This window comes from Ahaetulla prasina, chromosome 3 (genome assembly GCF_028640845.1).
Source record: "Ahaetulla prasina isolate Xishuangbanna chromosome 3, ASM2864084v1, whole genome shotgun sequence".
Classification (NCBI taxonomy): domain Eukaryota; kingdom Metazoa; phylum Chordata; class Lepidosauria; order Squamata; family Colubridae; genus Ahaetulla; species Ahaetulla prasina.
This window is the reverse complement of record NC_080541.1, coordinates 69,022,132-69,094,220: the sequence shown is the minus strand read 5'-3', so window position 1 is coordinate 69,094,220 and position 72,089 is coordinate 69,022,132. Positions and strand designations below refer to the sequence as shown.

The following is a 72,089-nucleotide window of genomic DNA, read 5'->3' as shown; positions in this document are numbered from 1 at the left end:
GTTGTTCTCACTAGAAGATTTACCATAACTCCAAGCTACTTACTTGCCTGTTCAATTGTAATACACAACTATTAGTAAATATGCTTACCTCTTAATATGGGACTATTATGCATTTGCACTATGGACCTATACTTCAAGACAGAGGACAACTCAGCCAACCAGAGGAAGACATGTATGTAGATTCGCCAAATCCTTCCTTCTTTAAATTGTCAGTCAAGTTTGAAAAGGGGGAAGAAAGTAGCATTTTTCCCCTTGAACTTGTGGCCAGAAAAATAAAGTGAAACTTGCCAAAATCAATGCCTTGCATCCATAAGCCTTTGTTGTGGTCCGCCAGCAGCCCGCGGACCTGGCAATGGAGTCAGACAGTGAGGAGGCTGGGGGGAACAATGGGCCAGTCCTGGAATCAGGAGAAGGCCCGGACGAGGGCTCTGCATCAGAAGCAGAAATGGGGCCAGGGCCATCTGGGAGCGATGCACGGACTCCGGAGCCTCCAGAGGCAGACAGCAGAGAGGCAGAGGAACAGGAGGAGCCTGTTCCTAGTGCATGTATGCGAAGAGCTGCCAGAAGGCAAGAGCAGCTGAAGAAAAATGGACAACTCGGGGATAAGGCCAGAAGATGATTGGCCACTCCCATAAGGCTTAAAAAAGCAGCAATGAGTCGTTGGGTTCTTTGTAGAAAAACAATGTTGATTTCCATGCTTCTTATCAGCATCTCTTGAACTTTGTGAGGGTTTTGCCAAGAAAACCCTTTGGCAGGTTGTCAAAGACATCAAAGGTTGGTGATAAGGCCGAAGGACTAGTTATTAAGAATTTTGTTTTGGACTAAGCTGGGAATGAATTAATTCTCAGCTGTTTTAATAAAATAAGTTTGTTGAGGACTGAATTGTGTTTAGTAATCACTACTTGGGCCTTGGTCACAACAGCCTTGTCCTCTACAATCCCCATATAAAACCCCCAATTTTATCTAAAGTTTTATTTGCCTTTCTTAGACATACCTAACATTTAGTGCACAAATCATTCAAAGAAGTGTATGATTTAAAAAAATGACAGCATGGTCCTAGGGATGATCCGTAAGGTAAGATCACATGGGTAAACCATGTGAAGACACATCAAAGCCCTAGGCTGCAAAAAGCCAGATAATCAGTGCATTATTAGAGTTTTTGAAACACTTCGCTGCCATTCAGATTAGTAGCTCTAGCCAACACACAACAGTTTATTTAAAAAAAATCTGGTGTTGCCACTAAAAGCATCTCTGTTGGTGGCTTATCATAGAACAGGAATTCCACTGACAATCTCAACAAACAGAAAGAGTTATATGCAAAAACATCCCTGGAATTAAATTCTAGGCCAGTGATGACTTTATTTGTTCATTCATTCATTCATTCAATTTCTATATCTGCCCATCTCAATCCAATTGACTTTGGATAACAAATAATATTACAATGATTAAAACCATAAAAGCACTGACAAATTGTATATATACGCAAGCAAAAATTATAGTAATTCTCCAAGTAACAGGGCTCCTAACACTTTCAGGACTCCAGCCTCCTGCAAGCAGCCAGGTCTTTTAGAGCCTGACAAAAAGCTAACAGGCCTTCCTGACAGGCCCTTTACATGGGCAATATTTGAGGCATTTTTTAAAACTTGGTGCATTTTTAGGATTCCCCATGAATGACAAGGGGAAACTATATGTTGCAGGAACAGCAGGTACATAATTATCTTTTAAATCCTCCAAAAATGGGGAAACTGACCCAAATCCTTTAGTGGAGAGAGAGTTAAGGCTTGATATTCATTTTGGCCTTTAATCCTTTAACTGTCCTTACTACGGAACAAAAGCAGTTTTACCAACTCTTACCTTCCTCCATAAATGGAAGATTGGCTTCATCTATATCTTAGTCTTGCCTTTGAAAATAGCTGTGGACCAACCGACTTCAAAGGATTACTATTTTAAGGATAAAGTGAAAAGAGACTCCCATATAATCCACTTTGAACTCTTGGAGACAGTAAAGGAGGGCCAGGGCCATCTGGGAGCGATGCACGGACTCCGGAGCCTCCAGAGGCAGACAGCAGAGAGGCAGAAGAACAGGAGGAGCCTGTTCCTAGTGCATGTATGCGAAGAGCTGCCAGAAGGCAAGAGCAGCTGAAGAAAAATGGACAACTCGGGAGTAAGGCCAGAAGATGATTGGCCACTCCCATAACGCTTAAAAAAGCAGCAATGAGCCGTTGGGTTCTTTGTAGAAAAACAATGTTGATTTCCATGCTTCTTATCAGCATCTCTTGAACTTTGTGAGGGTTTTGCCAAGAAAACCCTTTGGCAGGTTGTCAAAGACATCAAAGGTTGGTGATAAGGCCGAAGGACTAGTTATTAAGAATTTTGTTTTGGACTAAGCTGGGAATGAATTAATTCTCAGCCGTTTTAATAAAATAAGTTTGTTGAGGACTGAATTGTGTTTAGTAATCACTACTTGGGCCTTGGTCACAACAGCCTTGTCCTCTACAATCCCCACATAAAACCCCCAATTTTATCTAAAGTTTTATTTGCCTTTCTTAGACATACCTAACATTTAGTGCACAAATCATTCAAAGAAGTGTATGATTTAAAAAAATGACAGCATGGTCCTAGGGATGATCCGTAAGGTAAGATCACATGGGTAAACCATGTGAAGACACATCAAAGCCCTAGGCTGCAAAAAGCCAGATAATCAGTGCATTATTAGAGTTTTTGAAACACTTCGCTGCCATTCAGATTAGTAGCTCTAGCCAACACACAACAGTTTATTTAAAAAAAATCTGGTGTTGCCACTAAAAGCATCTCTGTTGGTGGCTTATCATAGAACAGGAATTCCACTGACAATCTCAACAAACAGAAAGATTATATGCAAAAACATCCCTGGAATTAAATTCTAGGCCAGTGATGACTTTATTTGTTCATTCATTCATTCATTCATTCAATTTCTATATCTGCCCATCTCAATCCAATTGACTTTGGATAACAAATAATATTACAATGATTAAAACCATAAAAGCACTGACAAATTGTATATATACGCAAGCAAAAATTATAGTAATTCTCCAAGTAATAGGGCTCCTAACACTTTCAGGACTCCAGCCTCCTGCAAGCAGCCAGGTCTTTTAGAGCCTGACAAAAAGCTAACAGCCCTTCCTGACAGGCCCTTTACATGGGCAATATTTGAGGCATTTTTTAAAACTTGGTGCATTTTTAGGATTCCCCATGAATGACAAGGGGAAACCATATGTTGCAGGAACAGCAGGTACATAATTATCTTTTAAATCCTCCAAAAATGGGGAAACTGACCCAAATCCTTTAGTGGAGAGAGAGTTAAGGCTTGATATTCATTTTGGCCTTTAATCCTTTAACTGTCCTTACTACGGAACAAAAGCAGTTTTACCAACTCTTACCTTCCTCCATAAATGGAAGATTGGCTTCATCTATATCTTAGTCTTGCCTTTGAAAATAGCTGTGGACCAACCAACTTCAAAGGATTACTATTTTAAGGATAAAGTGAAAAGAGACTCCCATATAATCCACTTTGAACTCTTAGAGACAGTAAAGGAGGGCCAGGGCCAGGGATAGGGGTTGTTCCTCTGCCTTGGTCCTATTAGACCTCTCAGCGGCTTTTGATACCATCGACCATGGTATCCTGCTGCGCCGGTTGGAGGGATTGGGAGTGGGAGGCACCGTTTATCGGTAGTTCTCCTCCTATCTCTCCGATCGGCCGCAGACGGTGTTGACAGGGGGGCAGAGGTCGGCCCCGAGGCGCCTCACTTGTGGGGTGCCGCAGGGGTCGATTCTCTCGCCCCTTCTGTTCAACATCTATATGAAGCCGTTGGGTGAGATCATCAGTGGCTTTGGGGTGAGGTACCAGCTGTACGCTGATGACACCCAGCTGTACTTTCACACGGGCCACCCCAACGAAGCTATCAAGTGCTGTCCCGGTGTTTGGAAGCCGACGGGTCTGGATGGGGAGAAACAGGCTCAAGCTTAATCCCTCCAAGACAGAATGGCTGTGGATGCCGGCATCCCGGTACAGTCAGCTGAGTCCACGGCTGACTGTTGGGGGGGAGTCAATGGCCCCAATGGAGGGGGGGCGGAACTTGGGCGGCCTCCTGGATGAGCGGCTGTCTTTTGAAGATCATTTGACGGCCGCTCCAGGAGAGCTTTCTACCAGGTTCGCCTGGTGCGCCAGTTGCGCCCCTTTCTAGACCGGGATGCCTTATGCACAGTCACTCACGCCCTCGTGACGTCTCGTCTGGATTACTGCAATGCTCTCTACATGGGGCTCCCCTTGAGGGGCATCCGGAGGCTTCAGTTAGTTCAGAATGCGGCTGCGCGGGTGATAGAGGGAGCCCCTCGTGGCTCCTGTGTGATACCTATCCTGCGCAGACTGCACTGGCTACCTGTGGCCTTCCGGGTGCGCTTCAAGGTTTTGGTAACCATCTTTAAAGCGCTCCATGGCATAGGGCCGGGTTACTTACAGGACCGCCTACTGCTACCGAATACCTCTCACCGACCCGTGCGCTCTCACAGAGAGAGACTCCTCAGGGTGCCGTCGGCTAGGCAGTGCCGTCTGGCGACACCCAGGGGAAGGGCCTTCTCTGTGGGGGCTCCCACCCTCTGGAACAAACTCCTCCCAGGACTTCGTCAACTTCCGGACCTCCGAACCTTCCGTCGCGAGCTTAAAACACATTTATTCATCTGCGCAGGACTGGATTAGATTTTAAATTTATACTGGTTTTAAATGGGTTTTATTATTTATATTGCTTTTAATAATTCGGCCATGTAGAATAAGTTTTTTAACTGTTATTTTAGTCTGTATTTATATGTGCTTTTTACTTGCCTGTGAACCGCCCTGAGTCCCCTGGGAGATAGGGCGGTATATAAATGTGATAAAATAAATAAATAAATAAATAAATAAATAAATAAATAAATAAATAAATAAATAAATTATATGGATACAATTAAGATGACATAAGTTTAGGCTTTTATAATTGGATAACATTACCTTCATTGCAATTGTAAACATATTATGGTATAAGCTAATTTTATTCTTTTTCTGTAATTTTTAACTGTTCGTTTGTTTGTTAATTCTTTCTGTGGTTGGACCAGCTCTGGAAAAAAGCTGTTCAGGAAGAGACAGTTTGTAGCTACTCAGATCAGATACTATTTGGGTGCAGGACGTGAGGACAAAAAGGAGGAACACGTTCTCCTTTGGATGGATGTTTGGTAATATTTCCATGCAGAAAAATATGTTCTAAATTAAACAATTTCTGGACCATTTTTAACGAAATGCTTCTTTCCAAAACAAGGAACATCCACAGCAACTGCCCTACTTTAATGATAGACTAAATGCATCCTCCTGGTGCAGTCCAACTCTATATACAGTTTTATTCCTAATGAATTTGTAGCAGAAAACTGTATAGATTTTTTTAAACTCGGCGATAGAATAAGTTTTTTAATTGTTGTTTTTTAATTTGTATTTATATGTATTTTAACTGCCTGTGAACCGCCCTGAGTCCTTAGGGAGATAGGGCGGTATATAAATTTGAAAAATAAATAAATAAAATAAATAAAATAAAATAGATCACTCACCTAATTACTTCACAAGTATAAGAAAGAATACAAAGATGTAGCAACTAAATCTGTTCGCCCAATTTAAGCCTCAGTAAACTGAACGCTTAGATAGGATATCACAGGAAATGCAGGGTTATATTCTAGTTTGCAAAGTCAGTAAATAAAAAATTTCCAGAAGATGAAGGCAAACCACTTCTGTATTGTTGTCAACAGATCTACATGGACATATAATGTATACATACATGCCAGAGTTATTAAATACATTTCAAATTAATTAAAGCCATGCTGGCTGAGGAATTCTGGGTATTAAAATCCCAGCATTGAGTTATGCCCAGATTGGGAAACCTAATTTTTTCATAAAGTAGCCTAATAAACTTTCATTATGTTTATCCTTGTGCAATATGTATCATTAAGATTTAACCATGGATAAAATATACCCAAAGTTAAAGTACAAGACATTTGCAACTGGTTTAAAATAAGAAGAATGCCTCAATCCTGCGCTAAAAGCTCGATGTTGTTTGTTACCTGAACTATCTGGCTACTTGAAACCACAACCATTATTATTATTATATTTACAGAATGCCAAATTCCTAAGGATTTTAAACAGTTTATAGGCGAGATACATTAAAAATTATACAATAAAGTATACAAAGAAGAGATCTACAAAGTAATCAATACAGAGTAAACTAAACTTAACTAAACAAAACTATAAACAAACCAAGATGGAATCAAGGCCCAAATGCCCTCTCTGCATAGTTCTGTTTTAAGCTGCTGTCCAACTCTTTGAGGCAGGCCAAGTGAGGAAAGAGAAGAACAAGGATTTTGAGAATGTCACTTTACTGATGTGGGGTATAATACCAGACTCTCAAAAGCCTGCCAGAATATCCTTCTACCTCCTAGTATACTAAGCAGAATGTAAGCAGAGTTGAATTTCTCATACTTTCTCCTTTCCTAGGATAAGTTGCCATTTAGCAGTTAACAGTTCTTGCACTCCTTCACTAAGGTTATCTTTGTATAACTGTCATTCCAAATAATAGGCACGGCAACCTAAAAGCAGTGTTGTTTAGTCTCAGTCCCCCTCACCTCCATGAAGTTTGGCAGTGCTGGTAGTTTCTCCCAAACTGGCCAGGCCAATTCCAATGAGAGGATGACATCCTGTACATAACTAGGTGCCAAACCATGTAGCATTTTGGGGGTTAGTTCCAGCACTTTACACTTCACCAGGAAGCTTGCTGGCAACCAGTGCAAGGCCTGTAGTACTGGCGTAACGTGCTTCTATGAGTAAACCTCAGTCAGCAGAAGGGCCACTGCAAACTGTGCCAACTGCAGCTTCAAAGGCAGCCGCATATAGAGCACATTGCAGTAGTCTAAGCATGAGTCACTGCAGCAAGATCTTCCTGCCCCAGAAAATATAAATAATATAATGTTTTACACAGCTAGGGAACGTCACTAAATCACATACATTTAAAGCACAAGTACTAATATCTCTAAAGTAAAACACATTTTCACACAGACATCCAAGTAGATTCCCTCACTGGAGTGCATAACAAAACATGCAGCAAGTTGGATGCATCACGCCAATAAATAAAAGTATGTATGGCTATTTTTACAGAGTACAAATACAGAGATTGGGATTATGTAGTATTTTGGATTCAAAGACAAAAAGGTGCTTTGAAATATACACACAACACCTGTCAGCAAATTCTTACCCCCCAGAATAGTTTGTTGCAGCCATAGAATCTCAATCAGCTATAAGAAGTTTCTAGTAGGTATTATGTGAACATTCCTGTGTACTCCAAAGAATTAATTTTTCCAGAAAAATTGAGTACTGCACAAACCTTAAGGCAAATCTTTACCATTATACAAACAACATACATGAGGGAATTATACATTTTATAATAAATATTCTTCTGTGCAAAACTACATCCATTTTTATTTAGGATGTAAATCGACATCAAACTCTTAGCTCTTCCCAAGCACTTTTTTTTTAAAGTCCTGACTTATATTGGGAAGTCAAAATCAGGGTGGATGATATTTATTTATTTATTTATTTTATTAGATTTTTATACCGCCCTTCTCCCGAAGGACTCAGGGCGGTGTACAGCCAAATAAAACCCACAATATACACATTAAAACAAGATTAAAACCGAACATATTACAGAGACGGCCAGAATTTAAAACAATTTAAAACCCTAAAATATAAATAGCCCCAATTAAAAATTTAATAAAACTTTTAAGCCAGTCCCGCTTGAATAAATAGGTGCGTTTTCAGCTCACGGCGAAAAGTCCGAAGATCAGGCACTTGACGTAAACCAGGGGGAAGTTCGTTCCAAAGCATAGGAGCTCCAACAGAGAAGGCCCTACACCTGGAGGCCGCCAGCCGACATTGCTTGGCGGACGGCACCCTGAGAAGGCCCTCTCTGTGTGAGCGTACGGGTCGGTGGGAGGCATAAGGTAACAGCAGGCGGTCCCGTAAGTACCCGGGCCCTAAGCCATGGAGCGCTTTAAAGGTGGTAACCAAAATCTTAAAGCGCACCCGAAAGACCACAGGAAGCCAGTGCAGACTGCACAGGAGTGGTGTTACATGGGAGCAACGAGTTGCTCCCACTATTACCCGCGCAGCTGCATTCTGGACTAGCTGCAGCCTCCGGGTGCACTTCAAGGGCAGCCCCATGTAGAGAGCATTGCAATAATCCAAACGGGAAGTGACAAGAGCATGAGTGACCGTGCATAAGGCATCCCGGTCAAGGAAGGGGCGCAACTGGCGAACCAAGCGTACTTGGTGAAAGGCCCTCCTGGAGACGGCCGCCAAATGATCGTCGAACGACAGCCGCCCATCCAAGAGGACACCCAAGTTCCACACCCTTTGACGAAGCATTTATATTCTGTTTCCAAGAAAACCACATGGATATATTCAGTATTTTCATTAATAATACCCAGTCACTATTGGTGACATCTCATTATTTGGATGTTGAAAATTATTACTATCAATCTCATAGACCATCATCAATTACTACTGCTATCATAATAGGAGTTATGAAAAACTCATTGAAGAACATCTGCAGATTCTCCTGCTTCAGAAAGCTTTGGTAACATAAAAGAATCTGCTGAAACCAATCTGACCTTTTACTCCAGGTATGGAATTGCTCTGGTTGTTCTGCTTCAGACTACCCCAATCTGAAACCATTAAAATACAGTGCAATGATAACCAAACCGAAAGGTCTTCTGCAGGGGTGAAATTCAAAATTTTCCCCTACTGGTTCTGTGGGCGTGGCAGGGAAAAATATTGCAAAATCTCCATTCCCACCCCACTCTGGGGGCCAGCCAAAGGTGGTATTTGCTGGCTCTCCAAACTACTCAAAATTTCCACTACCGGTTCTCCAAAACCTGTTAGAACCTGCTGGATTTCACCCCTGGTCTTCTGGCAAAGGGATTACAAAAGTTGAAGCCCACTATATAGCATCCAAGTTGGAGGAAGTTGCTAAGAATACTCATTCCAGGGAATATAGAACATCTTGCTGCTTCAAAAGTCTGGGGATATTCTGTACCAGCAATGCTTTGGGCTGTTTTGAAGAGCACCATCTAGGAAGCAATGCCCTTAACACAAACACTAATATGTATGTATGTAGGACACCAATACTGTATCTTTCCTTGACCTTTAATTTATTAAGATTTTATAAGGTTTCACAGTGCCTGCATATCGTTTAGCATTATATTACTGCACCACAATCGGAAGCAATCCAAACGTCTGCAAGGCAAGCCCCAGAGCTCATTCAAATGTTGCCACCAATATTTAGGGTCAAAAGAGCATGTTTTTAAAATATTGAAAACGGGTCTTTATTACAAGCCAAATGTTCCATAACGCTGCACACTTTTCAATTCAGTTGAGAGGTACACCACATCCTTCATCTGGCTCCACTTCTCTTTTTTGGATCCACTCATAAAACAGACTTTGGCAGAAATTCTGACAGAATGACAGCCATCTAGCAGGTGTGTGTGTGTCATCATCTTCTAAGCCAGGGGTCTCCAACCATGGCAACTTTAAGACTTGTGGACTTCAACTCCCAGAATTCTGGGGAGTTGAAGTCCACAAGTCTTAAAGTTGCTAAGGTTGGAGACCCCTGTTCTAAGCCATGTTGGCAAGTTTCAGGTGTGTGGACTTCAACTCCCAAAATCTTAAAATTGCCAAGCTCTTAAAACATCTTAAAGTTGCCCAAATGGAGAAATACCTCTGTAAGCTCTTCATTTTTAACTATTCTCTAGATCGGAGTCTCTAAATTTGGTCACTTTTCAGACCTGGACATGACCACCGAAAAGCTGAGGCATGACAGGCAGCATGGCACAAATAATATGCTGAGAGAATATCTCGAGGCCTTAAGAAAGAGAGAGAGAAAAAGAAGCACATCTGTTCTGCATAATAGAAGCATGGAGCATTAAGCAGGTAAGGAGTAGCACAGGTTTTCAGGCAAGCTCTAAAATAGATTTCTGCCAGTCATCATGATAATCCCATTAGGCGGAGGGGACAATTCCTGTTCTTCTTGCTCTTATCCCTACACAGACCCAATGCATATATTAGGCAATTAGGAATAACATCAAGGATTAGTTGAATCTGATAACATTTAAAAAAAAAAAAAAGTTAGATGTTGCAATGTAGACACCCATTCTGGGTGATTATATTCAACAGTTTAGTTTTGAATATATTCACCCAGAGTGTTTGTGGTATTGTGTGGATTAAAGCTAATGAGGTGAAACTGACTGGAAAAGAAATTATTATGAAACCAATACTTGGTAAACATTTAAGCTATGATGTTGTGCGACCATGTCAGAAATAAAAGAGAAGACTAATGCTTCTAACTATCATTTGCCCTAGTATGGCTATTTGCTTTCATTTACCCTTGAAATGATTGTGTTGATAGATAATGATAGCATCTCCAGGGATACAAGAAAGTTAATCTTGAAAGGAACACCTATAACAAAACTCTTGTATGGTAGGAAGAACAATTCTGAATGTGTACCTAAGCAGAAAAATGCATGTTTAGGAAAATACGTTGTTATTTCTGCTTTCAATTTCAGTTTGTAAAAATGATTTTACAAACATTTTTAAATCACAGTAACAAGGATAGTTTTTCAATGAAATTATGGTTTAATGACACCCTGCAAATTAGAAAATCTTACATCAATATTAATGGGATATTGTACTATTTTATTAGACATAACTGCATTTTCAAAAATCTATACAAAAAGCACCTTTTATTTTTTGCCCCTATACAATGGCATGAGTCTTAGGTCTTTTATACATGGGGTCTCCAACCTTGGCAACTTTAAGCCTGGAGGACTTCAACTCCCAGAATACACCATGGATGGGTGAGAATTCTGGGAGTTGAAGTCCACAAGTCTTAAAGTTGCTAAGGTTGAGACCCTGTTCTAAGCCATGTTGGCAAGTTTCAGGTGTGTGGACTTCAACTCCCAGAATTCTGGGAGTTGAAGTCCAAATCTTAAAGCGCACCCGAAAGACCACAGGAAGCCAGTGCAGACTGCACAGGAGTGGTGTTACATGGGAGCAACGAGTTGCTCCCACTATTACCCGCGCAGCTGCATTCTGGATTAGCTGCAGCCTCCGGGTGCACTTCAAGGGCAGCCCCATGTAGAGAGCATTGCAATAATCCAAACGGGAAGTGACAAGAGCATGAGTGACCGTGCATAAGGCATCCCGGTCAAGGAAGGGGCGCAACTGGCGAACCAAGCGTACTTGGTGAAAGGCCCTCCTGGAGACGGCCGCCAAATGATCGTCGAACGACAGCCGCCCATCCAAGAGGACACCCAAGTTCCGCACCCTTTGACGAAGCATTTATATTCTGTTTCCAAGAAAACCACATGGATATATTCAGTATTTTCATTAATAATACCCAGTCACTATTGGTGACATCTCATTATTTGGATGTTGAAAATTATTACTATTAATCTCATAGACCATCATCAATTACTACTGCTATCATAATAGGAGTTATGAAAAACTCATTGAAGAACATCTGCAGATTCTCCTGCTTCAGAAAGCTTTGGTAACATAAAAGAATCTGCTGAAACCAATCTGACCTTTTACTCCAGGTATGGAATTGCTCTGGTTGTTCTGCTTCAGACTACCCCAATCTGAAACCATTAAAATACAGTGCAATGATAACCAAACCGAAAGGTCTTCTGCAGGGGTGAAATTCAAAATTTTTCCCTACTGGTTCTGTGGGCGTGGCAGGGAAAAATATTGCAAAATCTCCATTCCCACCCCACTCTGGGGGCCAGCCAGAGGTATTTGCTGGTGGTATTTGCTGGCTCTCCAAACTACTCAAAATTTCCACTACCGGTTCTCCAAAACCTGTTAGAACCTGCTGGATTTCACCCCTGGTCTTCTGGCAAAGGGATTACAAAAGTTGAAGCCCACTATATAGCATCCAAGTTGGAGGAAGTTGCTAAGAATACTCATTCCAGGGAATATAGAACATCTTGCTGCTTCAAAAGTCTGGGGATATTCTGTACCAGCAATGCTTTGGGCTGTTTTGAAGAGTACCATCTAGGAAGCAATGCCCTTAACACAAACACTAATATGTATGTATGTAGGACACCAATACTGTATCTTTCCTTGACCTTTAATTTATTAAGATTTTATAAGGTTTCACAGTGCCTGCATATCGTTTAGCATTATATTACTGCACCACAATCGGAAGCAATCCAAGCGTCTGCAAGGCAAGCCCCAGAGCTCATTCAAATGTTGCCACCAATATTTAGGGTCAAAAGAGCATGTTTTTAAAATATTGAAAACGGGTCTTTATTACAAGCCAAATGTTCCATAACGCTGCACACTTTTCAATTCAGTTGAGAGGTACACCACATCCTTCATCTGGCTCCACTTCTCTTTTGGATCCACTCATAAAACAGACTTTGGCAGAAATTCTGACAGAATGACAGCCATCTAGCAGGTGTGTGTGTCATCATCTTCTAAGCCAGGGGTCTCCAACCATGGCAACTTTAAGACTTGTGGACTTCAACTCCCAAAATCTTAAAATTGCCAAGCTCTTAAAACATCTTAAAGTTGCTAAGAATACTCATTCCAGGGAATATAGAACATCTTGCTGCTTCAAAAGTCTGGGGATATTCTGTACCAGCAATGCTTTGGGCTGTTTTGAAGAGTACCATCTAGGAAGCAATGCCCTTAACACAAACACTAATATGTATGTATGTAGGACACCAATACTGTATCTTTCCTTGACCTTTAATTTATTAAGATTTTATAAGGTTTCACAGTGCCTGCATATCGTTTAGCATTATATTACTGCACCACAATCGGAAGCAATCCAAACGTCTGCAAGGCAAGCCCCAGAGCTCATTCAAATGTTGCCACCAATATTTAGGGTCAAAAGAGCATGTTTTTAAAATATTGAAAACGGGTCTTTATTACAAGCCAAATGTTCCATAACGCTGCACACTTTTCAATTCAGTTGAGAGGTACACCACATCCTTCATCTGGCTCCACTTCTCTTTTTTGGATCCACTCATAAAACAGACTTTGGCAGAAATTCTGACAGAATGACAGCCATCTAGCAGGTGTGTGTGTCATCATCTTCTAAGCCAGGGGTCTCCAACCTTGGCAACTTTAAGACTTGTGGCCTTCAACTCCCAGAATTCTGGGAGTTGAAGTCCACAAGTCTTAAAGTTGCTAAGGTTTGAGACCCCTGTTCTAAGCCATGTTGGCAAGTTTCAGGTGTGTGGACTTCAACTCCCAAAATCTTAAAGTTGCTAAGAATACTCATTCCAGGGAATATAGAACATCTTGCTGCTTCAAAAGTCTGGGGATATTCTGTACCAGCAATGCTTTGGGCTGTTTTGAAGAGTACCATCTAGGAAGCAATGCCCTTAACACAAACACTAATATGTATGTATGTAGGACACCAATACTGTATCTTTCCTTGACCTTTAATTTATTAAGATTTTATAAGGTTTCACAGTGCCTGCATATCGTTTAGCATTATATTACTGCACCACAATCGGAAGCAATCCAAACGTCTGCAAGGCAAGCCCCAGAGCTCATTCAAATGTTGCCACCAATATTTAGGGTCAAAAGAGCATGTTTTTAAAATATTGAAAACGGGTCTTTATTACAAGCCAAATGTTCCATAACGCTGCACACTTTTCAATTCAGTTGAGAGGTACACCACATCCTTCATCTGGCTCCACTTCTCTTTTTTGGATCCACTCATAAAACAGACTTTGGCAGAAATTCTGACAGAATGACAGCCATCTAGCAGGTGTGTGTGTGTCATCATCTTCTAAGCCAGGGGTCTCCAACTATGGCAACTTTAAGACTTGTGGACTTCAACTCCCAGAATTTTGGGAGTTGAAGTCCACAAGTCTTAAAGTTGCTAAGGTTGGAGACCCCTGTTCTAAGCCATGTTGGCAAGTTTCAGGTGTGTGGACTTCAACTCCCAAAATCTTAAAATTGCCAAGCTCTTAAAACATCTTAAAGTTGCCAAGATGGAGAAATACCTCTGTAAGCTCTTCATTTTTAACTATTCTCTAGATCGGAGTCTCTAAATTTGGTCAGACCTGTGGACTTCAACTCCCAGAATACACCATGGATGGGTGAAGAATTCTGGGAGTTGAAGTCCACAAGCCTTAAAATTGTTGAATTTCTGATGTAAGATAATTCAAACGGCCTAGATCTGTGCCTAGTACATATTTCCAGATATAACTTGCTAGACAGCAGCACAGAATTGGTGTTTTCTGAGCTTTTTGCTGCTATTTCATGGTCGACTCGATTTTTGCGGTCCGGATTTTTGGAGTCTATCTGTAATAGACCTAACGGATAAAGCTGCCTGGGCACAACAAACTTTGTCGCGCAAAGCACCGTCAGGTCTCAGTGAACTACAATTTAAAAACTCTCCAAAAGCTTCTCGGGTGCTTCCTTTCCGCACTTCCGAGGAACAGCCGTTGCGCCTAATACCTGCGCAGTACGACTGACAGAAGCCGTAATGATTCCCTCGCATGCGCACTCCAGAGATGAACTCTTCCCTCCCCTTAAAATATGGGCAAAAAATCTTGCCGCCTTAGCCAATCGCTATGTGCATTTATATTCCCGCCTTCCTCGCCCAACCACTCAGAAATTGGTTTATCAACCTCGGGTGGCGGCAACGAGTACTGATTGGCCAAAAACTTGTAATTTTTTTTTAACCTTCCAGCCCATTAACGGAGAGGAGGAAGAGGGGGGTGAAACGACGGCAGCAGAAAGGCCCAAAAAGCCCAACGGAAACGAAAAAGGTCCGGTGAAAGTCTGAGAAAACCATCAGACCCACAGATTTGACTCCTATAATAGACGCAGGCGGAGGCCTTCCTGCAACGCGCGGTAACCGCCAACCGTTGGTCTTTGCTTACCAGAGGGGGGAGCCGTCTTCCTCCGCTTGTGATGATCTTGGTCACAAGTGGCGTGCCGTAGAATCGCCGTCGTACGTCACTGTCGGAACGTCTTACGTAATGTCCTACGAAAGGGGTGGGCGGGAAAACCGGAAACGTCGTGACAGTTAAACCGCGGTAAGAGCCGCGTGAGGAGTTGCGCGATTCTGTGTGCCTCTGTTTTGTTTTTGTTTTTTTATCGGAACATTTTAAAGGATAAAGAAAGACCAATAAAGAATTCCATTCTGTTCTAATTCTTATTCTAATCTTATTATTTAACGGAATTTAACCCTAATCCTAAATCTCCAAAACCTTAACCTTGGACTGTCTACTGTAGACCTCACCCCATTCCTAAGAGGTCTGTAAGGGGCGCGCATAAGCACACCAGAGTGTCTACCATCCCTGTCCTAATGTTTTTTTTTTATTCGTATCCTTTACATCAAGGCTCCCCAACCTTGGCAACTTTAAGCCTGGAGGACTTCAACTCCCAGAATTCAACTCCCAGAATTTGCTTTCCCAGAAGCAAAGCTGGCTGGGGGGTTCTGGGAGTTGAAGTCCGCCAGGCTTAAAGTTGCCAAGGTTGGAGACCCCTGCTTTATATGTATTTATAATTATGTTTACACTTGTATCTGTCATAAAATACATGCTTGACCAAATAAATAAAATAAACTTCCAGGTTTCCTCCAGAGCAAGGGAATCTGATAGCCAGCTGGCCGTTTGACTATTTCTATAAAAGCTGATTTGGGGAGGAGGAGGAGTGTTTGTTGGTCTCCAACACTGAGGTCTGTGTTAACACAATGCGGAAGAGGAAAAATAGCAGCAGCGATCTTAAAGAGAAGCCATTGTTGCTGCCCATCGATCTGGGAAGGGGTTATAAGGCCATTTTCCAAAGAATTGAAAATCCATCACTCTAAAGTGCAGATGATTATTCACAAGTGGAAAACCTTCAAGACAGTTGCAGATCTTCCCAGGAGTGGATGTCTCCGAAATTTAACCCCAAAGTCAAACTGTGCCATACTTGGAGAAATGGCAAAAAAAAAAAAAAAAACACCAGAGAAACAGCCAAAAAAAAATTTAAAAAAATCCCAGACTCTAGTTAGCTCTAGTGTTCAAGTTTGTGACAGCACAATTAGAGAAAAATTCAGAAAAAGACTGAACCAGGTATGGTTTGTTTCAAAGGGTTGCCAGGAGAAAGTCCTCTTCTCTCTAAAAAATGAAAATGGCAGCAGGGTTTAGGCTTGCAAAGTTACAGCTGAACAAATCATAAGATTTCTGGGACGCTGACGGACGAGACCAAAGTGGAGATGAATGGCTGTAATGCGTGGTGCCATGTTTGCCGAAAACCAAACCCAGCATATCAGCACAAATATACCCAACTGCCAAGCGCAATGATGGAGGGGTGATGATGATTTGGGCTTGTTTTGCAGCCACAGGACCTGGGCACTTTGCGGTGATTGAGTCGACTGAATTCTGCATAACAAAATATTCTAGAATCAAATGTGAGACCATTTGTCCGACAGTTAAAGTTTGATCGATATTGGGTCATGCAACAGGATAATGATCTCAAACACATCTGCAAGTGTACAACAGAAGGCCGAAAAAGAAAAGTATCAAGGTGTTGCAAAGTGGCCCAGGTAAAAGCTAGACATAAACCCAACTGAAATGCTGTGGTGACAAATGCCCACCAACCTCAACGTTGTAAAACAATGTTGTAAAAAAGAGTGAGCCAAAATTCCTCCACAATGATGTCAGAGTCTGATAAAGTACAATGGAAAACAATTACTTTAAATTATTGCTGCTAAAGGTGGTTATAGAAATCATTGAATCATAAGGTGTACTTGATTTTTCACATGGCTTCCATTTTGGCTTTCTTTTTGTAAAATAAATGATGTCATTGAGTAAGATGTCATGAGTTGTTCATCTGAGGTTGCATTTTCCTACTTTTAAGAACTGCTAAGGACCAGATAATTTTTACTATGTCCTGATATGTAAAACCCTGGAACTCAAAGAGGATGTACTTTCCTTTTCACATAACTGTATCTCAGTTCAATCTATTCATTTAAATTAGCTAAAAGCAAAGTTTATAGCAAATATCAGCTTAACTTAGAAGTTAATACCATGAGGCATTCTGGCAGGTTAGCACTGTGTACGTTTTTCAAACATATTACTATGTGGTTAAATTATGAATTTAGTATCTCATCAGGAAGGTTTGAGGAATGGAGGAAAAAGATTTCGCTACACAATTTAGATGGGAATATAGATAAATACATGTTCTCATAGGATATTTATTCACATATAATGTGAAGATAACTTGCTATTTAATTCATTTATGAGCTGAAATTATATTAGTTTATTCTGTGTTGTATTGAAAGCATGCTTCTAGTATACAGATAGGCCTTGACCTAAAACTATTTGTGTAGTGACTGTTTGAAATCCCAACAGTAATTTAAAAAGTGCCTTATGACTTTTTCACATTTATAACCATTGTAGCATCCCCGTCTTCAAAATTCAGATGCTTGGCAACTGGAATGTATTTATGGTGGTTGCAATATCCTGGGGTCATATGATCACCTTTAGTGACCTGACAAAAGTCAATGGGGGAGTGCGATTCACTTAATAACTGTGTTATTAACTTAACAACTGCAGTGACTGTCTTGCTTAGCAACGGAAAATTTGGGCTCAATTGTGATCATACGTCCAGGACTACCTGTATATCTACAACCTAATATAACTTAAATATGCTATATGTCTATTTGTTTATAACAGTCTTAGCAACATGAGCTTGGGGTTGGTTTTATTAGCCTCCTGGGGAAACCAGTTCTTGTTCCATTGCTATCTCATTACCTAGGAGGGAAAACAGCATTTTCTGCTGAAAGTACAGTTCTTGGTCAATAAAAAAGATACAAAATTTTAATTCTCTACTTCTGGAATCAAACAACAAAACTTTAATGCATAATAAAAATAAGAAAAAATACAGGATTAGAATTTAAGAAAAGATTCTGTAAAACCTCGTGTAGCCAGTAGAGGGTGTACAGCAGACATAAATAACTTTCATTAGTGTTTAAGCACCTGAGATTGCTTTTCTTTTTTCATGTTTGTATATTTAGCCCCTTTTGGCCACATTTTTAAATTAGATTAATTCATTTATCATTTAGGTTTATGAAGGATTATTTCTTCAGCATTCAAATGTTACAATTACCTTTAGCCATTCTACAGTATAGTATTAGAATATAAATCCAGTAGTGATAGATTCCACTATAACGATTGCCATATAAATGGCCTCTTCACTGTTTTATTTAACAGGTGGACATCTGTGAAGATACTGGATATGTTTCTGTGTTATAGCTATGTAACCCATGAAGTATCTTTCATACATTCAACTGAATTCATATTTTGAGTTTCTGAACATCATTGAATATTCAATTCAAGGGGGAAAACCATCTAGCAAGTCAAGATGGATGGGCTAGAAATGCTGCGGGACCTAGTAGTTTTTAATGAAGGATGTTCAAAAATAGGTCCCCATCCCCTTGGTTTTTGAAAATATTCCTTTTATTTAACCAATTAATATTCCTGCATTGTGGTACGAACCTAAACTACTGATGTTAAGTACATTAAGCTCTATGTATCAAATCAAACTGAAGCAACAAAACACATTCCCAATAGCAGGTACCAAATAATATAACCATACGTCTATCATGTTTTTTTATAAGGAAATTTGAAGGAAACCTAAAGACTATATTTTGCTGCAAGTTAAGTTCCAGCCTTTTCTTATCACCATGTACAGTATAAGTAAAATATCCCATTGAATTGTGCAGAAAAATTACATTGTACATGGAGTACAAAAACTGTTTGAATATATGGTTCAAATAACAATGAAGTTTTGAAAACTTGTTATTGTTATTTAATAGTAACTTTTATGTTATAAGGGACACGGTGGCTCGGGGGCTAGGACATTGAGCTTGTTGATCGAAAGGTCGGCAGCTCAACCGTTCGAATCCCTAGTGCTGCCGTGTAACGGGGTGAGCTCCCGTTACTTGTCCCAGCTTCTGCCAACCTAGCAGTTTCGAAAGCATGTAAAAATGCAAGTAGAAAAAAATGGGGACCACCTTTGGTGGGAAGGTAACAGCGTTCTGTGCACCTTTGGTGTTGAGTCATGCTGGCCATATGACCACAGAGATGTCTTCGGACAGCACTGGCTCTTCGGCTTTGAAATGGAGATGAGCACCGCCCCCTAGAGTCAGCAACGACTAGCATGTATGTACCTTTACCTTATACGTTATATAGCCTGTTACACAACTTGCCTCTGCCGGTGGGGGATTGTGCTCAGATGGAGACACACGAGGCTGGAAGTGATTGATGCAGAGATAGAGAAGACACCACCCCAGCCTTTGGTTTTTTTAATTTTAACTCTTGTAATTTTAATTGTTCTTACATTTATAATTGTTTTTATATTTCTATTTTTCTTACATTGTAAGTTGCCTTGAGTCAGCTAGGCTAGCTGGCAAGATGGGCGGCATATAAATTTAATAATAACAACAACAACAACAACAACAACAACAACAGAGTTGGAAGGGACCTTGGAGGTCTTCTAGTCCAACCCCCTGCCCAGGCAGGAAACCCTACACCATTTCAGACAAATGGTTATCCAACATTTTCTTGTTGGAGCATTCACAACTTCTGCAGGCAAGTTGTTCCACTGGTTAATTGTTCTAACTGTCAGGAAATTTCTCCTTAGTTCTAAGTTGCTTCTCTCCTTGATTAGTTTCCATCCATTGCTTCTTGTTCTACCCTCAGGTGCTTTGGAGAATAGTTTGACTCCCTCTTCTTTATGTCAACTCCTTAGACATTGGAACCCTGCTATCATGTCTCTCCTAGTCCTTCTTTTCATTAAACTAGACATACCCAGTTCCTGCAACCGTTCTTCATATGTTTTAGCCTCCTGTCCCCTAATCATCTTTGTTGCTGTTCTCTGCACTTTCTAAATAAATAAATGTTAATTTTGGTTCTGAAATAGGCATTTTTGCATGTATGAAAACATGTTATCAGAATATGTGTAGCTTATATTTTTGAAGCTATTATGTCATATTCTATATTAATTCTTCCTGAATTAAAAAAAATCAACTTCAAAACAGTATATATTTAAAATAATAAACATCCATATTCGTGCTTAGTGATGTTCACAAGAGCTTGTTGATAAAATATGAAATAGCTGGTGGACAAGATAGATTTTGCAGGTTCGTTTTATTATTGAGTATATACTGTATGGGTACTTCTAACAAGCTGAAGAAAAAACTATATATGAAGGATGGATCCATCCAGGATAAACTGAACCCAATTTGGAGGGTATTTTGGCATTTCTTGGCTTATCTGCAAGTATATACAGTATCCTACTTGTAACTTATTGAAGCTAATGATGATTAGCTATTATCTATGATTACTATTACATTTCAGGAAAAGTATACCTAAGTGACTTTATTCTAAGAGAGACTAAAGAGAAGATTGAACTTTTCCTCCTGGACCTCTTTCTAAATAAGAAAAAAAAAACTTCTTGTAAAGCAGCTCAGAGGTTCAAACTCTTTTAACACAGCCTCCGTGTCACCCTCTGAGCTTCAAAGAACAAATAAATATTTGGTAACAATTCCAATGTTTTTGTTACAGAATAAATGCCTTTATTTTTAAAGGGAAAGGAAATTTCAAACAAGAATAAAATCAATACGGTAAGGAAGAATACAAAACATCAGCCATCTGGTTCAGGGACAGCTTTTCCTGCTGCACATCAGTGTTGCATTTCTTATGGTTTTAGCTATTGCACAATAAGAAAAGTATTCTGGAAACAGCCCTCTGGTTCTAAGAATACAAGTAGAAGCATGTTCTATCTGTTTTAAGCGTGTCTCATACGTCTTTGACAATTGCATATAAGAAGATAAAAGAGCATCTCAGCATAGCTGCAGAACCAAACAGTAGAATCCCCTCTTCTTACCATTCGAAGCTGAGTCAACGGTTCAGAAAAATGATGTTCTCAATCCAAGTCTTTTATCTTCATGTTTATTTCAGCTTCTCTTGTTTGTTTAGCTGTCCAAACATGGTTAATTATAAACCATTTGATTTACATTCACCAACCTCGTTTCCAAATAGATACTGGGTGATACAGTATTGTTTGGCTCTTATTTTTCCATTTAGTGAGGCCCCCGGCAAAGGGACAGGTAATCATTTGACATTAATTGAATACAGGAAGTCCTCAACTTCTGACCACAATTGAGCCCAACATTTCTGTTGTTAAGTGAATTTTGCCTCATTTTAAGACCTTTTTTACCCCGATTGTTAAGTGAATCACTGCAGTTGATAAATTAGTAACCCGCTTGTTAAGTGAATCTGGCTTCCCTATTGACTTTGCTTGTCAAAAAATTGCAAAAGGGGATTGTGTGACTTTGAGACACAGCAGTGGTCAGAACTTTGAACCAGTTGCCAAGCATCTGAATTTTGAACACATGATCATAGGGATGCTACAAAGATTGTAACTGCAAAATGATCACAGGTCACTTTTTTCAGTGCCATTGTAACTTTTAATGGTCACTAAATGAACTGTTGTACGTCGAGGACTACCTTTATGAGAATCTCCTTTATAACTGTAAAAGAGAAAGTTGAAGAATAATTGCTATCAGGGTGAATAACACTGGGGTAGATAGGCAGTTAGTTTAAACTAAAATAGGATGTAGGTTTTTATATACCAGTGATGAATAACTTACAGCATCATCTTCTTTAAAAACAATTTTATTGAAAAAGTAGGGAAGTTAGGGAAGAGAAAAGTGAGGGAAAGCAAAGGGTAAAAAGAAAAAAAGGCATTGACTTCCGACTCCCTTTGGTGCAGTAGAATAAAGCATTAACATCAAACCTTAACTTTTTATTTTTACATAATAGTATAAACTAGCCATTTCTAGAACAACAAATCTATCTAATTGGTAAAACCCAAAATCAAAGTTTCATTTTTTTCCCACTTCAAGCACAAAGTCCAGAAGCGGTTTCCAAGTAGAAATAAAAGTATTTGTATTTTTTTTCTTTGATAACCTATAGCAGGCCTGTCAAACTGGCAGCAGACAGGTTGCATCTGGCCTGTGGTGGCCACGCCCACCATGGCTCTGCAAAGGCAAAAAATGTTGCAATACATCACGATCCAGCCCATGATGTCATCGAGTTTGACACCCCTGACCTACAGCATCATCTGTATATAAATCTCAAGCTCCTTTTTGCAGAGTCCTGGAATTCCCCTGATGAAAGTTGCAGAAAACTGGCGTACAATTTCTCACTATACTGAAGTGGGAAGCTCATAAAAACTACACCATCAGATATGCACAATGTAGATAAAGAAAAGATAATCTTATCAAATACTTGAAAAAAATGAAATTCTGAATTCTAGATATGTCCTTTAAGTCCATTCACCTTGTATTACTCCTCAACAGTGGTGGGTTTCAAATTTTTTTACTACCGGTTCTGTGGGTGTGGCTTGATTGGCGTGGAATGGCTTAGTGGGCGTGGCTTGATGGGCGTGGCAGCGGAAGGATACTATAAAATCTCCATTCTTTCCCCAATCCAAGAGAAGGTTACTGCAAAATCTCCATTTCCTCCCAATCAGCTGGGAATTGGGAGGCAGAGAATAGATGGGGGTGGAGCCAGTCAGAATTTTTACTACTAGTTCTCCGAACTACTTAAAATTTCTGCTACCGGTTCTCCAGAACTGGTCAGTACCTGCTGAAACCCACCTCTGCTCCCCAACTACTGCAGTTTTGAAAAACGATGTGTAGCCTCAGCCTCCAAAGCTACCCAGTTAGAGTAGCTTACACATGGTGCTTCTTCCTCCTGCCTTTCCCATTGGTCATCAGATGGTTTGCTGTGTTCTTCATGGCTACAAGCTAAGCAGTTGTTACTTGTTGATCTGAGATCTCAAGTCTGGCTCAGACCTGGCTCTCATCTGTGCCTGCAGGCTAGCATTCTTATGGCTCCTATTCTAAATAAACAGATCAGATACTTAAAATTTGCTGGTGCAGACAGTACTTCACTCTGCAAATAACTCCTACTCCATATAAAACCAATCACTAACGTCACAAAAACATCAATCTTTGAATAGAGGGGGCTTCCTTTTAAATAGCAGTCACAAGTGTTCTAAGAGCAAGACATGTGGAATGTGCAAATTATGACAAGTGGGTAATTTTTAAAAAACACTGTAATTTTGCCCCAGGAATACATGATGTGAGATTGTGTGCTATATAAAGCTATATTTTTCATCGGGAATTTAAATCTAATCGGGCTGTTCACAAGCCTTGCAATTATGAATATTGTAGAATAAGAAAAACTTTTGGCTTCTTTTAGTGCTCATCAGGAACAGCCACAAGCAAATTCTCACATAGTATTTTTAATTGTTTTTAGTTTTAGTAGTTTGTTTAATTAGTGTCAAAGTAGCTGATCCTGTTAAAATGCTGCCAGCAATTACTGTTTTGGCTATGTGGTGCTTCATGAAATTTCTGGAAGCACCAAATCGCTGCCTTACACAGCTTGTCTTTCAAAATGGAGGATTTGAGAAAGTTTGTTTCACAGTAGAAAAGGGTCCTCACAGAAGACCTGCATGTGACTCTGTCGATATAATGTATGCAGGTAGTACTTGACCATAATTGGAATCAGAAATTCGGTCATTGAATGAAGTGGCCATTAAGTGAGATGCCCAGGTGACAGTTTCGTTCAATGGCTGCAATCCCCTAATTGCCGTCCATCCCAATGGACGGAGTGAAAGAGCTACCTGCCGAGTTTAGCTCCCCTCCATAAGCCTGGATCTTTGGGATCTGTGCTCCATTTTTTTCAGTGCTCAACTTATGTTCTGTGCTCAACTTATTTTCCAAAGCACCAGAAGACAAGATGAGAAACACTGGATGGAAATTAATCAAGGAGAGTAACAACCTGGAATTAAGGAGAAACTTCCTAACAGTGAGAACAATTAACCAGCAGAACAGTTTGCCTTCAGAAGTTGTGGGTGCTTCATCACTGGAAGTTTTTAAGAAGAGACCTGCCAGAAACTTGTCTGAAATAGTACAGGGTCTCCTGAGCAGGGGGTTGGACTAGCAGACCTCCAAGGTGTCTTCTACATCTATTCTGATTCTGACTGATTTCTGCATTCCACCAAAAGAGTTGATCTTCCCTTGGCAGGAGTTCCTCCAGCCGGCTCCCAGAAATGAAATGGAGTCCTCTCAACAGGCGACAGCAGCTTGCAACTTTTCCTGCCATCTTCTTGATTGAATTTCTAAAGTAGATGGCAGAGAAGATTGCAAATGGCAATCATGAGATCACAGGGCACTTGGCAATTGATCATAAGAGCGAACCAGTTGCCAAACACCCAGATCACAATCATATGATCATGGGGCAATGGCTAGAAATGCTTTATGGGCCATAAAGTACCATTTCCAAGGCTGTCATGTTTCCGAGCTATCATTGAACAAAAGGGTCATAGGTCAAGGACTATCTCTACTTTTGATTAGTTTCCTGCATTCCGTGTTCAAAATGAAAACCCCAAATACTATATATTTCATTTTGTACCAGTCAACAGTTAATATTCTAACTACTAAAATCCCAAAGAACAAATATAAAAATGCCAACGAACTCTTGCAAATACTATAGAACAATTTTTTCCTAATCTGATATATCTAAATGTGTTTCAGTTCATATATATCTGATGGATATTGTTTGGGGACTATTCAAAAAGAAGGTACCACATAAAGGGACTGATTTTCCCAAAATCCCCAAAACTTTAACCAAAAACTATCTACTATTGACCTCAACCCATTCCTAAGAGGTCTGTAAGGGGCATGCATAAGAGCACATGCGTGCCTACCGTTCCTGTCCTAATGTTCCCTTTCATTATATCCAATTAATATAGTTATTACATACTTATGCTTATATATATGCTTATATATCGTATAGTTATTTCATGCTTATGCTTATATATACTGTTGTGACAAATAAATAAATAAATAATTTTTTTAAAAAAATTAAGATCTGATGGAAAAAGACAGTATTATACCATAAAACACATGTACGGAATAACTGCTGAAAAAAATAATTAAAATTACTTTCAACTTTAATTCTGTAAATACTTTACAAAAATGTGTTTTTTAAAATTAAACATAAATTAGTAATAGACAATTTTTGACAGAAAATATCAAAATATATTATCTTTTTATTTAGACAAAAGCAAAACTGAATATACTAATCCCATCTTTTTATCCCAAGAACTTGGGAATTGCAAGCCACTGCCTATTTTTCAGTCCGATAATTATTATAAATTAAAACCCCAAAATATAACAACTATCCCAAGCAAATGAGAAATTATTTTAAAATATAACTATCTCAGTGGTGCCTGGATCTCTTTGGTCCAAATGTTGAGATTAGTTTCTAATCTCTAGCAGACTGTATCGGAATTTGCATAGGTCTTCTAAAATAAAAATACAAATTATATTGTCACTGTTAATTGGTCCTTTTTTTACAATTATAACATCTATTCATTTTTTAGAAGCATGTCAAGTTTGTAAAGATAACTAAAAAGTATATAATATCAGTTTTTAAAAAAGAAAAATAGCATACCTTTTTATCAAGCAACAAAATAAAAATATGACAAAGAAAACTACATGTCTGTATATTGCAGAAGCACAAACTGATTTTATATGCTAAAAAAGTTTTAAAATGAAATCCAGAAAAAAATCAGATCAGCTCTCTTACAGCTCTCAATTAGCTCAGATGTTTGCATACCATTTTGTAACATTCAACTTGACTTATTAAAGATATTGCTCAGGTGTGAGGCTTTTTGGGTTACCTTTTTTAAAAACAAAATCAATGTTATAATGATTTTTCAAAGCTACTCCAAAGTTCTTAAAATGGCTTGTCATTGTATTCATGTTGCAAGCCGCTAAGGCACTTCCGGGTTGAAAAGAATAAGCCGATGACAAGTTGTGATTAGCCTTGCCTGTGGGACACCCAGTTAGGGGGTCTTTTCAAGTCTCTGCTAATATGCCTACCAAAGTGGTATCTATCTATGAACTCACAATTGCTCACTTTGAACTGTTAAGTAGGCAGGAGCTGGAGCGAATGGCAGGAGCTCACCCCACCACACAGCAGCACTTGGGTCTCAAACACGGGCTTGCTGATCATCAACTCAGCATCTAACCATGTGAGTACTACTCTCATAAAATGGCTTAGGGTCTACCATAAACAACAAAACCATTTCATTGGTATGGCTGACATAACTTTTGGTACAGTTCACTCAACATAATATTGTGACACAATTAAAATCTATTATTGGTAGCGATACTGATTAGAAAATAATTGAGTTCAAGGTAAAAATAAATGCAAACGATATAATCTAATAGGCTATTGTACTTGAAAATACCTACAGATGGGAGATAAATGTGCTAGCAAAACAGTAATCTGAATATTGAATAATATTGATAATATTTATGTGCACCATGATTTAGCCTTCCCATGGTGCTAAATTCATAAGTGTTTTAAAACATACAAATAAAGAATTGAGCATCAGAATACTTGGGCACAACATGGTCACCAAACTAGCTGTTTCATCTGCTAGAATTTTTGTGATCGCATTCCCAACATTGTTTGCCATTTTTAATTTTTAAAAATTGCTGCTGATTTTTCAACCATCTTGCCACAGATTTTGGTGGATGCTTACAGATCACACAAGGCACCATATACATCTTTCAAGGTGCCCATTCCTAGGTTTATATGAACTCATCCACTGGCTCGTTCAACAAATAATATAATGTGTGAATCCAGCCTTTCTCTCACAGAAATACATATATTTAGGGGGCAAAAAGCAAACGAGAAAGGAATATTTAGCTACGTATCATAAGAATTTGTAAGTCTGAAAATATATTTCTGGAAGAATTCATACAGCATCACCATATGCATTTTGAACTGCAGAAGACATAAATGAAAATAATAAGCCTGTAGTTTTATGGACCATCATCACTGTTTCCAGTTGGAAGCCTGAAGTTTTGAAATCTCCAGTAAAAAGGAGGCAAACATCTTGGTTCCATTGATATAGTTAAATCTGATCAGGAAAGGAAGGAAAGAAAGAAAAACAATTGTCAAGCAATCTAAAAGTTAGAGGTGCTTTGTTGCTTTGAGGTTCTAAATAGTTGGACTGTAGGTTGAGTTTGATGTATGAATCTAGACACTTTGTTTAGTAAATAATAGCTTTTGGCTTAATATTATGTCTCAAAAGAGATTACAATCACTCATTCAACAAATCATAGTTTAAAAAAATATTAGGTTAACACAAAATATGAATCAGGTTTATATAACCTAAGACCTCTATAAACTATGAAATGAGACAGGCATTAATGCATGCAAAAATGGAGCATAGAGAAATGATGATCCCCTTCCATAATCATCCCCACCATTGATCGAAATATAAATGAGGAAAGGGAGAATATTCCTTTATGCTAACATATGAAATTAATTTAAATGTTGAACCTGCTAATTTTTTCTTTCTGGGAATGCTCCCCATCATCCATTGCACCAATTGGAAGCATCATCACACTCTTCCTTGTTATATTCTGGAACACTCTGGCAATTGGAATTGTTGATCCATCCCGGATCATATCTGGATCCTGATTAAACACTAAAACATAGAAAAGGAGAAAATATATTCCTGATGTATTTTTTTTGGTGATGGAAAAATATATAAATAAAACAAGATTTAATTACTGGTAAAGTATATGTTGCTAAACATCCAAAGATGCCTAAGTATATATCATTGGTGGCGCAGTGGTTAGAATGCAGTACTGCAGGCTAATTCTGTTGACTGCCGGCTACAGCAGTTCGACAGTTCGATTCTTACCGGTTCAAGGTTGACTCAGCCTTCCATCCTTCCAAGATGGGTAAAATGAGAACCAAGATTGTTGGGGCAATATGCTGATTCTGTAAACTGCTTAGAAAGGGCTATAAAGCACTGTGAAGCGGTATATAAGTCTAAGTGCGATTGCTATTGCTATTCCATAGAAACTGATTGAGCAATTCCCATGTTCCCTGTTGTGCTTAAGTTTGAAAAGGCATGGGAAAAAGCTGGAATTGTTACTTTTTATCTCCTGATGTTCCTGACCTCTATCATTTGTTTTTGAAATCCCTTCAAAAGTGCTTATGATGCAACATACAAATGTGGTATTTGAAACATCCTTATAGAATAAAAGTATTGTTGTGTAACTGAACCATAGCTTCTTTCTGTATCTGACAATCTTCTATTTTCAGTTTTCTAGAACTTTAAATGCACAAGTATAATATAAATGATTGGTCTCTGCTGATTGTCCTTATAAAGACAGTGAAAAGGCATATGCAAAACATAAACGACAATGCCTAAAACAATACAAACCTTTCCTAATTGCCTTTTTAGCAGCTGTATACTGAGGATCATTCATATTAGCAATCCAGGGCACTGCACCCATTAGCATAGACACAGTCAATTTATTTGGACTTCTTCGATTAGAGAATACATCTTCTAAATGTTTTTTCACCTAAAAAAAAAAAAAATAAATTATTTTCAGGGTTGTTGTTGTTTTTAATGGTCTTTTAAAATGTTACTTCTATTCTATTCTATTCTATTGTATATAGCTCAAAACAGAAAACCTCTAACTGAATGAGTGAGCTAGGTTAGCAAATTGGTGGGAGGAGAAGCATCAACCAAATCAAGCTGATAGTTACAACTGTCAAAGCAAAGGACATAAAAAGATATGATGGCGCTTGATTATCACCACCATCCACTGATGGCCCTGCCATAGTAACCCTCCATGCCTCATCTTCAATTTCCTGCTGAGATTTCTGCTGTTCTTTAATTTTCTTCAAGTTAGAGTCTCTTCTCAATTTTCAGACTGTGCCAGTGCCAGGATTCTTCGCACTCAGAATCTGGACTGCAAGCAGTTTAGTTCCCTCCACTGACTACAACTGAACAATCTGAGTGAAAGAGACCTGTGATTTGGGCAAGAGAATATTGTTTGATGATCAAACAATATTAGGATCTGAAGTTTGCACCTACACCAAATCGCTTCACATCATTCTTGTTATCCATAGAGTGGCCTCTGAAAAGCTATTAAAAAATGGCAAGCCATTAGAAAAAGCCTTTCTTGAAAGACTTTTTCCAGCTGGTTGATTGGTTGGTTTCTCCCCTAATTCTGACTCAAGCATAGTAACCCAGCAAGGCTAAGTAGGCAACCAAAAACAACCAGGCATGCAGTTGACTTTCCACCTATTTGATCTAGGAAGTCAGTTTTCCATCAGTCTTCTTGGCCCATTAACACTAAACTGTTCAGAGCTATACTATACTATAGTACAGTGATGGCTAACCTTTTCCAGTGTGCCCAAATGCACTTATGTGCACCCAAACCACCAAAATGCAATGCACACGCGGCCCCCGTGCATGTGTCCAGCCCCTGCACATACGTGCCCCAACATTTGCCCCATGCATGCATGCGCGCCCCCATATGCATGCACCAGCTGGCTGGTGGGAGGTATGCATGCATGTGCAGCGGAGCTGAACTGGGGTGATGGCTCGCATGCCATCAGAGAGGGCGCTGCGTGCCACCTCAGGCGCACATGCCATAGGTTCGCCATCAAGGCTATAGTACATGAGATGGAATAGTTATACTATTCCATCTCATGTTATACATGAGAATGAACATACATGAGAATGAACATACATGAGATGAGAATGAACATACATGAGATGGAATAGCCCAATAGGATGACAGAGCCCTGATCTCAAGATCTCTTACATATAATTCAGTGTTTTGCTTAGCTGCTTTTTTTTTCATATCTCATTATGAAAAAAGAAACTTGGTACCAAAACTGTGTCATACTAAGCCACTCAGAATTATGATGAAGATCAATAACAAATCATCTCAAATATGTTGAAAGTTATAAGGCTTCAAGAAAATATTACCTGGTGTTCCACTTTAGACAGGTCCGTATGAGGGACTTGCCGGATTGAAAACTTTCCTATGACCTTTGATGGTATAACCGTTTTGATACCTGGTTCATAAAAAGCTCCCTCTATCCCATGAATAGAGAGAGATGGCAGGCGCCACATATGTGAGAGTATTTTCTCCTTAAAAAGAGAATGAACAAGCAAAACAGAAAACTTTAGCCAGAGTATATTCAGTAAAGCTACAGTTGTGAGCAATGATATCACTTTCAGGATATTTTTAAATATTACTCCAATTCCACAGCTTTCCAATGACTGTTCACACCTAACTAAAATCAAGTTTAACAGGCAATCATAAATAGTTGACAATATTAAGCATACCTTAACTATGTAACATAGATTAGACTAGGAAAGCAAAATTACTGATTTAATGCTATGTTTATTATAAAATTATAGGAATAGAATCCTGCATGTTTGAATATGCTTCCTTTGTCCCTCCCTTGATTTTTCAAGAACTAAGAATGGTCAGTTCTCAAGGGAGAAATAAACTGAAGATGGCTTCCCTAAAAACAGAACCAACAACAGTGTAATGAAGAGCCAGCAAATAGACAGGCTGTTTATGAGCCATGGTGGTGCAGTCGTTAGAATGCAGTACTGCAGGCAACTTCTGCTGACTGCCAGCTGTCAGCAGTTTGGCAGTTCGATTCTCACCAGCTCAAGGTTGACTCAGCCTTCCATCCTTCAAAGGTCGGTAAAATAAGAACCCAGATTTTGGGAGGCAATATGCTGACTCTGTAAACTACTTAGAGAGGGCTGTAAAGCACTGTCTATATAAGTCTTAAGTGTGATTGCTATTGCTATTTATAGTTCCTCTCCAGGCAAGGAAAAGACTTGAGCTCATCCACAAGTGACACAAGAAGACCACCACAGTGGTGTCCAGCACGTTTAGAGCTCTGGGAGACAATGGAATGGCTATCTTGTTCAAACCAGAGTCAACATCTTTAAAAGGACACTGGGCTGACAGAGAGGCAAGACAGGTGTCTGCAAAGGGGCATAATGTCATGGAACGATAACTTTATCAGAACTCATGAATGGATGAACTGTACTTCCACTCACCATTGGAACAAGGCCATCCAATGTAAATCTTAGGTTTGAAGGATTTTTTTTATCACCATAGTGAGGTTACAGTTGAGATTCTGCTTCCTCACACAAAGATTATGTGTCTTAAGTCTTTTAAATGTTAATTTTACAACCTGAAAGTTGCTCACAAGAAAACGTTTCCATGGGACTATAATAATTATTAAAGGTGCTATTTCTAAACAATTACTTGTTAGGTTAATTTAAGTACCTGCTATAAGAATTTTCATGTGTGACAAGAGAAATAAAATTTATGTTTTCCCTAATTTCCACCCAGATCTTTGGAAAGCAGATAATTATAAATAATTGTAATCAAAAAGAACCTTGGTTTTTATTGTCTCCTTATAACATGATGGGTTGAAATTTTACTACGTTTTTTTGTGCAAATTGATTTACAAAATTGCAGAAAGCACTAAATGTACAGATCAGGGGTGGGTTCTAAATTTTTTTACTACCGGTTCTGTGGGTGTGGCTTATTTTGTGGGTGTGGCTTGATGGTCATGTGACAGTGGCTGTGGCTTGATGGTCATATGACTGGGTAGGCGTGGCCAACTCAATGTCAAGGGGTACCTCGCCTGGCCCCTCCCCTCCCACCCATTCCTTGTTACACCCAGCCTCAACGTATCTATAGTTCTGCAAAAATGTGGTTCACCTTTTTTCAACTTTATTATCTACATACTATAGATCAGGGGTCTCTAACCTTGGCCACTTTAAGACTTATGGACTTCAATTCCCAGAATTCCTCAGCCAGTTTTGCTGTTTTAAAGTCTTAAAGTGGCCAAGGTTAGAGACCTCTGCTATAGATGCACTTTCATGGACCACTGAAAGGAGGAAATGGCTCACATGCTTTGCCCAAGAGTGTGATAGGCAACAGTCTTTTAAGGGGCTGCTAGAAAGAAGGGGGGGGGAGTATTTTCCAAAGCACCAGAAGGCAAAACAAGAAGCAATGGATGGAAACTCAACAAAGAGAGAAGCAACCTAAAACTAAGGACAAACTTCCTGACAGTGTGAACCTATATAGGTTTCAGTCATAATTTCACATATAAAATAGCCATTCATGTAATACAACCTGCATATTGTTCAAAACAATCATTAGCATTATGGCTGATGTTTAACAGCAAGCCTAAAATCCCCATTCCCTCCCCACTCCAGGGGAAGGTTACTTCAAAATCCCTATTTCTTCTCCACCCCACTAATCTGTTCTGGGAAGGAATCAAATTCCCCCCTCTTCATTTCCCAAATAAAATATCCCAGATAATTAAGGAATAATCAAGCTGCTAGCAAGGAACCTCCCTGGAATTCCACATTCCTGCCAGCTGCAGAAAGGAAACTTTGTAAGCAGAAAACAGCTACCGGTGCTTAAAGATAATATAAAGTGGAAGCCGGAAGTTCGGTTCCATTTACAAGCAGGCAGAAAACTCATTCAAGACAGGATACTTCACAATGGAAATCGCCCAAACCTTTTTAGAAACACAAAGCCCATGTTGCATAAATCCCAAAACTTCAAAAATATTGAACCATATAAGAATTCCTACTCTTATCCAATTTGTTGTTCAGCTGACCCAGAAAGGAGCTTCTAGCCGCTCTGTCAATTTAAAATGACAGCGTTTCCCCCCCCCCTTCTTCTTTGCCAAGCGATCTCCTGGCTGAGAAGCGAGCCGATTAGTTGGGAGGCTTCTTGGCTTCTCAATTTAAAGGGACAGTGTCTTGTTTTTTTTCCTCTTCTTCGAGGAGTCTTGATTTTTTCCTTCTAGCCGATCAGCTGGGAGTCGGGAGGCAGCAATAGATTGGGGGTGGGACCAGGCAGAATTTTTACTACCGGTTCTCCGAACTACTCAAAATGTTTACTACCGGTTCTTGCGAACTGGGGAGAACCGGTAGCAACCCACTACTGGTACAGAACCCTCATTTCCTATTTATATTGAAAAATGTAAAATCATTTTTGGGAATAAGAAATTAGACAGATATTGGATAAAAGAGAAGAACTAAAGTCTAGATACTATACCTGGTTTCTTTGTCTGCCCAAAAAATTAGGAGGATGGAAAATAGTAAATAGTATCTATGATAATTATAATGAAGAACCAGATCTATTGAGATTAAACTGTCTATTAATAATAATTCATTGTCACACTTTTATCAAGGTACTAACTACTTAATTCAAAATAAAAATGAACACCAATTACTCAAACAGCTTCAACAGGGAAAAACAGGGAAACACTACCATTATGTTGATAAAACACATTAATATACAGGGGCACAGCCACAAATTTGAGCTTCTTTTTCTTTTAGTACTTATTTTCTTTGTACCATGTATTGTTTTTCTTCAGATTTTTCTTAAAGACAACATTACTGGGTATTTCTAATTTATTTATTCCCCTTTGCCTGCTTTCGTTTCCTTTCTTACCCAGTGCTTTCAAGGGGACAATTCCTAATAAAACTAATAAAAAGATGTGCATCTATTCTCTTTGCCTGCCTTGTGAAAACAGAGGACAGAATCTTCAATAGGAAATATGATATACATGGTCTCACTCTGTGAATGGGGAGTTTTGTAACAATGCCTTATCATTGAAAGGACCATACCTTGGTATCATAAAGGAATTCCTTTACTCCAAGATTTGATTTATGTTCTTCCACATCAAATTCTATCAACTCATACTGCTTTTTCTCCTCTTCTGTAAACGGAGCTACATCATCATATATTCCAGGGATCAGAATAAGTCCAGATGAATTCACGAGACTGTCTATAGAATCAAAATATATTTATTTATTTATTTGCTGTCTTTTATTATTTTTACAAATAACCCAAGGTGTCGAACATATCCAACACCTTTCTCTTGCTATTTTCCAAATAACCACAACCCGAACAAATCATAATAATTATTTTAATTATTTTATCCTATTAGCATTTACTGTTTAATGAAATCTAACTAAAATATGGCCTGGCTCTAATCTGTTGGAGGAGAGAGGAAACTAAAAATGTAGATATTATTATGCTAATATAGATTGCAGACAGAAAGTAAAGGAGGGCCATTTTAAAATAGAAAGTAATGTATTCTGGCAGGTTTACTTCTGCCTTACAAATTGATCTAAACAAAACCAATTTACATTTTGTGTAATTAAAATCTATGTATCAATTAATCTTTATGCAAATTATACCAGCCAATATAACATCAGGTAGCCTCACGTCATGTTCTGATTAGCATTCCACTTCTATGTTTTAGCCTTGCAGTTAAGATCTCCTTAACTATTGCAACAACATTTGGCATTAATGAGAAGTCTTTTACAAGTTTATCATCTTTTCATATAGCATCAGCTTTCTGTGTGTTTATCATATAACCCTATGATATAGTTGAGGGACTTGGTCACAATTCAGCCTCCCAAACTTCCGTAGCAGAGGGCTCCAAACTTGACAAATTTAAGACTTGTGGACTTAAAGTCTCCAGCTGGCTGGGAAATTCTGGGAATTGAAGTCCACAAGTCTTAAATTTGCCAAGTTTGGAGAGCCTTGTTCTGCAGGATTGCAGGAGGCTACTCAGTAATGCTGTGAAATCATCAGGACACATTTAAGCATTTTTCAACTCCTTTTTTTGTTTTCATGGTACTAAAGGTACTATGAAATGGAAGAAACCTCCCTCCCACCAGTTAAAACTTAACAATTCCATATAAACATTATATAGTTTTCTGTTTTTTTACCAAGTAGAGCTACCAAATCAGACATGGGCTCATGGATGATGCCACCTGCACTTCCTGAATGAAGATCTTTTTCACCGCCTTCTACCTAAATTAAATAAAGACAACATCTTAAGCCATCATACAGATAAAACCAACATTTAAATAAATTTTGAATTTATAGTACTGGTGTTTTATGGGTGCTTGCACCAAGATTAATTGTAAAAAAAAAATGATTTGGTTTTTATCTCTCAATTAGCAAAAATTCCTCCAACTTTCCAACTTTCTGTTCTCTTTGCTGTATCAGAATTGATTGTTTGTAAGTAAAGTATATACAAATAAAAAACACATATATATCTATGTTTATTGCACTAGTCCAGGGGTGTCCAAACTTGGCCCCTTGAAGAGTGGTGGACTTCAACTCCCAGAATTCCCCAGCCAGCATGAGCTATAAATATGAGCAAGTTGCTGGCTGGGGAATTCTGGGAGCTGAAGTCCACCACTCTTCAAGGGGCCAAGTTTGGACATCCCTGCACTAGTCAATAACCACACTATTCTGAAGTATATTCCTAGAGATTAAGACACTAATAAGGAGATCATCCACCTGGTGAAAGGCAACCATGAGTCAAGGAGTCTATCTATCCAGAAATGTTTGGAAATGGAATCCTACTTAAGGATCTTTAGCAAAAGAAATATAAATCAGACTAGAATAGATTTCAGAATAGATACAGATGGGAGGTTGAACGACTAGCCTCGTGGTGCGACCGGAACAATCTGGAACTGAACACACTCAAAACTGTAGAAATGGTGGTGGACTTTAGGAGAAACCCTCCCATACTTCCACCTCTCACAATGCTAGACAACACAGTATCAACAGTAGAGACCTTCAAATTTCTAGGTTCTACCATATTGCAAGATCTAAAATGGACAGCTAACATCAAAAACGTCATCAAAAAAGCACAACAAAGAAAGTTCTTTCTGCGCCAACTCAGAAAGCTCAAACTGCCCAAGTAGCTGCTGATACAGTTCTACAGAGGAATTAGTGAGTCTGTCATCTGTACCTGTATGACTGTCTGGTTTGGTTCTGCAACCCAACAAGACAGACACAGACTTCAGAGGATAATTAGAACTGCAGAAAAAACAATTGCTACCAACCTGCCTTCCATTGAGGACCTGTATACTGCACGAGTCAAAAAGAGGGCTGTGAAAATATTTACAGACCCCTCACATCCTGGAGATAAACTGTTTCAACTCCTACCCCCAAAACGACACTATAGAGCACTGCACACCAGAACAACTAGACACAAGAACAGTTTTTTTCTCGAACGCCATCACTCTGCTAAACAAATAATTCCCTCAACTCTGTTAAACTATTTACTAAATCTGCACTACTATTAATCTTCGCATTGTTCCCATCACCAATCTCTTTCCACTTATGACTGTATGACTATAACTTTGTTGCTTGTATCCTTACAATTTATATTGATATTGATTGTTTCCTGATTGCTTATCTGTACCCTGTGACTATCATTAAGTGTTGTACCTTATGATTCTTGATGAACATATCTTTGCTTTTATGTACACTGAGAACATATGCATGGAGCAAATTCCTTGTGTGTCCAATCACACTTGGCCAATAAAAAATTCTGTTCTATTCTATTTCAGTTTTCCACAGAACTAATGGAAAATCATCCTGGATGGAGGGTCCTTATGTTTAGTTTATGTGAGGACAAAAAGTGAGAAAATAGCCCTGGTTTATACATTGGATGCTAGCTACAATCCCTATTAAAAGCTATAATTGTAATGAGCCAAGAATACAGGTAACTGTCAATTCAAGAATTCCATTTGCCCATCATTATTTTGTAGCCAGTGTAGAATGATACATAAGACATTGATTCTGATTGAAGGAAGCTCAATTTGATATTTCTGTCACGTATGATAAAGCAATCTTGAGCTAGTCGCTGTTCTTTTTATACTTTATCTTAAAAGATCTATTAGTAGATCTCAAGCTTTGCAGTAAGTCAGCATGATTCCCAATTACCTAACAATGGCTGCAGTTAAAAAGCAATAGACTTACACCTAAACCGGGTTGCTGAAAAAGAATAAAGAAAACTAGGGGTAAACATTTCTATGAAATACTATTAAAGTTGATCCTGATATAGTTTACAAATAACTCATCTTAGCACCTGCTCACAGCTTCTAGGTTTTAGAGTTCCTCCACTCAGTTGAACCATACTTTTTCATCTAATCTGATTGGTGAATTTTAGGATTGTAGTTCATCTGTTACTTATTAGTTAGCTAGTTTTATATCCTTTGTCCATGGAGTTGAAGGATGTCATCCCTCGTCATGAGCTGTGGTGGTGCAGTGGTTAGACCGCAGTATTGCAGGCTGACTCTGCCCACTGCCAGGAGTTCGATCCTGACCGGCTAGAAGTTGACTTAGTCTTCCATCATTCTGAGATTGGTAAAATGAGGACCCAGATTGTTGGGGGCAATATGCTGACTCTGTACATCACTTAGAAAGGGCTGTAAAATCACTATGAAGCGGTATATAAGTCTAAGTGCTACTGCTATTGTACAATGCTCAGTTACAACTCTGAATTTGATGAGAGTTTGTGAGAGCTCAGACTTTCCCAGCTTGCTCCTAAAATTTCCTGAGCTTAATTCAATTTTCTAAACACAGCATAGATATTACCCATTCTAGTTCTATAGTAACCTTCCATTATCTGTTGCTCTCCATACATATCACAAAATTCTCATCAAAAAGTGAAATTACAGTTGCTGTAATCCAATTTATCTGTTGGGCATCAAATTGGGAAATTTTATCTAGCGATAGTAAAAATTGCATCTTATCAGCTTGAAAGAAACTTCCCCAGAATACTATCAGAATATTTTAGCCACAAATAATTCCCTCAACTCTGTTAAACTATTTACTGAATCTGCACTACTATTAATCGTTTCATAGTTCCCATCACCAATCTCTTTCCACTTATGACTGTATGACTATAACTTTGTTGCTTGTATCCTTACAATTTATATTGATATTGATTGTTTCCTGATTGCTTATCTGTACCCTGTGACTATCATTAAGTGTTGTACCTTATGATTCTTGATGAACATATCTTTGCTTTTATGTACACTGAGAACATATGCATGGAGCAAATTCCTTGTGTGTCCAATCACACTTGGCCAATAAAAAATTCTGTTCTATTCTATTTCAGTTTTCCACAGAACTAATGGAAAATCATCCTGGATGGAGGGTCCTTATGTTTAGTTTATGTGAGGACAAAAAGTGAGAAAATAGCCCTGGTTTATACATTGGATGCTAGCTACAATCCCTACTAAAAGCTATAATTGTAATGAGCCAAGAATACAGGTAACTGTCAATTCAAGAATTCCATTTGCCCATCATTATTTTGTAGCCAGTGTAGAATGATACATAAGACATTGATTCTGATTGAAGGAAGCTCAATTTGATATTTCTGTCACGTATGATAAAGCAATCTTGAGCTAGTCGCTGTTCTTTTTATACTTTATCTTAAAAGATCTATTAGTAGATCTCAAGCTTTGCAGTAAGTCAGCATGATTCCCAATTACCTAACAATGGCTGCAGTTAAAAAGCAATAGACTTACACCTAAACCGGGTTGCTGAAAAAGAATAAAGAAAACTAGGGGTAAACATTTCTATGAAATACTATTAAAGTTGATCCTGATATAGTTTACAAATAACTCATCTTAGCACCTGCTCACAGCTTCTAGGTTTTAGAGTTCCTCCACTCAGTTGAACCATACTTTTTCATCTAATCTGATTGGTGAATTTTAGGATTGTAGTTCATCTGTTACTTATTAGTTAGCTAGTTTTATATCCTTTGTCCATGGAGTTGAAGGATGTCATCCCTCGTCATGAGCTGTGGTGGTGCAGTGGTTAGACCGCAGTATTGCAGGCTGACTCTGCCCACTGCCAGGAGTTCGATCCTGACCGGCTAGAAGTTGACTTAGTCTTCCATCATTCTGAGATTGGTAAAATGAGGACCCAGATTGTTGGGGGCAATATGCTGACTCTGTACATCACTTAGAAAGGGCTGTAAAATCACTATGAAGCGGTATATAAGTCTAAGTGCTACTGCTATTGTACAATGCTCAGTTACAACTCTGAATTTGATGAGAGTTTGTGAGAGCTCAGACTTTCCCAGCTTGCTCCTAAAATTTCCTGAGCTTAATTCAATTTTCTAAACACAGCATAGATATTACCCATTCTAGTTCTATAGTAACCTTCCATTATCTGTTGCTCTCCATACATATCACAAAATTCTCATCAAAAAGTGAAATTACAGTTGCTGTAATCCAATTTATCTGTTGGGCATCAAATTGGGAAATTTTATCTAGCGATAGTAAAAATTGCATCTTATCAGCTTGAAAGAAACTTCCCCAGAATACTATCAGAATATTTTAGCCACAAATAATTCTGGTTTTACCCTTTTACCTCCACTGAGAAGCATGCATTTCCTCTAGCTCCATATGTAAGAGCTGGTTTTGTTCTGGAAAGCCAGGTATTATCTGAAATCAAAATATAGTCAACACTGGAAAAAAATCTTTCATTTTCTTTTTCAACCAATTTTTCCAGTCCTCTGGCAGCTCCCCTGTGCTCCAGGATCTTTGAAAGATATAGTTCAGTGGTTCTGAGATCACGTCTGCCAGTTCCTTCAGAACCTTGGGGTGTAATCCATCCGGTCCTGGTGATTTGAACTCGTCTAGGGTAGACAGGTGTTCACTTACCATTTTCTTCCCTATTTTAACTTGTGTTTCTAATCTGTTTTTTGTAGTGCTGTTTTTGATAGGTTGGATTGTTTTTTCCTTTTGTGTAAAGACAGATGCAAAAAATGAGTTAAGTATGATGAACATATCTTGATAAGTATGATAAGTATGATGAACATATCTTGATGAACATATCTTTGCTTTTATGTACACTGAGAACATATGCATGGAGCAAATTCCTTGTGTGTCCAATCACACTTGGCCAATAAAAAATTCTGTTCTATTCTATTCTATTCTATTCTATTCTATTCTATTCTATTCTATTCTATTCTATTCTATTCTATTCTATTCTATTTCAGTTTTCCACAGAACTAATGGAAAATCATCCTGGATGGAGGGTCCTTATGTTTAGTTTATGTGAGGACAAAAAGTGAGAAAATAGCCCTGGTTTATACATTGGATGCTAGCTACAATCCCTATTAAAAGCTATAATTGTAATGAGCCAAGAATACAGGTAACTGTCAATTCAAGAATTCCATTTGCCCATCATTATTTTGTAGCCAGTGTAGAATGATACATAAGACATTGATTCTGATTGAAGGAAGCTCAATTTGATATTTCTGTCACGTATGATAAAGCAATCTTGAGCTAGTCGCTGTTCTTTTTATACTTTATCTTAAAAGATCCTGAAAATTAAATGAGATAGCTCAATAAGCTCCTGATCTCTTTATATGGAGTGCAGGAAACAAGCATGATAAATAAGCATATGAGAAAGAGTAAAGGAAATATAAATTTACGATTAAGAGCTTAGGGCTGATGATTTGTCTTATATTTGTTAAGAAGAACAGAAAAGGTGCAGAGAGTGAAGATGTCCTATATGGAAGCAGTAGGGAAAAGATCTATTAGTAGATCTCAAGCTTTGCAGTAAGTCAGCATGATTCCCAATTACCTAACAATGGCTGCAGTTAAAAAGCAATAGACTTACACCTAAACCGGGTTGCTGAAAAAGAATAAAGAAAACTAGTGGTAAACATTTCTATGAAATACTATTAAAGTTGATCCTGATATAGTTTACAAATAACTCATCTTAGCACCTGCTCACAGCTTCTAGGTTTTAGAGTTCCTCCACTCAGTTGAAACATACTTTTTCATCTAATCTGATTGGTGGATTTTAGGATTGTAGTTCATCTGTTACTTATTAGTTAGCTAGTTTTATATCCTTTGTCCATGGAGTTGAAGGATGTCATCCCTCGTCATGAGCTGTGGTGGTGCAGTGGTTAGACCGCAGTATTGCAGGCTGACTCTGCCCACTGCCAGGAGTTCGATCCTGACCGGCTAGAAGTTGACTTAGTCTTCCATCATTCTGAGATTGGTAAAATGAGGACCCAGATTGTTGGGGGCAATATGCTGACTCTGTACATCACTTAGAAAGGGCTGTAAAATCACTATGAAGCGGTATATAAGTCTAAGTGCTACTGCTATTGTACAATGCTCAGTTACAACTCTGAATTTGATGAGAGTTTGTGAGAGCAGAGACTTTCCCAGCTTGCTCCTAAAATTTCCTGAGCTTAATTCAATTTTCTAAACACAGCATAGATATTACCCATTCTTGTTCTATAGTAACCTTCCATTATCTGTTGCTCTCCATACATATCACAAAATTCTCATCAAAAAGTGAAATTACAGTTGCTGTAATCCAATTTATCTGTTGGGCATCAAATTGGGAAATTTTATCTAGCGATAGTAAAAATTGCATCTTATCAGCTTGAAAGAAACTTCCCCAGAATACTATCAGAATATTTTAGCCACAAATAATTCTGGTTTTACCCTTTTACCTCCACTGAGAAGCATGCATTTCCTCTAGCTCCATATGTAAGAGCTGGTTTTGTTCTGGAAAGCCAGGTATTATCTGAAATCAAAATATAGTCAACACTGGAAAAAAATCTTTCATTTTCTTTTTCAACCAATTTTTCCAGTCCAATGGATCCTGCTTCTTCCATGCCTTCAATAAGAAATTTGATGTTTACTGGTAAATCCTGGTAAAAAATAATAATAAATTTCCTTTTAAATGACCATTTTTTAAAAAAAACTCTCCATTTAATGTCAGACAGAATTATAATGTATAATCTGATGTGCAGTTCATTGCAATGTGGCTTGGATTAGCCTCAACAAAGAGCTTAGTGATTCGCCTCAATAAAGATCTTTGTGGCATTGAGATAAAGCATTTTTTGTTCTCTGGTGTAAAAATAAACATGATTTGTCTCAACAAATCAGGTGCCTTTGAACTAAATTGAAATCAACCTTTCTTGAATGCATACATAGAAACACACACACATTTTAAGATCAAACTAACATTTGGGGTCAAATAGATTTCATTATTCAAAGTGTAGATACAAATTAGCTCTTGGCTGATTCACATAGCCCTAGGAATTAGGTTCTTAAGGGTTGCAGATTTCTTACCCTTTTTAACTGAAGAGATCAAAGCTTGAATGGAGTATAATTGACTAAAAGGAAGTGCTCTGTGGACTAGTCTCTCTGAGAAATCACAGAGGAAAGAAAGGGAAATCAGAAGCCTGGAGTATTACTGGCATAAGCATGATCACATGGTGTAGCAACTGCATATTTTCTAGGACTTGTTGACCTATCAACTATTTATGAATGAGACCACCTACATCAGCTTTAAATGGAATCTGGTCCACTTGAGTTTGCCAATATACTGAAAGAATGACTCCCAACTCACCCTCTCCTATTTTTTATTAACTGTGTAAGAAACTGACCACCTCATTGTGAGTTATTCCTTAGTGCTTCCTTTCCTATTTCATACAACACTGGAGGGCCAGACTACATTATGATTTTCGCTCTATGTACTGTTCTTCTTTGAAAGGTATCTTTGGACTATCCAGCCTGGGTATGTCCTCCAGAATCTAAGAAGATGTGAATTAGAAACTATGAAATTCACTGCCACCAGATGTGTTGATCGCCACCGGTTTAAAAGTAACCAGCACTTTTTATTAGACCCCATGCTAGGTGAGCTGCATTGGCTAGACTGCATTGACTTCTGAGTGCAATTTAAGCTAGTCATCATCTAAAAAAGCCCTTCATGGTATAGAGCCTGGTTATTTGATGGAGTGCCTATCTTCAATTGTCTTTGCTCATCCAGTATACTCAGGCAGACTAGAAGTGCTGCAGTGTTGTCATCTTATGGGATGAAGGAAGCATGTTTTCTTCCGTTGCAGCCCTTGCTCTCTGGGACAATATCTCCCAGACATACATAGGATTTCCACTCTCCAAATGTTCCTTAAGACCTGGCTCTTTCCCCAGGCCTGAGGTTAACATGTTAGTAAACTTCATATCATATATTTTTAATTATTATAGCTATTTTTGTCTGGACTATTATGCTTATGTTTTTAAGTTATATGTTGCAAGCCATGGATAATCTTTTGGAATGGAGAGGTTATAACAAATCTAAATAATGATAATAGTAACTAGACATAATGATAGAACGTGGACTACCAAGGGCTAACTATAAAGTCCTTTCAGAATCCAAGGATAAGTCCATGAAATACCAGTTACTTGGGAAGAAGCACACAAGAGAACAATTGCATTTGTTTTGCATATGATATGCCATGAGGCCTATGGCTGGCTCCTATGTGATGAAGAATTCCAGACCAGAATATATGAAAGGATCAGTGATACAAAGAAGATGTGTTAAATTGGTTAAACAAATAGTATGATTATTACTGATATTAATATTACTATAATTTATATAAATGTGATGAATATTGTTTTAATACTTTATTACTTCCTAAAATGATTTATACCCAGACAACACACTGTTCAATTGAAGCTGAAATTTTTATATACTATAAAATAAAATAAAAACTTATTACAAAAAAAAACCAAACCCAGAATTCCAGACCAAATAAGCCTTTAGCCTCTTAAGGTGAGTGTTGGATCGCTCCTCCTTGATATTTCCCTAATTTAACCTTTCTTTTCCAATTGCTCTTTTTAATATTGCTGAAAACATTTAAAGTTCTTCTTTTCCTACAAGGCCACATTTTTACTTACTATGTTTAGTGCTTTGAATGCATTCACAGCATTTATCCAGGCTAAAACAGGTCCTTTGTTATCAGTTGCTCCACGCCCATACAGATTTCCTTAGGATGAAGGAAACTGATATTAAAATTTGAAAATTCTGATTATGCTAAAAACAGAACAAAATATGTCTGTCCCCCATCTCTCTCCTTCTCTCCTTCCCTCCCTCCCTCTCTGTCAGTGGATACGGAGACAACTGAGGAAGCTCTCTGCTAAGGAAGTGTCTGGAACTCATACCACATCTCTGTACAATTGAATGTGTCCAGAAATATTTCACAAGAAGAGTTCTCCGCTCCTCTGAAAACAACGGAATACCTTATACCACCAGACTTGAAATCCTGGGATTAGAAAATTTAGAACTCCACCGACTCCGACAAGACCTGTGTTTAACACACAGAATCATCTATTGCAATGTCCTTCCTGTTAAAGACTACTTCAGCTTCAATTGCAATAATACAAGAGCAAACAATAGATTCAAACTTAATGTTAACCGCTTCAATCTTGATTGCAGAAAATATGACTTCTGTAACAGAGTTGTTAACGCTTGGAACTCACTACCTGACTCTGTGGTCTCTTCTCAAAATCCCAAAACCTTCAACCAAAAACTGTCTACTATTGACCTCACCCCATTCCTAAAAGGACTTAAGGGGCGTGCATAAGAGCACAAAAGTGCCTACCGTTCCTGTCCTATTGTTCCCTTTCATTATATCAAATTAATATAGTTGTTGCATACTTTTGCTTATATATATGTTTATATGATGTGTTGTTGTTTTATGTTGATGTTTGTGTATACTGTTGTGACAAAATTAAAAAAAAAGTAATTTGAGAGAGTTAAAGTGCCTAAATAAACTGTGCTTCCATCCAGTAGAGTGACCAGTCTTAAGAGTACTGCCTATTCCAAATGGCTTTGTATTTTGGGGGGGAAGTATCAGATATATCTGATACGTATCAGCAGTTTTTGAATAGTTCAGTGGCAACTCTGTTCAAAAATGCCTTTGCCCAATTACAATGTATGCATTAACTGCATCCTTTTTCAGGTATGTTTTGAGCTGAGAAGAAGATGTGGAGCATTGAGAAGGGACATCTTACAAAATGGTGCTGATAGAGGACTTGCCTTCTCACAAAATTACTAAGTGGAAGATCCTGGAAGTTACAAAGCTTATATCTACCCTAACGTTTCTTTCATTTAGCCTCTGCTTCCAAATAGAAATGCCAAAATGCAGCTGCCTTTCATTTCTAAAAAACACTTAAAAGATCTATTTGAGACCTCAGGCATCCTTGAAATAGAGATGATGTTAATGGATGGCACCATACATGGCAGGGTGCTCTTTTGCTCTTTTCTTCTTTCCATCATATGCAATGATACCACATGCAACAAGGGTTCAGGACCTACAGACTCAGGACTGTGTACATTCAGTGTCTTTGGTCCCAAAGCCACAACAAAAGTTGCCCCTGGTTTTTGGCTTTTTATGTGAAGAAAGCCTTTACTAAATGCAAGAGAGAAATATATTTAAACTACATTTTTCATGTGGCAGAAGAAGAAAATTATTTAAAATAATAGGAATGGAATGGATTCAAACTGGCCATTTTAAAGACTCAGACTACCTACATACACTGGATTTCAGTTTATAGAAGGGTAATTGTAATATGTTGTAGGAATTTAGTACCCACCCCCCTCCTAGAAGAATGAAATATTTTAGAAAATATTTAAAAAGGCAGAATATATTTCCCTGGATGAGAAATGGAGAAACATGCTCTTGGAAAGCGGCCCCCACCTTTGTTAATAGCCCCAGAAAGACAAAAGACATCTTATCTACAACACAGAAGACCTTCAGCTCCAGGGTGATGGGATTAAGACATGGCCCTCAGGACATGATAGGATTAGCCTCTACCCATTTCACCACATGGCACCTGGGAAGATTACATCAGCCAGCAAGGCTAGCTAAGACCCCCACCCCCTGGGAGTCTGACAGCCAATCAGGATACTCTTCCTGTGCCCCAGAAAGTTCAAAGCTCAGAAAAAGCATAAAACCAGGGAGCACACAGGATCTCAGCCCCTTTTCTGTTCAGGAAGTCAAGCCATGTGATCCTGACCACCATTAAACCATCTTTCCAAGCAGCCTCCATGTTTCCAGTGTCTTTGTCCCCACTTGGAACTGAACCCAGATGGATATTTCTTCCAACAATGTAACATGAGAGAACAGGGAAGCAATGTAAAGGCACAATTATATTTCTACATTTAATGCATTAGAGTACAATTCAGCTTATTTTTGTAGAGCATTTTTAAGAGAATATTTCCTAGCATACCACTCGCATGCATATCCTTAGGCCAAAACAAACTGCTCATGCTTGATATAATCCATTAAGATATTTTCAGCCAATAAAATATTAGGGCTTCATTGAAAGAAAATATTTGTATTCAGTCTCAGTTAAGATTGCCATAGTTCTTCTAGAATCTTAGAAAATGTTCAACTATGAGAAAAACTGCTTTAATCAGAATCTTTCATTTATATCCAGTAAAAGCCTAGACAGTTCTAAATTCAGTCACTATAAAATAATATTTCTCATTACAAAAGGTTCCACTTTTTATTTTTATTATGGGCATAATAAATAAAAAATAATAATAATAAAAAAATAAAAATAAAAAAAAATAAAAAATAAAAAAAAAATAAAAAATAAAAAAAAAAGAATATTTCATATCTGTATCAAGTTTAGCCTCAGTAATTCTCTTAACAGTTTTCCTCTCAAATCAGTGAGCCATATTGTGATACAAACTGCCTGCTCTTTAAGAGACTGTTAAGCTGAACTCATTTTATTTTGCCTTGCCCCTCAACCATATATATACATTCTCTTGAACCTTGTTTCAGGTGGGAGGGAATTAGTTAAGTGCTGGGCCTTGCCTATTCCTAAAATGTATTTTCTATAAATAGAGCTCCTTTTGATCAAAGTTACAAGATCTCATTTGATATAGACTGCATTCCTCCATGAGAGAGCTCTTTGAAGACATACATGCAACAGACACCCAGATTTGAAGGACTAAGACAGACTTCAGAGAAGCATCTAGGGCCAGAAGTAAGCAGCTGGAGACTGGATGAGAAGCTCAACCAGATGTTTGTCAAGCATGCTTTCATGCAAGATAACGCTTATATCCTTGTCTTTATTTCAGATTCAGGTATGAAAGGCAGGCATATTCACCTCTAAATAATTCAGTAATCTATTACCAAGATAAGGATAGCCAGAAATTGTAAGGAACCTCATCAGGGAAACAAAGGGGTGTATCTCCTACTATCATGGCATCTTGGTAGAAAGAGAGGATGGAAGTTATTTCTTCATCCTTAGAGAGTTGAAATATCTTCTTAAATGAGCCATGGTGGCGCAGTACTGCAGAATGCAGTACTCCAGGCTAATTCTGCTGACTGCTGGCTACCAGCAGTTTGGCAGTTTGAATCTCACCAGCTCAAGGTTGACTCAGCCTTCCATCCTTCTGAGGTCAGTAAAATGAGGACCCAAATTATTGGGGGCAATATGCTGACTCCACTTAGAGAAGGCTATAAAGCACTGTGACTAAGTGTGATTGCTATTGCTACTAAATAAGGGGCGTGCATAAGTGCACCTGCGTGCCTATTGTCCCTGTCCTAATATTCCTTTTTACTTACTCTTTTCATGTATCCAAATTATGTTTATACTTTTACTGTTATCTTATATATGATTGTCAAAATAAATAAAATAAAATATCTAGAACTAACTAAAACTAAAAAAGCCAGTAAGCCTATGGAAATTGACTTCCTGAAACAGATTGCAAATAATGAGCCTTTAATATAATATTATAATATAATATAATATAATATAATATAATATAATATAATATAATATAATATAATATAATATAATATAATATAATATAATATAATATAAAATAATATAATATAATATAATATAATAGAATATAATATAATATAATATAATATAATATAATATAATATAATATAATATAATATAATATAATATAATATAATATAATATAATATAATATAATATAATATAATATAATATAATATAATATAATATAATATAATATAATATAACAACAGAGTTGGAAGGGACCTTGGAGGCCTTTGCAGGAGACTATAAATAAAAGATTGCAATTGGTACAGTCCTGTACAGGTAGTCCTCAGGTTATGACCACTTGTTCAGCAACTGTTCAAAGTATGATAGTGGTGAAGAAGAAAGACTTACAGTGAGTCCACAAAATTCCGTCCACAGCATCCTTGTAGCCACATGACTGCAATCTGGGTAATTTCCAATGTACCCTGCTAGCTTCCCACAAGTAAAGTCAGTGGGGAAGCCAGCAGGAAATTGAAGTCATAATCACATTAGATCCTCACTGTACAGTCCTCATTTAATTACAACAACCAGGACTACTGGAATTTCCATTGCTAAGAGACATGACATCATGACTGCAGTACTTAGCAACCGAGTTCCCAATTGCAATTGCCATCATAATCCACGGACTACCTGTACATATATACAGTGAAACAAAATGGACACTGCTATAGCAATTGAGATTTTGTGTGAAAATGGGAGTATATTAAGCAAAGGAGATTACATCTAAGTCAAGAGGGTGGGCAATTGCCTGAAAGGCTCTGCAAACTTAGATTCAGGCTTATAACCAATACCAAGACCAAACTGATAGGCTATAATGATGCATATTGAACAGAAAAAGATGAAGATTTTTAAGTCTACAAGCAGACCACTCTTCCTATATAAGGGTGGAATGATCAGTTGGGCAAGCACACAAGAATATTTTTTCCAATCTTCCACCAAGGTAAATAGATATCTGCAGCACAAAGATGCCAGGAGGTTATGTGACTATATAAACTGTTAATGGACTTAAGGATAGGTGAGTCAAAGCCTACAGAGCTCCTTGAGAAAAATCAAGGAAGTATTCAATTTTTCTATAATGAAAAAAATTACAACATATATAGACTCAGAGATGTCCCAAAGGACTCATTCCATGGGACTGAAATACTGCCCACAAAAAAAGTTACCTACATATATACTTTCTAAGTTCTTATTCTGAAGTCATCACAAAAGCCTTTGAAAAGGGATGGGAATTGTGGATTGGTGCATAAGCCAATATGAAGTGGTGCTAGAGCTGTGAATCCAAAGGTACTGATCAGTATTTCATGACTTCTTAACTAGAAAGAGGTAGTGGATTACTTGTAGGGAGCTAAGGATTTACTCAGTGTACCCTCCTTGTTTAGCCATTCTATCTATCCTTGTCTAATGATTGCTAATCTGAAGTCTCTTCTTTCTGCCTTTCTTCCCAGGCATCCAGTCATGGAACACATGCTCTTGGATTTTCCTCCTGGTTGGATATAGTAGCTAGATGCTAAATCTTGCCTCATCATCATCATTCTAGCCATTGGCATCCACTGCAAGATGAAGGTCTCTTCCACATGTTTCCAATCAATATGGTCCAGCCCAGTGATTCTTAATACCCTATGCCTTCAGGCAGATCTTCCCACTGCTGTTGTTGCCCTAGAGCCTCCAGAGAATGAGGGCCATTTTTGAGGTATTGACATGTTGAAGGAATAGACCAAAATCTGCCATGCTGGTCCAATGCAGGTTGGCAGATGTGATTGGTGTTAGTCTGGGGTATCCATCACAGCTTGTTCACCTTGAGTGACCCTTTTGGACATATATATATATCCAACGACATAGTTCACAATTTCATTTACTCACACAAGCCCCTTCATCTCATCATGGCCCTGATCATAGAAGGGGCTCCAATCATAGAAGGGGAAGTCTTGCCTATTCCCCATTAAATATTTCCTATAATTAAATCTCATTTATGTTATAGTTATAATACCTGATTCACTAATCATTGTTCAGGTCAGATTCCACTCTTAGGAAGGCTCACATCTATACAGAGAATGGTACAGTCTTCCAATAATCATAATATATTTGGAAGCGTAGGTTAAGTCCTCTTATAAGAATTCATCAGATTTCTCTTTTAAACAGAATATTCTTCTTCCTCCATTTAACAAACTTAAATGAAATGAAAAGAATGGCTACGAATGGTTACAGTAGGTCTTTAGCTATAGAGCTCTAGTGACTTGGTTCTTTATTCAATGTTTTGCTATGGCTGTATTTGCTTCTCTATGTTGATAAGTGATCAATATTATTGTAGGTAATTATTTGCAGACAGCAAAACACCATGTGTATAGCTTTCATGTGTTAGTTGGCAGTATGTCCTACTGCCCTGCTCAATGAACATTCCAAAGTTTTATAATATTTGAAGCCTGTATCCTGACATTTTTGGGAGTAAGTTGTTAAAGAGATTATTGTTTTATAAAGTTAAAGCTAATTTAAAAATCTCTTTTTAACTATGGAATGACAACTCTTCTCTTGCCCCATTATGTTGAGTCTGAGATTGTGTAGGAAATATAATTTGAAAATGGCAATATTGATCTTGCAGTTAAAAAGTCTAAATTATTTTCTGTTAATTTAAATAAGATTGATATTGATATGACCATATCCTTTTCTGTATATTCAGTACCCAGGGGTGAAATTCAATTTTTTTTCCTACCAGTTCTGTGGGCGTGGTCATGTGACTGGGTGGGTGTGGCTTGGTGGTCATGTGACTGGGTGGTCATGGCCAACTCAATGTCACTCCCACCAGTCACATGACACAAACCCCAGCAACTCCTGCCCAGGTTTTGTGGCTCCCGATGTTTTCTGTGGGAAGAGGGTCATATAACATGGGGAACTTGATTGGTCTCACCGTTAGGAAATTTCTCCTTAGTCCTTACTCCTTAGTCCAACTCAGAATAAAATAGCACTGTTCCAATATTTAGAATATAATAGAATAACAGAGTTGGAAAGGACCTTAGAGGTCTTCTAGTCCAACCCCCTGCTTAGGCAGGAAACCCTACACCACTTCAGACAAATTATTATCCAATCTCTTCTTAAAAACATCCAGTGTTGGAGCATTTACAACTTCTGGAGGCAAGTTGTTCCACTGATTAATTGTTCTGTCAGGAAAATTGAGGGGCTCCTACAAAAATGAGGGAGTCAATCTTTGTTTTCCAAAGCACCAAAAGGCAAAATAAGAAACAATGGATAGAAACTAACCAAAGAGAGAAGTAACCTAGGACTAAGGAGAAATATCCTAAAGGTGAAACCAATCAACCAATGGAATAGCTTGCCTTCAGAAGTTGTGGGTGCACCATCACTAGAGGCTTTCAAAAAGAGTGAGGGAAGCACACCCCAAGTATAGTGCCAGGAACCACTAAAACAATGCAGAAAACTTAAAACAGCCATTCCCCCTTTTTAAAAAAGTCAACCCCAAAGCAAACACAGCAGCCGAGAGGGAAACTAAGAGCAGCTGCTCAGGCTAATTGAAAGCCTGGGCATGCTGCCAAAGCCATTAACCCTTCCAACTCTATTATTCGATGTTCTCTTTATTCTAAATTGGGTGCTTCACAGCAAAAGCAATATAGCTAGCTGGACCACACATGCATTAAATTCACGGCCTGTATGATCAAGCTGCATCGTCCCTTCCTGTATCTTTTCCCCCAGGAAGAAACAAGAAGTAGCCAACACTGCAAGCAGCTATAAAAGGTCTTGGGAAACTCCAGGAAGTATCAGCTGATCACAGAAGTATTACTTAATACTCTTTATAATGAAAATGTTTGTAATCTTGTCCTTCTTCCTGAAGGGAAGAGGTTAATCCCATCCTTAGATGGGTGATTGATGAGTTTCCCTGCCCTAATCCTGTCAGTTTCTGTTGTTTATTGACTTGATTCAGCATGTATCAGCTACATTCCAGATGCAACTGTTAAGTGGAGCTATTAACTGAAGGAAGAGGGGGAGAGAGAAAGAGAGAGAGAGGGAGAGAACTCTCTTGCACTCTATTTTTAACCTGTTCTCCAAACTGCCTAAGCAATTTACTAATAGTTCGGGTGAACCAGTGAGAACCGGCTGAATTTCCCCTATATTAGTACCTATCTTTGCCATTTTTATCATACAAAACTATAAAAAATGTGAACTTTTTAATAGGCCCTTTATTTTTTTTACTGTACCAACTGGATAATACACACATACCATCAATTTCTGTTAAACTGAAAGGATGGGTTTTCCATCCATCTTGACTTTTAGCTGGCATCACATCCACATGTCCATAAAAACATACAGTTGGTTTCTGTGTATCATCTCCCAACTTTGCCAGAATGACTGGAGGTAATGGAAGATTCTGAGCATCAGACAGCTGTAGGAATATATTAAAACACAGTTAATGATAATTCAGTGAGTTTCTTAAGAAAGTAATAAACAACAATTCCCTTCCTAGTGATATATACTTGAAAGAATTTTTGTTAGATGTTGATTTAGTTCCAGCTCAAGATTTTTTACATACAAATTTTTATATTTACCAAGGATCAATTATCTATCTATCTATCTAGATCTATCTATCTAGATCTATCTATCTTCTAGCTAACTAGATAGCTAGATAGCTAGCATCTATCGATCTATGTATCTGTTTCAGCTATTTACCATGTTTTCCCAAATATAAGACCTAGTCTCATATTTTTTTGAACTCTGAAATAAGCACTTGGACTTATTGCCATGCACTCAAAAGCCCAATTGGGCCTATTATTAGGGGATGTCTTATTTTGGGGGAAACAGGGTATCTATCTATCTAGTTATCTATCTAATCTATCATCTAGCTAGCTAGCTATGCATCATCTATCTATCTATCTATCTATCTATCTATCTATCTATCTATCTATCTATCTATCTATCTATCTACCGCATTTCTCCTATCTGATTTTTTTGCTGCTATCTTGTGATTTGTCTAGACTCTAGATTTTTTGTAACCCAGATCTGATAAGTCTACATTGATTCCATTGCACGAACAGACTTTCCTTCTATTTGTGCACAGTAGTCTTTTGATGGACGCAAGGATCAATACCTGTTGAATGCCCATTTCACTGAGTGTTACGGTAGCTCCTAAGTCTTCAAGACTGTCTGCAGCTATTTTGACCATTTCTATGACTTTTGCTCTTAGACGTGGCTGTTGGGAATCACTCTCTACAGCCACCCATTCCTTAAGTTTCTGAAAGGAAAGCCAGAGATAAAAGGCATATTATCATAGCAGTGTCATACTGTTATCTATATGTTCATTGCTACGAATCAGATCAAGGGAGGAAAATATCTGAACTATGTTTGAAATGTGGATTATGGTTCCATTTTATCGAGATACAGATTCTTGCAGAACATGCTTCTTCCTACCACCATGTCACATTTGCCTAGCTACATACGTACCTCCTGCAATAATTCTAGTTCTCCTAGTGAATCAAACATATTATCCAATTCTTGTCTAAAATGAGGATTTCTGCATATATACACTATAATTTGTGCATTATATATAAAATATCTATGAGATGTAGTAAGTCTAATATAATTTTGTCAAAAGCTTTGTAGATTTTCTTACACACAGCTTAATTAGAATATACTGTGCACTCTAGCACATCATCATGTTTTGTGCTTTTAAATATCTAAAATGTAACTAATATATATAAGTCTTGTTTTGTTGTCTTATCTCATCCTGTCTATAGGTGGATTAAGTCTCCTTATTGAAAAGGAGAAGAGTTGAGAGACAGTATCTTGCCTACAGTTCATAGCAAAAGAGTGCCTTTCTGATTCATAGTTCTCATTATACTGTTGTAGCCATTCTGCTGCACCAGCGCTTAGAAATACATTAAGTTTCCCCAGGAAAGCTCATTAAAAATGACAGCACTTGGCAAGACTTTACACAGGCAATCCATCTTTGTAAATTCTATTTCCTTCTAATTACTTCTAAGGGACTTGTCACCATGCAATCTGCCTTTTAAAAAAGAAGAAGAATCAGAGAAGAATAACAGCAACAATAAGAATGTCCACCCACACAATCTTCTTGTCCTGAAATTTTGTTTGGAGTGGATAATTGCATTCACTCTGCATTGTGAGATAACTTTTCTCTTGGTTTTGCAGAAATGCCCATCAGCACAATGAATAATACAAGTGCCATTATCTTACTTGGAGGGCCAAAATCAATGTAGCAAGTTAGTTCTGATTCTTTATTCACAAGTCTGAAAGGCTTTGTTGTCTACTGAGAGCTTGGGAAGAACCTAATATTAGTAACTAAAGATGAGCTAAGGATTCTGAGCAAAACCTGGTTCCTCTCCCAATTTTCCCTGCTCGTGTTCTGATATTTTGGACTGGTCCTTCAACTGTTGGGGAGGCATTCAGTTCTGAGCCATAACTTAGAAATTGATTGACTTGGAATCAATAAACTGAGCTCCCATCCAGACAAGAAGGGTTAGTTTCTCTGAGTAATCATGATAATCTTTTTCTGAATAGTGGGCAGACCTTAGTGTTCGTTTCCTCTTTGAGAGCAGACATCATGATATCCTTGGAGTAAGAGCAGTTAAATGTTTTTAGCCCAGGTCTATTGGTTTTGTATCTAGGAAGTGTTGGGGAAGTTTCCTTTAACGTTTTAATGTGAGAGGATAGTTTTGCTTTTAAGAGGTTTAACTGTATCCTTTGCAAAGCTTAAAATGCTCATTTTACCTCTTAACAATCTCCAATCACTTCCCCTCTTCAGATTCTTTTACTCTAGTGGATTGTCGGGACAATAAATTGCTCAAACTGGCTGCAAATTGTCCATCTATGATCAAAATAATTGAATTGACAATTGTGATATGCCATTCAGCCCAACTTGGTCAATAAAGGTACAAATTGCCTCAGTGCCTACAGCATGTTTTCTAATCTACTTCTAAACCATTTGCTTGAACAGCTATTTATGCTCATTTAGAATTGTTCCTCATATCTTACCTATTGAGGGTTGTTTTTGAAAGACCTTAAATGTCAAGTCTTCAAAACAGTCAATTTTGGCACTGTTATTATCATTACTTTGCTTTCCCGCCAGCGATATAGCTTAAAATGCAGATTTTAAAATATCTTCTTCCATATTTATCTACCTAAGGCCTACATTGTGCAAAGAGCCAAGGCAAGTGTCCACAAGACATGATTTTTCAATGTGGCATTCAACTTTGTAGAGAAACTCTTTGTCGTGTCCCACTCCTCCGCTGACGGCCGGGTCAGGGAAATCCGAATCAGGCTTGCCTCTGCAGCTCTGCCCAAAGTCCTAGCAAAGTCCTCAGAGCAGGCAGGAGACCAGAAAGTGACTTCAGCAAGATAAGTTCGACTTTGCCTGACTCAGAGACTGCCAGAAAGCAGATCCTTTATATAGGCCATGGGGTGTGGCTCCATGACTCAGCACTCATTAAGGCCTGCCCCTCCCTTCCTTCTGTTGCCTCCGCCTATCCAGTCTTCTGATGCGAGGGTCACTCCAATCAGCAGCTTTTGGAAATAAACTTTCCTCAGGCTCACATGCTGTGGAGGAGGGGGAGGGGTCTAGCTGCTCCGTTTGCCTGGGCATGGAGCCAGGGCTGGGGCCGGGGGGTGCTCCCTCCTCTGCAGCCTGCTTGGGCATGGAGCCAGGGCTGGGGCCGGGAGATGCCCCCTCCTCAGCCTGTCTGGGCATGGAGCCAGGGCTGGGGCCGGGAGGACATTCTTCAGCGTTCGGAAGCAGATAAGCAGACCCCGGCTGCGGTGAGAGCGGGCAAGACACAACACTCTTTTAGACCCTATTGAGACCCCTACTGTTCTTAAGGTCAGGCAATGATATTTTGATTCTCCAGGATATTGTAATACATTGCCACCCTGTTTAATACTGCTTCTGGATTTACTTTGATTTTGTTTGTTGTTTTTATCTTTGCTTCTAGTTTTCTCCAACTTTTATTATGTATTGTTCTTACAATTGCTTAAAGTTTTGAGCACTTATGGGAGTGTCACTTTGCCTACTTCTACCTGTACTGGGCTTGAAGAAGGATGGGGAGACTCCCGTGCATCCATCCTCACCTGGGTGACTTTGGACTACTTATTGTCTCTTACCCCAATCACCCTGATGACACTGTTATAGTGAAGGTGCAACTGGAAGAGATTAGCATGTCTATCTTCAGTGGAAAAAACTTAGGATATAAATCTAATAAATGTATATGTATATCACCCTTTTGCTTGTTATAAAACAAGCAAAAAGTAGAATGAACTAGCAATCAAGGAAACACCTTTGCATAAAGTATGAAACCATTGAAGCAGAAATTCCTTTATTGATCTGGATAGTGAAGATACTGCATCAGGAATCTGATCTCCCAATCAGTATTAATACTCTTTGCACTGTAGTTCAAACTAGCAGTCTGTGGCCATTGGCATACCAATAATATTAATGTAATTAACTTTTAACTTAACTCCAAGTTAAGATAGACAGACTCCGGTTGCATTTAGTTAGCAAAACTCACAATCACTGCATTTCTACCTGAACAAATTCATCCTGATGTTCATCAATGTAGTTGAAAAGCTGCTCCTCCAGGGATAAGGAATTGGAAAATAAGGAATTGCCCACTCCAAAGGGCAGCATGATAAGGGAGATACAGAATATCTGCAGGTTACAAAGACAGGGTTTAGCATCTTTAAAAAAAAATCTTCAGAGTTATACAAGATGAAATGATTGCTTAGTGTTTTATAGCCCATCATTTATAAGTAATAAGTAGACCAACAAAGTGAAAAATAAATGTTTGCATAAAACGGGATTAAAAAAAGTAAATCAAACCACCAAACAGATTTAATGGTACTTAAACATAATGACATGTTGCAACAATAACAACAATGTACCAGTTCTGGAATTTCCCGCTTGATAGTGATCAAGAACCTTTTGGGCTCAGAATGTTAAAAATTCAGAAAATGCCTAATTTGACTTTGCTGTTGTGTTACGCACTCATATGTGAACAAAAGGGAAATAATCAGTGGTGAAATCCAATTTTTTTTACTACCAGTTCTATGGGCGTGGCGTGGCTTGGTGGGCGTGGCAGGGGAAGGATACTGCAAAATCTCCATTCCCTCCCCACTCCTGGGGAAAGGATATTGCAAAATCTCCATTCCCATGCCACTCTGGGACCAGCCAGAGGTGGTATTTGCCAGTTCTCCAGACTACTCAAAATTTCCGCTACTGGTTCTCTGAACTAATCAAAATTTCTGCTACCAGTTCTCCAGAACCCGTCAGAACCTGCTGGATTTCACCCCTGGAAATAATGCTCTATCACCTCCCCCCAATCCAGGCCACTCTAAACAGAGGCATTTGATGGCAAGCACTGAGGCTCGGTCAGATGCAGAAGCCCAGGCCCCAATGTCACTGCTGCCACTCAAAGAGGCCACCTCATGCTGTCACTGTAAGTGCAGGAGCCTTGGAGAACAGTTCAATTGCCTCATGGCTCAACATTCCCATGTTGGCCCCTGCAGACTGGTATCAACAGGAGGGGTTTGTTAAAAGCTATTAATTAAAAATCCCTGGAGTGGGTGAGATTGAACCCACCCACCCCCATTTTGCTTTTCTGATCAATCTGTATGCTAGAATTCACTACTGGATACTATCATGCTAGTGAAACCAGGGTGGATTATTTCAACATTTACTGAGGCATAGATCTAAATAAACAAAAATTGGAAAAAGGTGTTCACATCACAATAGATCCCAACCTAACTACAAGTCCTTGTATACTCTTCAGATACAGTTTTGATCACTGTAAGCATACAGGTTTGTCTGTAAAAAAAACCACCAACCTGCTCATTACCGAATAAAACTAACCAGTATCTGGTTAGCATCAGTTTCAGAATTATCTAGCATCCTTTAGATGCAGAGAGAAGAATGTGAATGGAAATACAGGAGGAATTAACAAAGAAATTTACCACATATTGCTGGCAGCACATTTGGTTACAGTCCAAGCGCCAGGTTAGCCGAGGATAATTGTACAAGATTTCCATCTTACTGGAGGGAGCATACAACCAGACAGGCAAAAAAGATCAGAGGCCTGAATTGCGATAAAAATTTCTTTATCCCGCAGAAAAAGATGAAATACTTACTTTCTTATACATATTGTATGTGTGTGTGTGTCGCTTATAATATTACAAAACTATTCAAGTCATCTTTTGATCCATAAGTCATGAATGCACACTACCCAGAGACACTCTTACAACAGTTAGTTAAGGTTCATTAACTAAGTACCATAAATATTATCCACCCAATCTGTGAGTTCACAAAAAACAACATTGGTATGACATATGCCCATTGCTGATTGCTATCCCAGCTCTAACCCTCTTTATTGCAATTACTGCCAGTCCTGAGTAATGGGGTCCAGGGTAATGGCGATATAGCCTAATAAATTTTACACACTTTGGGACTGCCCTTGGAGGATGAGAGAAAATGGGGGAAATTACTGTTTTAATCCTGCCTCAGCTAAAACAGCTGATTAAATTCTGTTTCACTCGCAGGCTGCCGACAAGGTGAAGGCAACATCATGGGGACAGAGGATACTATTGGGGCATATTTAGGAGGTGGTGAAGAGCATGTCAGGACATCAGCAACAATTTAACCTATTTGGCAAGAAAACCAGCAAATGCGGATCCCAAAATAATAGCTGAGGCTTAGGTTTGTGGTGTTTGAAGACAGACACGTTATCAATCAAATAACATTGAACAGTCTCTGCCTTTTCAGCCTACTTGCTATGAAAAACAGCAAGTAAAGGGTAAGGGTTTACAAATAGAAAGTAGCATCCAGAGACCTCATCCTATCTAATGTGACAGGGAACACTGTTCGTCATGGCAAACTGGCACACTGCAGCCAAAAACAGTGCTTGAATGCAGGATTCGAGCTGCCAAAATCTCTAAGTAAGGAGAGATTGCAAGTTTACTCATATATATACTGCAGGCTTTTTTTTTGTCAGCAGACAACAGGAACTACATTTTGAGATCGGCTAGGAGTTGTGGAATTTCACTATGCTAATGTCTTCTATATGGACTTTATGTTCAACCAAGGCTCATTTCATAATCACTCTGGATTTTTTTCCCTTTGGCTGATAGTTTTTTTTTAAGACTGAGAACCTTCAGATTGGGAAATCTTATTGAAATTACTAAACAAGTCCCCTTCAATCCTTTAAAAAATATCTAACCACAAGTTTAAAGATTTGTAATATTTTTTTTACAGCAAAAGGATGGATATTGTTGCCTTTTGAAAGTTTTAAATGGATTAAGGGCTCAAATGGATTTGATTTAAGACTTTGAAGATAATTCAAAGGATCCTTTCTCCAGAGAAAATCTTCTTGCTTTTACTTTGAAAGTGATAAGATGACTTTGAAGGCTGAACACTAGAGGACACCAGATGGCTACCTTAAAATAAATGTTTGATGAAAGTCTTTGAGCGATTTAACTTTATAGTAGAATCAGAAGGTGTTACTGAAGCGGCACAAGCTCCATTGAATAAAACTAAATTGACTTGCAGAAGGATTTAAAAATTATAGTCTACAAGAATAAGATGGAAAGAATGGCTTTACAAATGAATTTTGATAATTCAAATAACAAATCAGAAGAGCGATGTGGATAATTTTATTTTATTTTTTTGCATTTACAAAAAGGATTGGCTGGAGTTGCCACGCTGGAATTACAAAAGGGGTCTGAAAAAAATGACAAAAATTCTGAGACAAAGAATAAGAAAGCAGGTGCTAGAATTTTCTTTGAGGAATTTAAAGGTCATTGGGAGAAAGACTACAAAATTGGTTTATTTGATCAAGATTAAAATAATGGGTTGTTATTTCTGGTAATGTCTAGAGCTTTTATGATTGGGATGGATGATGATGGTTATTTCTGGTAATGTTTGTTTTCTGACCGATTATTTGAAAAGAGGAAACAGGATCTGTTTAAACAGAAGGGAAGGATTAAATTGGCTGTAATAAATGCAATTTCTAATATTTATGCTATTTTTAATCATCTTAATGGACTTTTGCTGTTTAATATGGAGCTATGGGATTTTAGAGACAGGCTTACAGAGAATGGGAATGAAGAGGTGCTTGGTTGGATTTTTAAGAGATAGCGATAAGTTGTTAGTGTTGATTATACTTGCTGGGGGATGAAGAGGGGAGTTTTGTTTTCCTATTTTTTTCTTTTTCTGCATATTTTAATTGTTGTTGTTTTTTTAAATCATTTTTTATTATCCAGTTGTATTTGTTTTATCTATATCACTGGTGTCAAACTTGCAGCATCATGTTGCCATCACGTGAAGTATCACATTTTTCCCCTTTTTCCTATGCTGGGATGGGCATGGCCTGCATCAGCCCACAGGCTGCCAGTTTGATACCCCTGATCTATATGTTTTATCTGAAATGATAAGTCTATTGCTATTTATATGTTTTCATAGTGATGTATACAATATAATTATTTTAAAATGACTCATCTGGCAATTATTGGTTGCTAATAATGTTAATAGTAAATGACAGCACAATACAACGTCATTTACAATGTCAATGGCGGACTAAGCAAGTTGGCCCTCAGTTGCTTTCCCTAAATGTGTTTCAGCCCAGTTCACAGGTTCCATTTTTTAAAAAAATATGGCTTAACAAATTACCTTATCTTTTATTTATTTATTTGATTTATCAAACTTTTTGACCACACATCTCCCTTGTAAAGGTGCTCTGTAGGGGGTGTACAATTTAATTAATATAATAAAACATTACAAACTAAATAATGTAGGATTAACTTTTTTTAAAAAAAAAAAAGAAATGTCATTATAAAATTACAAAAAAAAGAAAGAAAGAAAGAAAGAAAGAAGAAAGTTCGAAGATGAAGTTGTTCATATGGGCAGGGGAAGGGGGCGTCTTATGGGGCCAACCAGCTCCATGTCGGCTTGGGCCCCTGTGTCTCCGCAAGGCTACAAAGCCAGGTTTTGGCCCCTTTGCGGAAAACCAAGTTAAATCTGGTCATTGAAGCCTTACGGGAACTCATGGCTGCTCCAGACACCTTGCCCTAACCCTGTCTGAGATTGACCCCAAAAGAAACCTCACAGGCCACAGAAATGCTTCCACGCAGCCACCCTCAAACCGGGACTTGCCTGGCAGGAACCAGAGCCCACTTCCATCAGCTCAGCCAGGGTGCTGCCTGCTAAAGATGATGGAAACCGTCTGGCGGTCTGGCCAAGAGAGGCTCATTCTGCCCCACCTCAGCTGGTGCTCTCTCCCCTTGAGGTGGCACTGCCAGGGCGAAATGGAAGGGTGCAGAAAAAAGGGCGAGGTGGGGCCAATGAAGGACTTCGGCTGCCAAACTGGAGAGCAAGCGACGCGGCTGAGGTGGGCGACCTTCGAGCCCCCTCCTGGTCTCTCCTTCGTGCTGGCATTTCTCAACGGGACATCCAAGGAAGAAGGCGAAGGAAGCCCCTCGGAGAGATAATCGGAGGGAGGAGCCGAATACTTACAAGGCGCCGGCCAAGGGGGTCTAACTCAAGAGGGCAATCTCCTCGGCGGCCACTCCGCCCTCCCTCGCGGCCAAAAGCTTAAGGGCAGCCGGCTAGCCGGGAAGCTGTCAAGCCGCTTCTTCGACTCCGCGCTGACTCGCTCACCCGCAATTGGTTCCTGTCTCCGGTTGAGCAATTTCAAGTGGCCGGGCGGAGGCTGCCTTTTTATGAGCTTTCCGCGGCGGGAGGGAGGAGTAGCCGGTGCAAGGCGCGGACAGGGAGGAGCGAGGCGGCCCACGAGCGCTTCCCCGAGGCCGATTTCCCAGCCCCCCCAGCCCCGTCCTCCGTCCCGTCTGCATTGTCCTGCTAGGGGCCTTTGGGACAAGCTGGCTGGCAGTCGGGAGAGATTTTGCCCCAGCCGACACCTCTGAAAAAAGCCCGACTGTACCGTTCATTAAGCGTGGGGGAGAAATCCCTGAAAATAAAAAAGGCAGCGTTTCTGATTGCCTTTGCCGTTAGATCCGGATTCTAGCGGGATTTGTTTAATTTTGGCATAGGAAACTCCCATGACAGACTACTTTTGCACCGTTGCCCAGGCGTGCAGATGTGGTTACCCAGAATTTAGAATAGAATAGAACAGAATAGAATAGAATAGAATAGAATATTTATTGGCCAAGTGGGATTGGACACAAAAGGAATTTGTCTTGGTGCATATGCTCTCAGTGCACATAAAAGAAAAAGATAACCTTCATCAAGGTACAACACTTACAACACTTAATGATAGAATAGAATTTTATTGGCCAAGTGTGATTGGACACACAAGGAATTTGTCTTGGTGCATATGCTCTCAGTGTACATAAAAGAAAAGATATGTTCATCAAGGTACAACATTTACAACACAATTGATGGTCAATATATCAATATAAATCATAAGGATTGCCAGCAACAAGTTATAGTCATACAGTCATAAGTGGAAAGAGATTGGTGATGGGAACTATGAAACAATTAATAGTAGTGCAGATTCAGTAAATAATCTGACAGTGTTGATGGAATTATTTGTTTAGCAGAGTGATGGCCTTCGGGGAAAAACTGTTCTTGTGTCTAGTTGTTCTGGTGTGCAGTGCTCTATAGCGTCGTTTTGAGGGTAGGGGTTGAAACAGTTTATGTCCAGGATGCGAGGGATCTGCAAATATTTTCACGGCCCTCTTCTTGATTTGTGCAGTATACAGGTCCTCAATGGAAGGCAGGTTGGTAGCAATTGTTTTTTCTGCAGTTCTAATTATCCTCTGAAGTCTGTGTTTTTCTTGTTGGGTTGCAGAACCAAACCAGACAGTTATAGAGGTGCAAATGACAGACTCAATAATTCCTCTGTAGAACTGGATCAGCAGCTCCTTGGGCAGTTTGAGCTTACTGAGTTGGCGCAGAAAGAACATTCTTTGTTGTCCTTTTCTGATGATGTTTTTGATGTTAGCTGTCTATTTTAGATCTTGCGATATGATAGAACCTAGAAATTTAAAGGTTTCTACTGTTCATACTTTGTTGTCAAGTATTGTGAGAGGTGGAAGTATGGAAGGGTTTCTCCTAAAGTCTACCACCATTTCTACGGTTTTGAGTGTGTTCAGTTCCAGATTGTTTTGGTTGCACCACAAGGCTAGTCGTTCGACCTCTCGTCTATATGCGGATTCGTCATTGTCTTGAATGAGACCAATCACTGTTGTGTCATCTGCGAACTTCAGTAGCTTAACAGATGGATCATTGGAGATGCAGTTATTGGTATACAGAGAGAAGAGAAGTGGGGAGAGCACACAGCCTTGGGGGGCCCCTGTGCTAATTGATAGTTTATAGGCTACAAATTTAACACTTAATGATACAATACTTAATGATAGTCATAGGCTACAAATAAGCAATCAGGAAACAATCAATATCAGTATAAATCGTAAGGATACAAGCAACAAAGTTACAGTCATAAGTGGAAGGAGATGAGTGATGGGAATGATGAGAAGATTAATAGTAGTGCAGATTTAGTAAATAGTTTGACAGTGTTGAAGGAAATATTTGTTTAGCAGAGTGATGGCATTTGGGAAAAAACTGTTCTTGTGTCTAGTTGGATGCAAGAGGCTCTTTGCCACCAGTTACTGTACAAAAAGTCTGATATAGCTTTTAGCATCATGGTTGCTATACCCAATGATTTAATAAACTGCAAGACAGGTCCATGGAGAGAAGTAGGATTACCCTTGCATCTTCAGGTTTATCTACCTTCTAGGGATCAGAACCGATTCAACTATTCGATGTGGAAAGGGAAAGAGATACTTCTCCATTGCTGTCTGGATAAAGTGCCTATTTTTCCCCCTTTATCGTAATAAACTTCAGTAACAGGCTATAAAGCTAATCAAGAAAGTCAGTATTTTGCTGAGTGTGGTAATGACCTGCTCTCCTAGGGATCAATAATTCTCTTTGCCCTCAGTTGATATCAGCAATCCTGTAGCTCTTGGCACTGTGACTCTGTTCCCAGCTCTTATTGTAGCCATTTTATTCATTTTGTGCTTTTACATCCTGGGTTTTGATCTCTGAGTTTAGGGTGTATTTAATACCAGCATTTAAATAGCATTCAGCTTCCACTTGAGCCCACCAGAACAGGAGCTTCATTTTTGTTTAAGAATCAAATTTAAAAAGTATTCTAAAAGAAAATTAGATAATTAGTGGATAATTAGTGATTTTTGTGCACAAGGGTCCTCAAATCTGTGGCATTTTAGATTCCATGAGTAACATTAACTGCAGTCACATCTTGACAAGCGTGCCTGAGTAAAATCTCCCAAGCATTGCAAATTAGCATTTAGGCCATACTGTAATATATATACATACATACGTACATATTATATTAAGGAAACAATTGTTTTCATAATGCCTTATTATTTTCACACCTGAAAAAAACCAGTCATGCAGATAAGTAAAATGATTGTTTCCCTCCCCTCAGCTTACATATCTCTGAATTGACAAAAGACAAATCAGGAATAAGCTAAGAAATCTATTAACAAACTATATGCCATTTACTTATCACATTGCCAAAGTTGCCATGAGGAAGAAAATGATGGTTTCCTGCTCTAAAACAAACCATGATCTTTTCTCTGTCCTAGCACACATCATGCTAACTAAGAAGCCCAAAGTGCATTGGCTTAGCATATGGGAAGCAATGAATTAAATTATGTAATGTTCTGACTTGTGGGTCAGATTTATCCGATTAGCGGGCTGCAGAGCATAGGGCCTTTGTAATTCCCTAATAATGTCTCAAAATGAGACTAGAAAATGAGATTTCCCAGTTAGATGAAGTGAGGAAAGAAATGCTAGAGAACAGGTACCCTTTCTTGATTAAAACATGGAAAGTTAAATTTGGTTTATTCCATTAGTTTAACATTATTTAAAAGGCTACCAAACGATTCCAGTAGCTTGTCAATTTCTCTTATCTTATAAAGTTGTAAAGATGGATTTCCTTGTCTTCAAATACAGATAAAGAGGAAGATATGTTAAAGCAGTACTATCTCTAATTAGATCTGTACAAAGGCAAATTGACCCATTGTGATTTAATAATAAACTACAGTGATAGCAATCATCTATGCTGAGCTGAAAAAACCAACTGCCAAATCACATTGGATATATACACCAAGCTATCATAATATATGCCCTATTACAATTTAGCACAATGTAAATCATGTCTGCACTTGGGCAACAGTCAAACAACAGCACATAGAAATAAAATTGGTACAAATTTCCAAAATGATAGCTCTTCTGAACTAATACATAGTGTAAGCCGACCTGAGTCTTCGGAGAAGGGCGGGATATAAATGCAAATAAATTTTTTTTTTAAAAAAAATACACACTTATAGGACAGATGTATTAGACTACATTAGTCAAAACCAGAAGTGAGCCTTGGTTCATAGCAACTTTTAATAAAGCCTATTAGTTTGAAAAGGTGCTACCAAACGCCTTCTGATCAAAGCAGCTAGTCTATCTGAAAATCATTTAAAGGTTTACATCTCTACATTTTGCAGTATTACAATCAATGGACAAACTTAAAATTTGAAGAAGGCTTACCATGACAAAAAATTTGGCAGCAAATAAGGTTTCTTCTTGTCCCAATCAACACAGAAAGCACTACTCATTCAACTGTAGCTTGCAGCTCTTTTTATAAAAGCATCCCTCCCCTCCCCATTGTATCTTTTAATATGATGGACAGCAGGATTAAGGGCAAAGGTTCATTATTCCAAGTAATGTGATTCAAGCCTCCAAATAAATAATGACCCCTTGATTGTCCATCTGGCCACCGTTCTGAAACTCCCTTATGGCTTGTTTTGTGTAGCTACAGTTGTATATCGATGGAAACTAGGAAAAACAGCAACCTAGTATTCAAAAACATTTTCTTTGGCCTGCTTATAACTATTATGGAAACTTATGAAACAACCGAGATAAACACTGACCCTTCAGCTGCCCTTGAAGGCCAATATGTGATGATTCCTTACCCCAAGATCCACTGCCCTGGAGACTCTCGACACACAGATACAACACAGCATATGCTTCTCTAGTGTCTGTACTCTAGTGTCTGTACTACAGAAACAGTCATACTACCCTCATCTCACCTTTACTCATAATTATTACTGAACATAAATACTCAGGATGTGCAGAACAATTCAAAACCTCCCTGCTACTTTCAGAAACTAATCCTGCTATAACATACTGTAGATTGAATGAGCACCTAGTTTAATGACCTATGATACAAGTCAAAGGTGACATGCCATGACGTTTTGGGCAACACATCAGCATTCATCAACACCAACAATTATTCTTAAAAGCACGCCCCATTCTAGTGTGATTTTGAAGGCTGCAGAGGCTGCACGAGAAAGATGTGTGCACAACCTCCAGAAGTTGTGTGAGAGGGCCATGTTCTTATTTAGCCTCTAGAGCCTCCAAAAATGAGTTTCTTTTACTCTTATTCAGTGGTGGGATTCAGCCAGTTCGCACCACTTCGGGAGAACCGGTTGTTAACTTTCTGAGCAGTTTGGCAAACTGGTTGTTGGAAGAAATCATTAGGGCAGAGAACCGGTTGTTAAATTACTTGAATACCACCACTGCTCTTATTTCATTTTTGTAATTATTTGACATTTCTTTATGTCAGGTGTCATACAGGCGGCCCATGGGCCAGATGCATCACACGCAGGCCACGTGCACTCCCAGCTCCACAAATGCGAAAAATGTCGTGATATGTCACATAATGGCAACATGATGTCATCACGTGACATGAGTTTGACACCCGTACTTTATGTAATACATAACACCACACAATTGAACTGGATTTTTTTTTTTTAAGTTGAATATATAAAGAATTGTCTTCTGTTTATTCCAGGAGGCGTGGTGACACACCAGCAGTCAAAGTTAGTCATTTTCCATCCTGAGCCCAAAATGTTCACCATCATTGACCTATTCAATATATTAGTTCTCTGGAACATGATAGATCTTCCACATATTAATCTTTTAGCTTCCCTACACAAATCTAATGTTCCTACACCTTATTTTATATTAGTTTTATACATAGTTTTTATTCATATACCTTTTATATCTTCTAGTTTTTTCAAAATTAGTTAGATGTTTACTTTTACTCTTAATGTAACTTTCATGCATTTTTAAATCACTGTACCTCACTTTCCTTATGCTGGTCTATGACCATAATTTGATTTTACACTGAAGAATAAGACTTAAAATCCCTGTGGGAAAAAGTTATATCATGCGTTATTTTCTATGTTTAAAGTAGAATGATTAAAGCTGGCTTTATAAATTGCATCAAAATAGGTTGTCCTTGGTTTCTGTTCAATATGTTGGATAAATAAGGTCACTATAGTTTTGAAACTGGTTTTTATGGCTCTGTGCTAACCAGAATTTTATGGATTGTTCAATAACCCATGGCTTAGCACACGTGAATGCTGCCTGTATAAGGTGGTTTAAATTTAAAGGTGGTTGGACTAGAAGACCTCCAAAGTCCCTTGCAACTGTTATTCTATTCTAATTCTGGACAAATGATCTTCCATCATGGAATTTAATTAAGACAACTTCAAATTATGACTTATGAGACAACTGCGATTAATTGTAGGGGGAGCCGAAAAGAAACACTATCACTTTTCAACCATATCAAAAAGGAGAGGGCAGCCTAGTAATTCTGAGGCATACTGTATCCCAATGAAGATGTGTGGACTTCAATTCCCAGTGTCCCCCTGTTAGTCTTGCTGGCTGGAGGATTCTGGGGGTTTGTCCACACATCTTGAATTTACCAAGGTTGAGAAGACTGTTCTAGTCTGTAGCTGCCGCAATAAACCAACTACATGATGTCTTGGAGTCTTGATTTCTTCTGGAATTTGTGACTCTTTCATCCTGCTTTCTTAAAGCTGTAAGCCATTGATAGCTTCAAACTTTCGATGTCTAGCAATAAATGACACGGGAATTGATAGATCAAAGTTGAATTTATTTAGCAGCTTTTCCACATGGAGTACAAAGAATGCTGTAGAAAAATACCAATGTGTTATTATCATGAGATGTCTGCAGATTGGAAAAATCTGCAAATAAGCAACTACAAGTCCCACAGGGAGAAAGGAGGCTCTCTTTTGCTCTTTCACCACCCATGGCTATATTTTCATTCCTTTTGGATCCTTCTAGATGGGCTTGTTGTTTTTGTAAGTTCAAGTATAAGCTGTTATTGTCTTCCACTAAGATCAAAGAACTGGGCTCAGATTCTGTTTTGGGGGCAAGTCAATGTGAGGCATTATGTGATCATTTGCTGCTGCTTTCTTAGCTTAGATTACACAACCATTAGAAGTTTTCCACAGATTCCACTCATCCTTCTTTGTTTGGAAGGGAAGGCAAGTAAATTGGAGAGTTGCTGTGTTGGAATAATGCCTTGAATAGAGCACATGATTTTTTTTTGGAAAAGGAAGAAAATCAGCAACTATCATGTTTGTATAAAGTGCTCTATTAAACTGAGTGTCAAAATATTCTACCAGAAAAGGGAACAAAATAGTGCAACTTTTCAAGATTGCCGTAATCTTTCAGATCCCAAAGCACAATTTGCAAAAAAAAAAAAAAAAGGAAAAAAAGATTCAGATTCAGTTCTTCAACTTGGCAACTTCATAAAGGTAAGCACCCAGTAGCTTCACTCCCTGAATATAGTTGTACCTAGAAAAGAAACACCTAATATTAAATGTAGGCCAAAAAACCCCCAAAACCAAAACCCGAGCAATCCCAGCAAAATCTAGAATACAAGTGGAAAATCTCCAGCCTATGAGCTAAATCTGGCTCATAGCACTAGAGCTCCAACTTTGCGTAATGATAAACAATACATATGCTTCACCTGTTAAGTTTCTCATTCTGAGAATGGGCTCCATCATCAGCAGACCCAACAGGAAGCAGCATCACATTCTTCCCTGTTGCTTCTTGAAAGGTCAGTGTGACAGGAATGCTCCCTCCTTCTCGAGTCAGGTCTGGCTCCACACCAAAGACTAGGAAAAATAAAGGAGAAGATTCACATCCATCCTCATTTTCTTTACCAACTCTATCATCCTTGGTAGCTTCCAGTTGCGTTGGACTTTCACTCTCACAACCCAAAATTAAGTTCAGTTGTGCTCTTAAGACTATCAGAATTTGTACATCCTGATATTTAGGGAGTCATTCTAAAGCAGGGGTGTTCCCCTGGCAGCCCGTGGCCCGGATTTGTCACGCCCACAAAGGCAAAAAAACATCGCAATACGCCATGTGACATGATCAAGTTTGACACCCGTCCTTTTATCTTGATACAGGTCACACACAAAAGGTATTTTAGAACGTATTTTGATTAAACTATTGAAAGAAAGAATGAAAGATGTACTGACCTGTTTTCATGGCTCTTCTGCCAGCCATATAGTGGGGATGATTGAAATCTGACACCCAAGGCTTTCCACCATGGCCCAGCTTTACACTGAATTTGTTGGGGCTGTGCAATTCAGCAAATTTTTTGGATAAGTAATCTTCAACCTTCAGTAATGATTAAAAGCTGGTTATTTACAACAGCTGAACAAAAATATCGGTTAATTATACAGACACTCTGTTTAAGTCACATCAATTCCCTACATTTGGATAAATAAGCTGTTTCGTGTACAATTATGTACTTCAACCCTATTTTGCATATGGGCAAAGTTTGCATTACATTCATATTTTACTTGTCTTACACTATAGCATATATCAGGAAACATTCTAAATGGTACTGAAACTTACTGAGGATTCACAACAGTTTGTAGGCCAAGGCAGTAATGGGAAGAGGGGGGGAGATTTAAAAATCAAAAACTGTTTATGGGGGCAGGAAATGTCCAAGTCTGGATTTTTGTATCACAAGCTGAGATGGGACCTTTTTCAATTCTACCTATTTCTCTCACATGTAACCTTTGGATTAGTGCTTGAGATAACTTTACAAATCATGAATGCTACGTAGCATTCATCCAAAAAGTATTTGCAGAACCGCAACTGATATTGGAAAAAGCCCAAAACAGAGCCTGCCTCCCTAATGAAGGGCACAGCCCTAATCCTGGGCTTCTGTTGTTGTAGTTAACACACAATGTAAATTGTGACTTGAGCTTCCTACTTTCCTTTGACACATACCAGCTTAGTCACAACTTCAGGAGTCATGTCTGGCACTAGTCGGATTGAAAATTTGCCAATCACTTTTCGTGGTATCACAGTTTTACAACCAGATCCAGAGAAAGCCCCTTCTATGCCATGAAGGGATAAGGATGGGTACCGCCATCTGTGCATCAAAATCATTTCCTATAAAAAATATTAAAAAGAAGAGATGAAGTCAGGCATGAATATAGCAGAATGATTCAAGGCAAAACTATAAATCATGAACATGCGGCTACCTTAGATAATGATAGAACTGGGATATTGGTATTCCCCCAATGGCCTAATATTAATCTAGTAAAAGTTTACCTTCTGTTTTTTAGATCAATACTGAACAATGTGTGTTTTTATGGTCCAGATTTAGTAATAAGTTTAAGGGTTGGACTGATTTTATATTAATACATGATTATGTACATGAATCGTATTTTTCCTTCCTCTAATTCTTCTGTGTATTTTAATCACTAGGTACATAGAGTTTCTTACTGGAAATTATCATAGATGATGTGCTGTTTATTATATTTCACTAATTAAATGCACATGCCACATCTGACAATGGGTCTTTCAAGAAACTACATCTTTTCCTGATTCTCAGGGTAGCTGTGCCATTCTAGGAAACATCATGGTGGAATTAAGTTGTCAACAGAATGCTATCTTAACTTCTTGGTACCTCTTTAACGCAAACGCATATTTTCTTGAGACTGGGCAACTACTAGTACTCAACTTACAACCACTCGTTTACAGACTGCAGCTCTGAAAAATGTGACGTACAACCAGCGCTCACACTTATGACTGTCACAGTATCTCCACAGACACACGATCAACATTCAGACAATTGGCAACTAGCAAGTATTTATGAGAGTTGCAGCACCCCAGGGTAATGTAATCATCCTTTCCAATAAGCAAAGTCAATGGGGGAAAGCTGGATTTGCTTAATGACTGCATGATTCACTTAAAAACCATGGCAAAGAAGTTGTAAAACAGGCCATGACTCACTTAACAATTGCCTTGCTTAGCAATGTAAATTCTGACCCGAGCTATAGTTTTAAGTCGAGGGCTACCTGTGGTCCGAAAAATCCAGGAAAATATGGATACCTCCTCTTTAAGGATGCAGAGAGTGCAATGTGAATGCCCGCACTTGTGCCAAAACCTCTTTTTTGGGTTCAGATCAGAAAGAGAAAGCATCCTTACTAGAAATTATTTAGAAAGGCCTTCCAAATGCATATCCTTCCCCAATCAAAAGCGGAGTCAAATGTTTAAAAGATGGATTACAATAGTCTGTGTATGCAAGTGAAGAAATTTCAGAATAATTATACAATGTTATGCATATGTCTGCAGAAGCATACCTCAGAGTTGAAAGTCACCTTAGCCCACCAAATGACAAGCATGCTGATTAATGTTCAAAATGATGATGATGACGTAGGGCTCAATATATAGCAGCCATTTCCACAAATCTGGGTGTTTGTGGGGGGAAGGAAATGGAGAGCACAGTAGTACCATTTCCACTGTCCACAGAACAGAATAGTTTCCTCTAACCCAGGGGTCTCCAACCTTGGCAACTTTAAGCCTGGAGGACTTCAACTTCCAGCTTTGCTGGCTGGGGAATTCTGGGAGTTGAAGTCCACCAGGCTTAAGGTTGGAGACCCCTGCTCTAACCAGATGCCTTTTGGATGCACAACCTAAATTTTCCAGAATTGGCTGATAATATATGGAAGATGCATTCCAACACAATTGAAGACTACCAGGTTGGATAAGCCTGGTTTAGACATCTTGTTACCTTTTAAAAACCCTAACCAGAGTATTCTTAATTATGAAGTGTTAGGCTAATAGAAGTGACACATCATAAAAATCTGCTTTTCTTGCTTACAAAACTGGTAAGAAGATCCACCTCACCTTTGTGTCATGGAGCAGTTTTGTGGCTCCAACATCTTTTGCGTATTCTTTTAAATCAAAGTCAATTTTGTCATAAAGTCGCTGCTCCTCATTTGTGAGAGATGCCACGGTCTCATAAATGCCAGGGATGAGGATTTTTCCTTTCTTATCCACTAAGGAGCCTGTAAAGAAAGAGCCATATGCTATCAAAGGCAGCCCTAGAAGCTTGTTCCTAGTCATAAGTTGCTCATATCCACAGCTTCTGGCTTCCCTGCTGCATTCCTGCCTATCATACTGAAATGGCAGCTGCAGGGAGAATGGCAAATAAGGAGAGCTGCACCACAGGCAGACTGGCATCTACACAAAAGCTGCTGATAAAAGCAAACATAGCCAACATTCTGACTTTTTAGATAGGATTTAGAATTTATTTTTTTTAGACCTTAGACACAAACACACTACAACGCATGCAGAGCTACAGAGCAGTGCTGTTCTTCAGCTAACAGCCCTGCC

General features: G+C 38.6%; 3 protein-coding genes across 5 annotated transcripts in view; all 3 read right to left on the bottom strand.

Moving 5' to 3' along the window:
* The window catches only part of ZNF407 (zinc finger protein 407), a 378,474-nt gene extending 363,220 nt beyond the window's left edge, over positions 1-15,254 (bottom strand). Inside the window, exon 1 of one of the 2 annotated variants that reach the window (XM_058177856.1) lies at positions 15,010-15,254. The gene's annotated coding sequence lies outside the window, so the exon portion shown is untranslated. The remainder of the gene's footprint in view (positions 1-15,009) is intronic. The other variant, XM_058177855.1, reaches the window with a different exon arrangement.
* A 10,041-nt stretch (positions 15,255-25,295) lies between these two features.
* Positions 25,296-61,228, bottom strand: LOC131194781 (beta-Ala-His dipeptidase-like). Its single transcript, XM_058176192.1, has 13 exons — positions 61,047-61,228; positions 57,497-57,575; positions 56,073-56,195; positions 52,626-52,769; positions 51,761-51,923; positions 43,625-43,713; positions 41,392-41,592; positions 34,826-34,910; positions 33,713-33,873; positions 30,014-30,178; positions 28,451-28,592; positions 27,556-27,703; positions 25,296-27,130 (listed from the first exon to the last, which is right to left on the bottom strand). Exons 2-13 carry the CDS (start codon positions 57,569-57,571, stop codon positions 27,046-27,048), a joined length of 1,581 nt encoding a protein of 526 aa, XP_058032175.1. The 5' UTR covers positions 57,572-57,575; positions 61,047-61,228; the 3' UTR covers positions 25,296-27,045.
* A 6,281-nt stretch (positions 61,229-67,509) lies between these two features.
* The window catches only part of CNDP2 (carnosine dipeptidase 2), a 20,357-nt gene continuing 15,777 nt past the window's right edge, over positions 67,510-72,089 (bottom strand). For both annotated transcript variants that reach the window (XM_058177474.1, XM_058177473.1), the window contains exons 8-12: positions 71,601-71,761; positions 69,693-69,857; positions 68,930-69,071; positions 68,413-68,560; positions 67,510-68,237 (exon numbers count right to left, since the gene is read on the bottom strand). In XM_058177474.1, the coding sequence (XP_058033457.1) occupies positions 68,168-68,237; positions 68,413-68,560; positions 68,930-69,071; positions 69,693-69,857; positions 71,601-71,761 (686 nt within the window). In that variant the 3' untranslated portion in view covers positions 67,510-68,167. The remainder of the gene's footprint in view (positions 68,238-68,412; positions 68,561-68,929; positions 69,072-69,692; positions 69,858-71,600; positions 71,762-72,089) is intronic.

Bases quoted from the DNA above. Each gene is read 5' to 3' on its own strand.
- LOC131194781 (XM_058176192.1), bottom strand. From the start codon at position 57,571: ATGGAAATCTTGTACAATTATCCTCGGCTAACCTGGCGCTTGGACTGT. The intron at 51,924-52,625 runs GTATTGATCCTT...ATATTCCTACAG, and splicing joins GTGAAATGGGCATTCAACAG to CTGTCTGATGCTCAGAATCT. The intron at 41,593-43,624 runs GTAAGTAAAAAT...ATTTTTTACCAG, and splicing joins CATTCAAAGCACTAAACATA to GATTTACCAGTAAACATCAA.